This window comes from Ixodes scapularis, unplaced genomic scaffold (assembly GCF_016920785.2).
Source record: "Ixodes scapularis isolate PalLabHiFi unplaced genomic scaffold, ASM1692078v2 PGA_scaffold13__105_contigs__length_92229423, whole genome shotgun sequence".
Lineage (NCBI taxonomy): Eukaryota > Metazoa > Arthropoda > Arachnida > Ixodida > Ixodidae > Ixodes > Ixodes scapularis.
In genome coordinates, this window is record NW_024609839.1 from 8,358,421 (window position 1) to 8,430,509 (window position 72,089).

The window sequence follows — 72,089 nt, forward strand, 5'->3', positions numbered from 1 at the left end:
GGTCAAACTAAACTGCAAAATCGGCGTTTGCAATACTCCATCAAAGACTAGCTGTGATGCAGTCGTGATTGTGTGCGATTAACAGTGTATTGGTTTCTATGTTTTGCTCTGTTTATAGACGTATCTTGCTTCCAACCACGTAAGCATTCTTTCAATTAATAATAATATAATATTAGGGCATCTACGTCACATCACAAAATGACACTGTGAAATAACCACGCCTATCATCAATCTCAGTTGAAGTTATTGCTGTCTGGTTTGATTGCGATTATTTCTAGTTTTTCTTATATGAACACATAGTCTAATAGATATTGCCTTTTTCGAAATGTTATTATATATGCGGTAGCTCTAGATACCTGCCTGGACAATATATTCTTTAGTAGTCTAGATTAAACACGTTAAAGGAGAACACAAGAGGTAACAGCGAAATTGGAAGGAAAAAAAAAAGAATACACGACCGCAACATAACAGGAATTGTCTTTTAGAACTTAATCACGACGAGTATAATCCTAAGCCAGTATCTGTAACCAAGACAAAACAATGCAAGATACCGAGTAGTCTGTATGACCACAGTCTATCAAGTATCCAAAGAAAAACCGCAACCCAAAGAGCGAATCCAAAACTGTTTAATAAATTGTGACGACAAATATTACGGATGACCCCCCAAAAATAAAATGAGATAATGAACAGAGAGATGAGTCTGTTACCTAGCAGAGCGAAACAGACGTCTCGGAACGATACGTTCCTTCTATGAACATGGCGCCGCAAATATTGTGCCGCCATGTTCAGCGGCGTAGCCAGGGGTGGAGCTTATGATGGCTTAACACCCCCCCCCCCCCCCCCCATTCCCGAAATCCAGCCGACGCCATAATATATACACGCATTTTGAGCCGCCCTTCCACCCGTCCGGACCCCAAGGCATAGACATCCCGGCCATCTCATCTCCCCTGTGGTTAATAAAGACGAATGTACCCGGCTGCGACCAACCGAGAGATTTGCTTTTCGAATCTGGTATGTACGGTGTGCTCGCATGACTTCTTAAGGGCGTTTTTAGACAGTTTTGCAATGCCTGTCACTGCTTCCTATCTTCACAACCACTCCCACAAGCTCAAGAAAACAGCTTATCCATCTAATATTCTGGCAAACTGCACTGTAATGGGGAGGAGCAATAACAAGCTTACCCGAAACATTATAGAAACCACGAACATTGTCACGTACCCCTTCTACAGTGCCGCTTCGATAGCTTTATAAAAAAAGAGTTGGACTATTTAGGAAAAGTTACCTAGTTACATCAGCCGTAGCGTGAGTGAGTTATTTATATATAAGAGTAAAAGTCAGCGCAGTGTGTGTTTTTTGGTCGTTGTGTGAATGAGCTTTTGAGGTGTATCTGTTCTTGTGCCCTGTGAAGTGTATGCATGAAGCACCAACTCGCCCAAGTTGAAGTAATGACCACTTTAGTAAACTCTCAAGCTGGAGCTTGCACCCATCCTCAACGGAACCGCCGAGGGTTAGGCAAGCTAGTGCTACCCGGATGGCAGCGATAGAGGCGATGCGCGCGGACACACGCCTTTTACGAAACTTCGCAAGGTGTGTCAATTAAACGGTCACCGAAACCTTTCGATGAAACCAACTGTCGATGAAACGGGGCAGTATACGAAATAATCTGTCGATGAGACGTCATTCGATGAACTGATGGCCACCGCTCAGCAGGCCAGTTCAAAGCGCGGACCTCGCTCGTATAGCTTCTGCTCTGCTCAAATGCCCACAATCTCCCCGCGAAACGTAGAAATAACATTATCGTGGAGTTTTTTTTAATGAATTTGAGTATGCTTGCCCCACCTTCTCTTCTCACAGGGGCAGCAGTTAACTATACAAGCGCGAGCGACTACTCCTAGCAGATGCTTGTGCTACACGTCAGAAACGACGATATCATGGTGGCAGACGTGGTAACCAAATCAAGGAGTAGAAGGGCCGGTTGTTACTTGCCATAAACCAATCACAAAATCAACAATAACGTGTTGTTCATTCTGTTTTCGAAACATGCGGTCCAACCGATCGCAAGTCAGTCAGTCTTCCAGCAATTCAACTCGAGGCATGTAGCTCAAAAAAAAAGAAAGTTGGTTAATATGGGACTAAATTGCGAGTAATAAGGTTGGAATACGTGTGCGAAAAAAGAAAAAAAAAACGATTATCGCGGAAAGTTACAAAATGCGAAAGTTGTGTGTGCATTTGTATATGAGGGCATGTAATTTACGTAAACGACTATTATGATTTTTTTAAAAGACAGTTTGTGATTTATATACAATATACGAGTGCACCCACACTTTTCAAAGCATCGTTTGGAACTCATTTCGCATGTTCCCTATTACCTGTGATTTTCGTTTGGTTTGTGCAGCGCGTGTTCTTTTTTCGCGAAAAAAGTGGCGATTCCCGTACCGAGCTTGATACCATGGAGCTCTCTGCTTTCAATAGGGAGCATAAAACCACTCACCCAACTGTTTGCCCCCCGTGACTCGCTGGGGATGTTCAGCGATTAAAGGGGTCATGAAACTATTTTTCTACTTTCACTATATACCACTGAAGATCATTCCCTAACGTTAATAACCGAATAAACACGCCTTACTTTTTTTTGTAAGCAATGGCAGTCGGCAAATCAATTCGAGAAATATGGGCATCGTTCCTCACCTCAACTCGGAGTCGGAACAATCTCCCACGTGGCCTGGTGCCTATCCTAGGCCGCCAACATTACTCATGGTCCTGGTGACGGGACATTGAACACGCCACTCAGATTATTCTCCGTTGCCCTGCAGATTGCCCAGTCGTCAGTGCTCGCCAATCGCAGTGGCAGTGCAGCTTCCATGCTTTCGCTGACGCCGCAGAATATTGGTGTCCCGTCAGAAACTTTTCGTCATCTGTTGATCGCTGCTACCATGTGCCTTCGTTGGATCATCGAAATGGATGTTTCGGGACGACACTGATGACACCTAGTTCCGGTAGAGAGGCTTCAAGACTGCCGCTGCTGCCGTTCATCTTCAGTGGGCTTGGTGACAGCACAATGAACACGCCAAAGAGTTTCTCTTCTTCACCCAGCAAGTAGGGTATATTTACGATCTTTATTATTTTAAGTCAAATGACCTGTTTTTCATTGCTGCGTCTGTGCCCACTGAGCCTTTTCCTTGTGTAAACGAAGAAAGTGGACGTCATTTTCTTTGATTTATCAATGGCGCTTTATAAAATAAAGCACCCCAACTTAGTCTGAAGTTAAAAGCCATCCTTAAGAATACCATTTTACTAAACTGGATTTCTGATTACCTGAATTGTTGGTCGCAGTTTGCTTTCTTTGGGTAAGCCATCTGTTTAGAGATTTCGGTTAGTTCAGGTGTGCCGCAATGATGGTGTTAGTTCCACTTTTAGTTAGGTATTTTGTCTACCAATGATGTCGTAGAAAACATACCGGCTAAAATTTGTCTTTATGTCTTTATGCCGATGACTGCGTTTTGTAAAATGACATCACGTCCAAAGATGATCAGCTGTTACTTAACGAATATTTGCTGCCCTTTCTTAATATGAGTAAGCATGGCAAATGGACTTAATCTTTGATATGACCATATTTATGAGATTTACAAATGCAAAAGAGCCCCTTGGTCTTATTTATGGTATTTATAATGTACTTTTAAACGAAGTTAGAGAGTTTCAATATGTAAATGTTTCCTTTACGCCTAATTTTAGATGGGATATATATGTCGACTTTGTCCGCTCTCGAGCCCTTAAAGAGTAACTGCAAATAAAAAAAGCATGTTTTATTAAACAGCCTATTCAGGAAAACATGTCAAAAACAATTCTTCCGCGAAAGAAAAAAATTTACAGCAATACTTATCGCGCGATGCTGATTTTAGTTAGCGGTGCTATTCCGTCCGTTTAAAATCACGCGCCACAAAGTTGGTGCTATACCTCACGGAGAGGCTATTATACGTCACGGACTGGCTGCTATACGTCACGGAGTGACGTGCGATAGCAACTCTTCTCATTGGCTAAAGATTGATGGACAGCTTAGATCTTCGTTGTTAAATCTTTGTGATATATTGTAATTTTCTTTTAAGGGGCATATTTTTACGTTTAAAAAATAACAAATGTAATTAGAGACATTATTTTTTTACAAAAGGTTTACAAGACGGGCCCTTCGGTTTAGATTCATACCATAACAAACAAAAGATTTGTCATTCCTTCTATGGCCGGCGGAGTCTCTGCTCCCGCCTGTCTCGCCTGCCTAGACTATCGTTTCTCCTAAGGGGTCAGAGTTTCGTGTTTACACGGGTGCTTGAGTGAGACTTCCTGAAGTGAAGTAGTTCCTGTTTAGCAGCTGTCGCAGGTGTTAATGATAGAAAGCGACGCGGGGTTTTGGCTTTCACAGCGCTCTCTGCTTCTTTCGTTTTCCTCTTTGCTTTCCTAACGCGTTTTCTTTTTTTTGCTTGCGCGTGCAAGTGCCGACTTTTTGGAGATGTCAGCTTCTGTAAAGCGGCGTCGTTAATCTATAAAGTGATGCCAGATGAGTGATCGCGAGAGCCAGCCTTCAAGCAGCCATGTCGGCCCGAAAGATGACAAGGTGACTTCTAATTCGCTGGAGGTAATCGGGTGTTCGCGTAGCGACAAACGTGTCCAGGTATGTTATGGTCATTTCGCTCCTGAGGCCTTCGACGGATATTGAATAAGAGCTGTCCGCAGAAGCCTTCGGACATCCGAATTTCGTGTTCACCACAACCCGACTCTCCGACGAGGCAGTTATTGTTATGAGCCGAAGTCGAGTGCTCACGCAGTTTTCGTGTCATATTCATGAGCCGTGCTCGACTGTCGTCAGCCGGGGGTTGTAAATTCCGCAATTAAGTCATCATGCTTTGCGAAGGCAAGACTGAACGAAGTAGCCACCTTTCATCCTCGCAGTTTCACCTCGACTAAGAAGCTTCTGTATCAGTGGCAATCTGTGGGACTATACTTGGGGCAGACGAGGCCCAGTACGCCTCTGTTAAGTCATGAACATTCTAATCCGATATTCGTTTCGTTCATGACACCTTTTAGTTAGGAGAGCGGAAAAAGACAAACAAAGATATTGAGACATTTTTCAGCGCATTTATATTTAAATAACTTAAAAACTGTTTCGCCATAGAGCCAACAAACAAACTTAAGCGACCAAACGGGAAAGCCAGCGAAACTCTGTTTCACAGCCACAGTTGTTTCTTACCACCACTGAAAATGACGTGGTTGTTGATGTTGTAGTTGGCGCAGTAGGGCATAGGGCGTCTGTCATCGAAGTTGCCAAATCATTGAAAAGGATCGCCAGTCGCCCGCGGCAAACGAACCTGGGTTCTGTTCATGCGAAGCGGAGGCGTTACCACACAGCTACCCAACATTTTTTTTTTTTTTGTCTTGATTGCATGGAACTTACGAACCGTAAACAAATTGAGTAACAATTAGGCGAACATGAAACATTCTGGAAACATTTCAACATTTTGAATTTCGTAATACAACACACACGAACACAAAAGGGACAGTTCAAATTCAGGCAGCATAAGACACCGTTCCAGCAATGCCAACCAGTCACACTCTAAAAAAAACAGGGTGTAGACGTTACACCCCTTGTCACATATACGGCGCCCTAAAATTTCAGTTGGATGCACAGCGCGCTTATGTCGAACTGACTGCCCCAACTTTAGCGAGAGGGTTGATGACGGTGCGATATAACATATTAAAAAGCTAAAGTACGCATCAAAGTCTACAGGAAAAAACACACAGGTTTTGCAGTTCTAAAAAACCCGAAAACTTCTTTTTCAGTCAGTCACACTTACATTAACTATTTTAATGACGTGTACAACTCGACTGTGAAGTTGCTCATGAAATTTGGTAGCGTCGGTACAACGTCTGTACGCTATACATCCAACTGAAGGTTTGGGGTGTCGTATATGTGACAAGGGGTGTAACGTCTACACCCCTTTTTTAGAGTGCAGGATTAGCGCTCATACACTCATAAACGCTTCGAGCTCTCTGAACCTTCTCAACAAATAGATATTTAGTAGTTCGGGGGTATTCAGCATTGCGGTCGATCACCCTGCAACGCCCAAGATTCTGTGGGCCCTACAAAAAGGAAAGGTCAATCGACAGAGCGCCTTCGGGAGCAACTGGCAGAAAGCGAATTCCATTCGGGCTGAGGAAGAGGTCGTTCTTAATTGTAAGTTGAAGGACGTCACAAAAAAGCTACGCATCGGTGGAGCAAAAAAAAAAAAAAAATAAAATAAGAAAGAAAACAGTGTTCTATAGTTTGAGGCTGGTTACTAACCCTACTGTTTACGGTCCAGTGCACCAATATCCCCTTGTCTTTTAGCCACATTTTAACAGGCAATTTTATAAGAAAAGGTTTTGGCGGTTGGCGATATTCGCGTTCTTTTAACACGTCTGAGTACGCCTGTCCCTGGTTGAGTGGTTGACAATGTACTGTAGACTTGTAGTGGTAACATACATTCGATCAGGTCATTGTATAAACGTTTCCGTCCGGTTTCGGAGAGGTATTCGAAAGAAAAACGTTGGCTAAGGAAATTAGCTGCATCCACTACTTCCTCTAAAAATCCCCATACACAAAAATATTCCGGAAGATTTGAAATATCGCAATGTGGCAAACGCGTAGAAACATACACCCGTATTCACCAGGCGCGGCTAACTAGCGGCGTTTTAAGGTTAGTAGCACGACTAAGTAGTTGCGAGCTAAACGAGAAATCCGCGACTAACGAGCGATTATGTTCTGCGGTATTCACGAGCGCGGAGCGAGCGGGTGACTATCTAGTCAGAACTAAGAAGCGGAAGTGACACAAAAAGATAGGTCACGGGCACGCGAATTTCAACGCCGCTGCGTAAATGGGTATTTTATCCTATAAAAACTAATATTTAAATGTTTATCAGGAAAAAAAAGTTACAATGAGAGACATATTGTCTTAGACAGAGTTTTACAACGAAAAATTTCAAAACAACGCCAGGGAGAAACACGAAAGCCGCATTGCCAGCGACATAAACGAATATGGAAGCGCCCGTAAATGCGTTTCTTCGCGCCGTCCACCGCCCTGCCGAGATCGCTTTAGCAATGTCTCTGGCCGTTGAACATGGCTATTTAGTCAATATTTGCTCCTCCGATTCTTTCTAGATATGTCCCCCAGCGTTCCGAGACAGTAAGTGCTTTGTTATAGCGCTGGCGGTCAGCGGTGATTCGAGTCGGCCATGGCGCTAAGCCGCTAGTCGCCCGCTAAACACCGGCCAAACTAGCCCTACCCCATGACTAAGATTTGTTAGTCGACTCCTTAGTCGCACGGGGCGACTAGGCCCTAAACACGACCGGTGAATACCAAGCGCTCACTTAGCGGCGACTATCGCTTGCCACGTGATCATTTTAGTCGATGACGTCGCTAGTCAGTGGTTAAACAGGCACTACTCGCGCCTGGTGAATACGGGTGATAAACTTTAAAAAATTTTCTCAAGAAAGGATGGTGCGTATCACCGAAGAAGGAAAACCTTGATACTAAGTGTCATTTAAAAAGGTGGGTGAGACCGAGGCCTCCCAATTCGGCAGAAATACTGTGAAACACATGGGTGCCGTAATGCGCAATGTAGCACTAGGAGGAAAACGTTGCTGGCTGCAGCCCTTTCAAATATGAAAATATCACGCCTGTTGATGAGCTTAGTTCGACTTTTCTTCTTTTTTTTTTTTTTTTAAACATCGCTCCAACAATTATTGCCGTTTTGAATGTGCACCAAAGCAGTTCCAAGATACGCGGGAGTGTTGTCTGACCACGAGATGGCGGCGAACTGAACGGGCATCGTAGCCCCGAACCCAAACCACATGCCGCTGCACTCATTTTGTTGATGGCCGCCCCAGCTGTAGCACAAACATTTTCCGTTACCTTCAAAACTGGTTCGATGCTTCGTTTGTCAGTGCAAATGTGGGCGACGTTGTCGGCATATGCTAACACCTTCACTTCACAGTGAATGAGACAATATCTGCGAATTTCTATGCTGTTTAAAACACTCATTAGCGAAGGTTTTAAGTATATTGTGAATAAAAGGGGTGATAAAGGACACCCTTGTTTTACTGAAGCCTCAAGGCTCATTGCTGATGGAAGAGCGTCGTTTACGATCACACTTGTTCGACTTTCTTGATGGCATATTCGAAAGCCATTGAAAAGTGTCGACCTAAAGTTTACGGTCTCAAGACGTAAAAAAGAAATGGCTCACATGGTCCAAGGTTTTTTGGCGAGGACAATTTTAACTATTGCTACCTGACTATTTTTGTCCGAACAATCCTAGAGCAAAAAACCGGTAACATGAATACCCTTAATTCCTCACGTCTGAAAATCCCCAACCAAACGGTAAGGGGCTACTGTAATCGTCTGGTCCGAATTTTCTCAAACCTTTTATAGTCCACTGTTCAAACAGCGATTGGACGGTACCCTGTGATGGTCTTCAATATGTATGTGTTTTTTTGGACTTTGGAATAAGAACTGTGTGGCTTTGCAAGAGAGATGGAAGCAAAACTTTTGCTTCAGCAGCTTCGTAAAATACGGCATTCAGTACGGAGGATAACAATTCACTGTGAGATTTATAAGAGTCCGCAGGAAAACCATCTGGACCTAGGTTTTTAGCCCATTTTAGATTGTTCAGGGCGCACTAAACTTCGTCTAGCGTGATTACTCCTTCAAGCAAGGCATAGTCCTCATCATTTAGTCTTGGCATCAAAAATACAAAATCCTGCACACATTTATGGCAATTCTCCGAGTGTTCCAAAAGGTTTCTTATAATGTCGCTCAAAATGCGTCATAATTTCGGTGGGCTCGCTAGTAAGTGCACCTCTAGATTATATTTCGGATATCTTTGAAAGAGGGTAAAGTTGCGCTCCTCGGTCAATGCCTGTCGCTATGGTTGCTCGCTCACAAGGAAGCGCTTACAATGTGATCGCACTATAGCGCCACGATAGCGTCTCGTTTCAAAACGCGGAAACCGATATTTATGGTGGGATATTCCGTCTGAGCATGTAAACGGTTCCGTGCTCACGTAGGAAGTACAATTCTAACAAAAGGTCTAGTTCCTTGAAAGTTTAAGAAACGAGGAAATAGAGCTGTAATGGAATGCTGCATTTTTTACCTCCTGCTTCAGCAGGTCCCATCACACAAAAATACGCAAGTCTGGGTACTTATAAAAAAATATGCACATTCGTGAACCTTATCGCCAAAGGCTTCATCACTCAAGACAAATGTGTCTTGCTTCCGTAATCTCCAGTCGCGTTGGCGATGGAGTCACTTACGTGTTCCAAAACGTACAGTAGCCAGGCAGTGATCGTAGAAAGAAATGCAGGAAACGCTGTAGCCTGTGATTTGGTTCTTAATAAAATAAGAGAGAGATTCTGTGAAGTCGGGCATGAGAATAGCCTTCAAAATGTGCATACCGTACTGTACAGTAGCGGTGGACTACAACGTCTATGAGGTTAGAATTCTTCACAGGAGAAGTTAGAGCTTCAACGCTCTATCCTGGGGAGAGGAAAGTGAGGCCCGATTGTTTACACGACATACAAAATTGAAATCCCCAAAACAGAACGACACACATATCATTCTCAAGGAAAGTGGCTAAGGCGTCGAAAAAAGACAAACGCCTTTTGGAGCTATTAAACGCATAAACACAGACCACCCGCCAATAAACTCCCTTTAAAAAATATATAAACAAATATATCTGCCCAGGTCATTAACGGTGTATGAAAGGGAAGCACAATCTAGGGACCTCTTCAGAAACATATAAGAGCCCGCCAAGACGCCCACTGCAAGGGTTATACAAACTTCGTAAGCATCAAGAAAGGGGTCCAGAGCGCGAGGAGTGTCCTCATCGGTGGAAAGTTTTGTTTTCTGGACGGCCACAAAATCAAGTTGCTCCCGCAACAAAAGCCGTTTCAGCTGTAATTGTTTCGACCTCAACTGTTGTTGAGTCCAGAAACTCAAAGAGAGCACTGTTATTGTTGATCCTACCAGAGCTCATTGTCGTTCGGACTGTCGTTAGGCGCCTTTAGCTGCCCATGGTGCTTGGCGTAAAGCGTCACTCGTACTCCGGAAAAGTTCCTTTTATCATCGTCAACATTTTCCACACGGTTCTTTGCTCCAAATGCAGTGGCGGACACGCACGACAAGTGGGAACTTGGTGACGCCAGGCGCTTGGTGGGGGTTAAGCTAAATTAAAAAAATGTAAATGGGTCCTGGTTCGGCGGGTACTACGGTGGGTGTAAGCACATCAGTCGTCTTCAAGAGGTGCGAGGAGACTATCTCCGGCCATCACCACTGCTGCGGTGTAGTTTGTATCTCCTCAATCTTGAGCGTTGAAGGGGTTACTTCCTCTGGGCCTACTCCGGCCACTGCGTCGTCGGCTTTTCCGGGTGGTTTCAAAGCGGTATCCAAAAATTGATCCTGAGGGGGATTAGCAGAGCACAGTTTGCTTTTAGCGTCGACTATCCCTCTGACGGCCATAAGAAGAGCCGTGGCACCTTCGTTGCAGTTTCTTGTTTTCTGACGCCACTTGTCAGTGCAGGTGAAAATGAACTCCCCCACTGAGTGTCCGAAACGATGACAGTCAGCACACCCAGGCGTGCGGCACTGCCGGCAAGCGTGGCCTACTCTGTTGCAGCGCAGGCGGAGTAAAGGGCCTCCCGGTATTAGAACCAGACTCTGGCTTCCGAACACATTTAGCGGGTTGGGCGCTCGACTAACCTGGATGTGGTTGCGAAGTGTCAAGACAGCCCTTCGATTGAGTGTGACGATGTGTTCCAGACCCGGGCACCTTCATTTCTGGCGGGCTACAAACTTTACAGTTCCGTTAGGCTCGAGAGCCTCCGCCTTCATTTTAATGTCTTTCGTCTCGGGATTGATGACGACACACTTGCGCTGTTTGACCATTAGTTCGTCTTTGGACAAGAGATATTCCTTACTAAGGGTGGTGGCAAAAGTGGCCATTCAAACATTACTCATTTTGAATTGGCCTAAACTTGTAAGGTCCTTCAGATCAACGACTCCTTGCAGGGCGTCTCGGAAGTCAGGGGCACGGCAAAGACGGGTGCCGAGGTCGGCGTGCAAAGAGATAGAGTTGAAAACGATGTTACCTGAGGCCAGACGAGCTATGATAATAAGGTACTCGTTGGTAGAGCCGGTAGACGTTGAAAGATGTCATCGGCCAGTGGCCGATGCGATGTTTCCAGCAGAGAGCATGTTTGACGTGGCCGTTTCGAACGGCGTCTACGTTCGAGAGAGCTACGCAACATCATTAACAACCCGCTTCAAACTTAGTGGCGTTTCCCTAGTGCCCGACGATTATTGCACGCATTCTCTGGAAAGTACAAAGAAATAGCCGATAACAAAATGCCGTCTTAGCACTGCCAATACCAAGAGGAGCATGTGACGAGAGACTAACGAGGTAGAGGGGCTTAGAGCGATAAACCGGCGTTCCGGTCTGCACTCGAAAGTGACCCCCATAAGGCCGCTGCCAATGTACGCAAATTTGACGACTCGGCACGTGACCAAACCAAATACGTGACGTCACAGGAAAGATGGCCACGCCCAGGCAGCGGCTGGCCCCAGCTGGACCGGAGCTTGTCGGATGCTTTGTTCATTGTCGTTCGTGTCGGCGAGTTGATTTCGGACGCGGAAGCCGTCATTTGAGGCCGGTCGAAAACAACTTCAGAGTTCAGCGTGGCCTCTTGACCTCCGAAGTTTGGGATTGTTTAGGTGGCGAAAAACAAAATAAATAATAATTCTTCATCCACGCGCTCGCGTTTGAGCAAAAAAATAATGTGACGACAGTATTCAGTTCGTTGCAGAGCGTTCTTAGAACAGCATTAAACCTCGCTTGCAGAATATTTTTTTTTTCGGCCGAGCAGCAGTTTTTTTTTTTATATTTCTCTTTTCTCGGTGTTCACAAATATAAAATTACGATTTGGCAACGGTGTTGACAGTCGCGGGAAAAACTCCGCTGAGGAGCTTTGTTGCAGGCAATGATTTCAATGTTACGATTCTGCTAATAACCCTTATTAATCCTTCACACAAAAAATTCAATTACAGAATTTTTCTGGAATATAAGCAATACTATAAAAAACGCTTGACATTTTCTTATCGAATCTCTGAAATCGAAAGATGCAAACGCAACTGTTGTTATAGCGAGGTGGAACTTGGTTTAGACTGGAAATTGAGTTGGGGAAATAACGAGAGGTTCGAAAATTCGAATATACACTTTCTCAAAACTACGTTGTTATTTTCAAAACAGCAATTTACAAAATTCTTGCAAAACTTGAAATTGAGCTATATTTTAATGGACAATGACAGATGTACAAACTCATACTGTAGCTTTGTCTGGTGCCCCAGAAAAAAGACATCACTGCGCATTGAAAACTGTGCGGCAATAAGGATGCTGTCTAATTTTCAGTATGCCTCACGACACTTTCTTGTTTTCTTCGAAACTTCGAACTAAATTTAGATAGGGTTGTAAAGGAGCATGAATTCTGGTAAAAAATCAGTTCAGTAGGCAGGCTTTATAAAAACTGGCAAAAAAAAAAATGTAAAGCGTTCTGCGAAATTGAACACGTGTTCTTTTTTACCATAGATTGATTTCATGAATGGAATAAAAGAACGGCGGAAACCTATAAAATATAAAATAAAATGGCAGTAAAATACCTTGTGTCTTTACGAAAAGTTTTAATTTGTTCTTAAAAAGCGCGATGTACAACTTGAACAACCCGCCTAGCAACACAAACGCCTGTCATGCACGTATTAAGTTCAGTTCAAACGTAAACTTTAACCTTTCGGAAAGTAATCGTAGTATTCAAGCTTCTTTTATACTTTGATGTATACCGTTTCCACTTTTATTCAATAACAAAACCAAATAATCTAATAATTGCAAGGTCGATCCCCGACAAGCCGCTTCTCGGAGCACCAAGACAATCCCCAATCAACTTTTAGCTCCCAAATAAGCCCCCCTTCACATCGCTTTAGTAGCCCCCTCTGTTCCCTACACCATTCCCGTATCTGGCAAGCGTTCTCTCATACTGTATCTAAAGAAACGGATAAAAAATTGAAGCATTATCTCCACAAGAGTCAAATTTCTTTTTTTTTGCTCAATAGGCTACATAAAACTTCCTAACAGCGTCAAAAGAACCGAAACACTTGCGATGCAGAATTGAGGTTAAACGGAAGGAAACCTAGATAAACTAATTAGATCATTAGGAGAAACAGCCCGATCACTAAGGCTGGCGGATTGGAGACCCGCGCCCATATTTCATGGGTTCACCCAGAAGGAAGACGCTAAATCTCAAAGGAAACGGCCTCATTCTCTTGTCTTGACTTTTATATTTCGTTTTGGAATTTCTAGAGCACATTCTGTCTCGGCGGTAACCCCAGAGTTCCGCCACTTCACAAGCTCCAATATTTACAGACAGACGTTCAGCGCTGACAACGCAAGCGCTGCCTTTTTTTCTTGTGCCGTCCTACAGGAGTTCCTACGGTTTTTCATCGCTTAATAAGAAAGGGTGTTCAGTCAAAACATGCACGTAAACTAGTGCAAATAAATATATGTGGCCACACGCGCACGCATTACAGCAGAGATGCGAGCGTAGGCACACAGATGGTAAAAAAAAAGTTACAGGTGTACACTTAACACTGCTTACGTGTTAGAATGCAAAAGCATTTTTTCACGCAGCGCATTCCTACAAGCAGCGCGGCCAACAGTCCACAGCGTGCAGGACAGCGGGCAGCTCGCCCACTCCTCCGCTGGAAAGGACAGCGGGAAGCGCGGGCAGCAGCCTCCGCGGCGCGACATGGCTGAAAGCAGAGCATAGAACACGTGAGAAGCGGGAATTTCCCGCTCCCTCTCCCCCCCCCCCCCCCCCCCCTTCCTCCGGGCCACCTGCCACGCCTGACACGTGACCCGAGAAGGGGGCGAGAGGGCGGCCGATCGCGCGCCACCCTCTCTCTCCCTTGTACCGGCGGGTGGGCCGCAGCGCCATGGAGGGGGCTCCTCTGTGGGGTGGCGTTCCTTGGAACTACGACACGTCCGCCCCAATGAGAAATTCTTTCTCAATTCGCTGCTACTGACTACAGGCTTTGGTCTATGGGAAAGTAATATAGGTGCCGTTTAACGCGGATTCAAAAGCTGAAAAATACGGTTCGCTCCAGGGGACACTTAATGTTTTCGCGCTAATAACAAACAAGGTAATCTTCCAAATGACGCTAAGCGCGTTTGTCTTTTTAAGTGGCACCTCCATTTATTGATAGAAGTGCCTGACGCCAACATATAAGATTAGGCTAAAATAATAAACAAGAAACAGAGAGTGTGGGCAAACTAAAGAGAGTCGTAGAAGTGGGCCAGGAAGAAGTGGACAGAGCAACTTTAATTTTTGCAATCTTTATTTTATTTCCCACATCGTTTTCATTTTTGCGATGCAGGGAAAAATTAAGTATGTGTGTGTGTGTGGGGGGGGGGGGGAGGCTTCTAATATTAAACGCTGTTCTGTGTTTTACTTTTGTTAGTTCCAGTGTTTCTGACACTTTCACTATTTAAAATTCCTTCTTCAAAGAAGTTGAGTCATCAATATATTTTTTGTGTGTGACAGGCTCTTTCGTGAAGATACCTGAGTTCAATTTAAATGACCGGAGCGAGTGTTTTTAATTTATTTTTAAGAAAAAAACACTATCACTTGAACTGTTCATTCAATTAAATTCTACACCTTCAGATAATTCTTAAAAATGGCAATTTTGTTTTACATGTAATAATTTCTCCGATGCTCCCTTACACCCGCTGAACTTTGCTTCTGGACAGTGCACGCAGACTTGGTGTATTTGTGAATGTTTTATGTTAGTTATTTTAAGTATACTCAGTGTTAAATCAAAATTAACAATTGCATAAAAAAATCAAATATTTTTGGAGGAGCAGCTCCTCCAAAAATAATTAATTTTTTTATGCATTTGTTAATTTTGATTTACCGCTGTGTATATTTAAAATATATTGCATATTGCCATCATTTCGTTTAAGACAAAATATAGTAAGTGTCCAGGCGACGTAGTGAATATTAACCATGTTGAATTAACCTGAGACCGGGGTAGAGAGCAAACATCAAAGCGTAGAAGAGACAGAAAATACAGGAAGACGTCTCATATTCAGCACTCGTTTATTTAGTCCCCCTCCTTATAGAGACATTTGCAGAAAGAGCTCTCTGGCCGGCGCCATTTTTCGACTCGAACGACTCCTTTCAGCTAAAATTTCTGCCACCCGCTTAGCTGAGGAAACCCGGCCAGCGCGACTCCCCACACTCATAGAAAAAAGGGTCAGTATAGAACAGTATAGAACATGAACATATGTGTCAAGAGCGTTCCTCCCTAAAGGGAGGAACGCTCTTGACACATATGTTCCTTCAGATAGGGAGAAACTTTCGTCCCTTAAGCAGGGGAGAAAAAGTTCCTACGTCGACTGCATCTCATTATGGCGGCCACGAATCGAGCAAATCGAGCTCGATAAGACTTAACGGGAACACTAAGTCTACTGTACGAAGCGAGAGGAGCAGCAAATAAAAACGTAACACGAGCTTTCCGCGAACTGTATTTACTTCCGAAGTTTCTTTACCCCTGCAGGTAAAGAAACTTACCTTTCGAAAGCATGCAGTCACTCACTCTTCTCATCGTCAGCACTGCGATGTTCAACGGAGACAACCGGCACCCAGTTCGAGCACTTTATGTCTTACCTTTGCTACTCCTCGAGCCACAACTCCTTCGTCAACCGTTGCGTCAACCGCACATCACGGAGGAGTGAAAATTATTCGCACGCAAAACCAAAAGCCGCTCTCAAGAAAAAGCAAATCCGAAGCAACCTCCTGGCTTATCTCAGCACGGTAACACGAAATTATGGCGTAGCTGCGTAGCGTAAAAGGATGTTAAATCGCTTGCCACGAGATGGCAGGGTCAAGCAGGGTAATCGCAAGTAGCTAGGCTAGGTGGCGCTAGGTACCGCCCAATTCATGTTTTACAAAAAAAAATATTTTTATTTTCTTACGACACAATTACGTTCCCTTTCCTTCGGGAATCTCTAACACATGTAGACACGTTACGCACACTACAAGCATCAGGTGAACATATATTGAGCGCATACAGAGGCATCGAACACACAAACATCAATACGACAGATCACTACTCCCGAGCCCTGCGTTTCCGTCTTATACTGGTCGTTTTGAACGCACGGAATTTTTCGGTGACTCCCTAAGCAATAAAAAATATTCCGAACATGTTCTTTTTTTTTTCCAGCAATGTCATACATCTGAGACTATTTTTAATGGCTCAGGGGATGAATCTCTTACTAAAAAGGAAACGCTTGATCATGCCGTAATTATTTGAAAGCCAGTAGATCGAGTCGCCCCAATGTGGTTCCAAGCCATGAGTTTGCTTTCCCGCACGGCCCTTCGTAGCCAGTATTTATATTGTAGTGTTTGTTTTTCTATTTGTGCTGTTCGCGCATGGCTGCAATTGCCGTCTTGAATTAATCTTTGTAGAGCGGATATTCACTCAGCTGGAAGTGATGCTTCACGGGCAGATAAATCGCTTTTCGATCAACTTGAATGCAGTCAAAGCTGCGACTTGCGGCAACTGTTAAGTGTACGGAGCTACGCCGTTGCGAGCTCGAAAACTTCTAGCGCTCATCCCAGCGCGCCACTTGGAGGGCAGTTTCTACAGGAACCGTAATATATTTAAACAGTAAAATAAAGGATAGCGTTTTTTTTTATCTGTTTTTTTTTTAATGATAAACTTCCATTGTAAATTTACGTACTTTCCTTCATACTTTCGTACTGTTCAGTCTTTTCCCCAGAGCGCAATCGCTCTCGGGAGCGACAGTCCCATTGACCACTGTACAATAGGAGCTTACCGTTCAGACCAGCGTTCCAACATGACTATCCACACGTCGATCGACTGCACCTAATCCCTCAAGTGGTTTAAACTCTTTAATGTAAAGCGGAATGTCATCCAGCGACACCCCGCCCCCTCCCATCACGGCCCGACCAGCGGCATCAATGCCCGAAAGTTTACGTCATCTCATCGTGTTGTTAGACCACTGATACGCGAACACACGGTCACATCGGCGATAATTACAGTCTTCTGTTCACAACTTACAACACTGGCATCACGATGTCGCTGACACGCAGAAATACAGAACCACGTTGACGATGTTGCTGACACGCAGAATTACAGAATCACGTTGAACGCCGGTTGGCACTCGGCACGGGACAACAGAACCGAACTCAGCACGGAAGGCACCCAGGCAGCCGGCAGGAAAACCTGCCTGCCTTGGACACAGTTCACGCGATTTCCATAACGTCGAAAACGTCGACAAAAATCCTCGTGGTTTCGCTGCTGTAGTTCCGCGTGTCCCGCAAATCGGAGACGGCCGTCTTACCCAGTGTATGTAGCGCTGCTGGCGCTGCTCCGGAACTTCGCTGTTTCTAGCGGCTTCGTTAGCTCGTTTGATAAGATTAGTGGTAAAAACGTCAATGCAACCGAAATGTTCTGCACGTTTGGAATAGAAGACGGAATTATAAGCGGCCTTGCTGCTGCTGAAGCTCAATCAACTCAACATTAATTTATTAAACAACGTGCGCGACGTGCTCGAAAAACGAAACCGAAAGAAGATGAGTCGGGAGGGCGAAAGCTTTTTCCGGTCTGCCTGGAGAAGGAGGAAAACGTCTCGGTGAATAATAAGGACTTTAATTTTCCTTTCATCGGTCTGGGTTTGTTTATGTGTGTTTTAGTAAATAAAAATAAAAAAAAAACTTTACGAAAAAAAAAAAGTTCGCTCATTTGGGGATCGAACCTTCGACCACTTGGTCAGTACCGCGAAGTTTTACCCCTGCGCCAACTAATAAGTTTTTTATTTCTTTATTGCAGCTGCGCCAACTAATAAGGTGGAACTTGCTCTCCTTCTTTCATCTGAGCTGCCGTTCCTCCCTTCCCTGGGCAACTTGTCCGCAACAAGGAGGAACAGTCGCTGTTGCTACTTTTCTCCTCTTTTTTTTTTCTTAGAGTGCACCTGCATTGTGCATTCGGAATTCGCCGGCTTTCCTTGAAAGTTTTTACTTTATTGGCCTGTTCAGGACACTGGCGTGTTTTGTGTTATCTTCCACTGTCAGAACTAGGGAATATCAGGGCTCGTAACAGGTTCGGCCTTCGCAGGAAACGAACGAAGAGAGCGACCGTCAAGCAGCCCGCGACGTGGCCGTTCCACATTCTTCGAGGATTATATCCGTTGAAATTATCTCCGAAAAGCCTTCCCGGCTATGTTCCCAGTCTTGGCGAGAAGTAGCTGAGGGCCTCCGGGCTCTAGGGACTGAATAGACATGTTCGTTCCTTTTTTTTTTTATTGTTGTTTAAAAAAGCATCACTCTCCATAACATACCCCAAGTCAAGCCGGATTCCAACCGTGTATAATAGATATGCTGTGTTATTTGAGACCTTTCTCAAATCCTGTTCAAATAACGTGGCACAGTGGGGTACGTACAATATATGTTGCTCGATTGATGAGACTGGTTGAATTTCATGTCGTGAGCGGGGAATATCCATGCAGTTCGGATATCCAGTATGGTCAAATATGTTTGACGGTTAAGACCTTTGTAAATTGACACCGCTGAGTGTATGGTGCGGTTAAAAAGAGCAACATAAAATGAAACAAATATTTTAGCTGCATTTGTTCTGTCGTGCACACACACGCCAACAACAGCTTTCATTTGTTGGTTCTTGTTTCCAAAAATATTGCAATGCTTTCTTAGAAACTCTGAAAAATTCTTTTTTGCCATAGAACATAAAACAAAAAATAAAACGCGGCAATTTAGCCACCACACTCGTTCAGAATTGCGCCTACGCACGCTGCCACAACCTACTGACGAGAAAACCCAGAAGCTAGCGATGTCAGGCAACACTGACGTACACTCTCAAAACCAGGGACGCGCGCTGTAAATCGCTTCGTTCGAGACTGCCGCTGGAAAGGTCTATAGTCTGATCGCAAGGTCATCTCCACCAACAAAGAAGGACGAAGTCTATAGAGTTCAAGTTTTGTGGGGGTCAAATCTCCTGGCAACTGTATAAGTCAGGCTGCGCTACAGTTGGGAAGCAATTAAAAAAGCTTTCTAACAATACAATGTCAATTAGTTTTTTTTTTTGCTGATGTTTACGGTTTTTTGAAGTGCGACCTTGAAGGCCCTGTCACACTAAAGCAACACACACTAAACTTTTTTACACCCCTTAGGGGTGTAAAGCACTTGTCCCAGGACAAGCACCTTTTGAGGGTGCAAACGAGCACCCCTGTGCCAAAGCACCCTATAGGGGTGTGAAGTAGTATAGGGTGCTAGGTGCAATGCACCCCGATCCAAGGGTGCTCATGCTGATTTTTTTATTTATTTATTTATTTATTGTACCCTCAGGGCCCGAGGGCATTACAGAGGGGAGTGGGTTACAAAGTAAAATCACTAAAAAACAAAATGACAACCTAAGAATAGAAACACGAACATAAGAAATTTTAACTTAGAAAAGTGGTTAAACAACGCTTAAACATGATAGCATCTGTTACAGACACAACTGACGATGGAAGGTGATTCCACGTGATTGTTGTTTTGGGGATGAATGAATTATAAAAAGTAGTGGTTTTGCAAACAGGTAGACCGATTTTGTGTTGGTGATCGACGCGTGGCGAGACATATGAGGGAGGGGTTAGTAATTTTTGATGCAAGGAAGAATTGTGATGATAAATTTTATGAAACAGACAAAGACGGGATAACTCACGACGTGAAGAAAGGTTAGGTAGGTTTAAAAACGTTTTCATGGATGTTACGCTTGCACTACGGTGATAGTTAGTAAGAATGAAGCGAACAGATCTATTTTGAATATGGGTGCTCGATGATGGGTGCTCGAGGATGATTCATTCTAATCGAAATAGACTTTTGTAAAACAAAACTTATTTACACAGATGATCTCGTTACAGATGAGCACTTGGCCAAGCCGACACTTTGTACAGGCAGGCTGGCACTAAAAGTGGACTATTATCTAAAATTAGTTTATTAACTTTTTCAATTACTGGTTCGACAGCTGTTGCGAAATTGAAGACAATCACCTCCTTAAACCAGTCATTTTTTTTATAAATCCTGAAATGAGCACACAGGCCAAAAAAAGAAAGAGAAAATATCATTTCACCAAAGGCAGCGGTAATGTAGCGGCCCAGAAAGTATTGTATCCCACAACCTGTTTTGTGTGCAAGAATCTTTCTCAATCGTTTTTCTAAGGTCAGTGCTCATTTCACGAAAAATTAGCTGGTCTAAGGTGACTGCCCCATTTTCACAATATGTGCTGGTGTAATCAAACCAGTAACTAAAAATCTAATCTGTGGATTTTATGCAATAAGTCCACTTTTAGCTGTCATCTTGCTTGTATAAAGTGTCTGCCAGGACAACTATAACTCAACTGTAAAAGGATAACTTGCATAAAACTGAAGTTTTATTTTACAAGAATCTGTACCGATGAGACTGAATCACCCTGCATCTCAGCACCTGTCAAACTGGGTTCAGTATACCAGGTATGGCAACCAGAAAATCACGAAGTATGCAGACCAGATAAGTAATGAAATAAGGAGATGCAAAAGTACAGTGCCCAGCATAAGACCTCGTTACAGAAACTGGATTCATTATTTGATATGTATGCAATGCATCGGCACACATGCTACTTGAAGCAGCTGTGCGTAGACGCATTGGCCGATAATGAAGGCAAGATGTGCATGGCAGAAAAGGTAATATTACAATCTGAAACTTAACTTATGTGCAAACGGAAGTTACAGGAAAATCTTGCGTGATTTTAGTTTTACTTCCCACAAAATTTGGAAGGAAAAAAAAATATCACAGAATTTGTTCCATGGCTAAAGCTTCTGAATTTATTAATTGCTCAATGGTGTTAATACTCGTATACTAGAAAAGATCAGTGGGAGATATTCTCAAACATCATTTTAAAGAAGGAGTCTGCCACCAGTCTCAATGTGTCATTAAAAGTGTCCAATTGTCAAACTGCCAACACTGAAGTGTGATATGCATCACATGCATAATCAGATCTTGCTCATGCAAACTATGCAATGTGAGAACGTGTATGGTACAAACATCAACAACAAGGCGCTTAGCTTGTTCAATCCCGATACTTGGTCCTTGCATCCTGCTCTGGCTCGTCGGTCATTTGCCTTGCACATGAGGTGGTTACGAGCTGTCATACTTGGTACGCCGTAGTACCTTTACACATTCGCCCAAGGCATGGCGAGTGCCATCAGCTGCATACAAACATCATGTGATTAAGCTGCAAGTAAATAAAAGTTGTTATAAAATGAGAAACAAAAAACTGAAAGAAAAACTATATTAATAACCATTTATTGAGCTATTATGCGACCACAAAAATATAATGAGGTATGTCCTCCACACACATATCAAAATACAATACTTGAGGCATTCTATCAAATTTCACAGCATATATAGGCCTAGATGCTAGTAAAAATCGAGAAACAATTGGGGGGGGGGGGGTTTGAGTCGATAAAAGCCAAATTAAATGAGTAATCATTTATTGAACTATTATGTGAGCACAAAAAAATAACCAGCTATGTCCTCGATACAAATAACCAAATATATTTTCTTTAAATAACACAGCATTGGCTTTAGATGCTAGTAAAAGTAAGAAAAAAAACAAAAAAACAATACAGATTACCTCAGTACATCAAAATGGCTCTTGATAAAATGACTAGAACAGAAGAACAATCTAGATGCCTTCCGTTTCGAGTGTATACTTTTTGTTCCATTGCACATTCGACTTTCATTTAGGACCCTAAAGTTGCATAAAAATCAAGCTATACTTCTTTTAGTTTAGGGTTTAAAACATTAAAACAAGCTACCATATTTTTCAGACTATAGTACACAATCCGGTGTATAATGCGCAAGGGTAAATTTCCGCTAAAAAGAAAAAGTATTTTCTTAGATAGTTCGCACTCGGTGTATAGTCCTCGGGGAAAACTTCAGGCTGGAGAACTCCACAAAAGAGATATCTGCGGATGAATGTCAGGGGACTTTCTGCGATTCGCTCGTCAGCCAATCGCAGAGCTCCTCAAGATTAAGCTTGACCTAAGTTGGTTGCTTGCAGGCTCCCAAGCAAACAACATTTCAGATGAGAGTTATCGAAAGCCTGAGAAACAGACTGACGGTAAGAGGTTGTCTTGATTACTTTATGTCAGCGTAAAATATCCAAAACACGGCAATCTGGCAGTAAAGATGTTCTTTCTTCGAGATTGCGCCGGGACCCGACGACGGAGGCAGCTGATGGTCGCTGACGGAAGAATAAAGCAGACAGGACTCCGCGGGTATGGGGAAGAAAAAAAAAACACGTCTATTTACAAGTGAAGCTAATTTTCGAATGTCTCAAAAGGCTACAGCACGTGCTGTCTTTGTCTTCTTCTCTTCTCAAAGTCCCCTGCCCAGCTCGCACGCGCGTCGCCAGTTCACCCACACACCGGGGCACACGTGCAAACGCAAACACGCAAAGAAAAAGAGCCTGTTTCCGCGTCCCTTCACGGTGATGGCGGGCCGATTCTCACACCTCCCGACTAAGTATATTTTTTAGACCCGAAATGTCAAAAATAATATATAACAACTAAACTCAAACGCGTACGCGTATCAGTCACACTTTGCACAGAGTCTGTGACTCAACCCGTCAGAATCTAAACTATCAAAAAAATTTACACCAAAATGCAAATCACACGCCAGTAAAGTGATTCTTACTGCGCCCGCCAAGGCTCCAAAGCAGTGGCAAATCTCGCGCCGAGACTAGCGCAGCATCTAGCCCCCTAGCCTCGGCCTCTTTGCCGACAGGTTATTCAAGCCACCCAGATTTCGGCGGGGCTTGAATCGGACGGTGTATAGCTGGTTCCGGAATTTTTCCGCGCAAGAGCGAGGACAGTTTATACTCTGTCTTAATTTACGAATCAGGAAAGGGCCTCGCAGGTGGTCGCCGTTGTCGACGTCTTCTACACTCCCAGCTCTCATACGTGGCCGGCTGGCAGGTGGTCGAGTCTTCATCGGCGTCCTTAGCTATAATCTGGGACATCTTCATCTTGAAGACGGTGTCCTCGTCGCTGTCCCCGCTTTCCCTGACACCTCCACCGGGCGGCTGTGACGTCAGCCACCCTAACAAGATGTCCGACTTCTTGTCGACACCCACTTCCTTGCCGTGGTCGTCATCAGCTTGCCAGAACGTCTGCCAACAAAGCAAAATATCCGGTTCTTTTTCGTCGTCCACGTTCACGTTCTCGTCATGGTCATCCTGCCGCCCTGGCGATAAGTTCGGTCCTTCGTCGTCCACGTTCTCGCCGTCGTCGTCCTCGGCTTGCCGGAACGCCTGCCGCCCAGACGATAAGTTCGGTCCTTCGTCGTCGTCCACGTTTTCGCCTTCGTCATCTTCGACTTGCCGGCATTTCCGCCTCCCAGAAGATACCCTCGGTTCTTCTTTGTAACCGGCGCCCACGTTCTCAACGTCGTCGTTATTGGCTTGTAGGAACTTCTGCAACCCAGGTAAGATGTCGGGACCGGCCAAGACGTTGTCGAAGTTCACACATGGGTCGTTCTCAGATCGCCGGGACGCCTGCCGCCCAGGCCAAGTGCACGGCCTTTCGTTGTCGACGTTCACCTGCTCGTCGTGGTCATCCTCGGCTCGCTGGGACGTCCTCCCGGCACGCGAGACGTTCAGCTCATTTCTGTCGTCAACGTCCGCCTGCACAGACACGCAGCAGCGATTATTCTTCGACGACCGCTTCATGTCGTCGGCCTGTAGCATAATCTGAGGCGCCTCGCGGACCGATGGGTCCCACCTCAAGTGACCTTGGTGGTCCAAGTTGTTACCGTCGGTCTTGCCCACCTCGGTCGTCCCCTTGTCGGGCTCACGGCTGGAATCTTCCTCCACGGTGACATTCTTGGAGTCAACTCGTTTCTTGTGAAACAGAAGTTCTTCGTCTGGTGTCTTCGTCCGGGGACATTCGCGGGAATAGTGCTCCAATTCCTTGCATTTAAAACACTTCACCCGATAATTTTCAGGTACGATGCCCTGCCTTGGGCTCTCGCGTTTTTCTTTGAGAGAAGTGGTGGTTTCAATAAAGGGCCTCCAGACCTCAGCTCGCGACAGTCCGAGCTCTAACAAGACTCGTTCTTTGACCGCACCATAACCCCTTCTCTCACCCGTGTTCAGCCTATTCACTAGTGCACGCATGCTCTCCGTGAAATAAGGTCGCACAAGATATCCTCTGAGGCGCTCAGGGACTTCATAGGTCTCGAAGACGTTTTCTACGCCATCAAACCAGCTCGGCACTAATATGTCGGACGACGGCATGGGAGTCAGCACTCCCTTCATCAATCTCGAAAGGCGAAAAACTTCATCTCGGAGGTTGAACTCATGCCGCCTCCACTGGCTCGCCTTCGGTTTTCTGAGCGCAGATGTTCTAGTTCTAGCTCGAGGCGTAACAGCCGTTCTTTCTCCCTTATTAGTTCAATCTCCTTTTCGATTGAGCTGTATGATCGGACTCCTCCGTTCCCATCCCCTTGCGTCTGCGAGTTTGCCACTAATCCACTCAAAGGTGACAATTCACCTGGCCCGTCAACATTCCTATTCCGAACCCTATCCTGCTCATGCGTTAGAACCGGCATCCGCCGCTCTGCGCTGTCTGTATCCATGGCGGGCACACATCAAAGAATCACCTTACCGTAAGGTCAACGACTGCCGCTGGATCACACACGCAGCCCGCTGCTCAGAATAGTCAGGCACGAAAATGATGTCCGAGCTGTAGACTCAGGCGTTCCTCGCTGGAGTGGGACGGCATCCGGTCAGAGGTAGCTCTGCCACCACGAAGTAGCTCAGTGGTCCAATCTTCAAGGAGCCCGGTGGTCCAGTCTTCTCTTTAGAAGGCTCCACCAATGCCGCGTCAAGTCGCTGTCCGCCGATTCCGTTGTGAAGATCACGCCGCCGGGGTCCGCTGACGCAATCCTGTCGACTGCGCCAGTAAAGATGTTCTTTCTTCGAGATTGCGCCGGGACCCGACGACGGAGGCAGCTGATGGTCGCTGACGGAAGAATAAAGCAGACAGGACTCCGCGGGTATGGGGAAGAAAAAAAACACGTCTATTTACAAGTGAAGCTAATTTTCGAATGTCTCAAAAGGCTACAGCACGTGCTGTCTTTGTCTTCTTCTCTTCTCAAAGTCCCCTGCCCAGCTCGCACGCGCGTCGCCAGTTCACCCACACACCGGGGCACACGTGCAAACGCAAACACGCAAAGAAAAAGAGCCTGTTCCCGCGTCCCTTCACGGTGATGGCGGGCCGATTCTCAATCTGGCCTAATCAGTTTGGTAATAATGAACAATCTTGAAACAAAAATTGTAGAGTCCACTCCTGTAGATAGACTGTACGGTGTAAAATATCAACTTTTAGACATGTACAGTTTGTGCACTATAGTTTGGAAAGTATGGTACATTTATTTTAGTTTAGAGTTAGAAAGTTAAAAGTTAAATGGGTGCTGGTACTGAAATTTGACTTCACAAAACAAGGCACCAAAAGCACACAGTGGGATGCTACAGACCCCAAAACATCACTCATGCAGCAGTATCTCAGCTGGATGGGCATATTTTCGAAAAAGGGAAGAGGAGAATACAGATGTCGCAAGCTTTGTTTAATGATGCTCATATTTTCCAAAAAGTACTGCCATCCATACAAGATACTGTCATATGAGTTATGTTCTAAGGTTTGCAGCATCCCACCTAGTGCTCCTGCCTGGTTTCGTTCCATCCAAATCTCGGCTGAGCATCCCTTTGGTACTAAAACGGTTGTTTGTCGGCCTCATTGATTTTACGCTCTTGCGACCTTGTTCAGGAATTTCATCACAACTGGCCTCGGAGTAGTGCTGCTGAGGCCGACAAACAACCGTTCTAGAACAGCAACTGTGTTTGATGCCTTTTTCGAGTACTTATATTAAACAGCCAGTAAGCCACCATGATGGCAGCGATGTCGTCCTCTGCATTCTTCACGGACAAAAACCGCTGCCTATCGACAGCGAGGTACAAAAAGTCAGCCCCCTCGGCGTCATTGCCAAAGTACACGACGCACAGCATTGCCGGGATGTCTTGCTCCTGTGTTAGCAAACAAAATCAATGCAATGTAAGGCAGGAACCATGCGTGATAGTCTTCTCTAAATCATCACAGTTAATATATCACTATCTACCAGCGAGCTGGTCCAGTGTTATTTGCTACAGTCACTTGATCTATGTTAAATATGTAATACCCCCACCCCCTGCAGGCCTGATTACACTTGTACAGAATGCAACTTAGACAAGTGGCAGTAAATCATGCTTTCCCAGCACTGAAAAATATGCAAGACCATTAGTGCAACAGGGACACCTTCATTATCTCTGCGATTAGTAAAAATTCGGCAATGCTAGCCAGAAGTCTGGTTTCACATAGACGTAAACGTTGCTTTGGATTGCTCATTGCAAAAAAGCCAGAATCAGTCAACAGGAGCCCACATTCTCCTTGTGTGATCTCCTGATCTGCAATTACTTCACCTCCCATGTACATTTGGGCCAAAATATTTTGCTTTAGATGGTTAGAAATCTTGTGGAAACTACTTTTGGCCATGATATTTCCAACCATCAGTGTGTCAGGAAAGACAGTCACTGGATCTTTTGTACCTTTCTAGAAGAGTGTGCCGTGCAGTGATTAGAAAGCTGGTTTGTCGGAGTTGTAGTCAAACATGTGAAGCAGTGCCATCAGCATCGTATTGGCTCCCCTGAGACCATGCGACTCCTAAACATCCCCTCCAACTGCATAACATTGCTAAACTATGATCTAGATGAAAGCTAAACTAGGTACAAGCATGGAACATGGCTCTATCTGTTGTGCAAGAAAGGTGCTAGTTTGTAATGTACTGCATGCTTAGCTGCCATTAAAAAAAATGGAAAACTTTAATAAGATGGATACATTCACAATTGCATATGTGCCCCAATGTTGCCTAAACATTTGCTTAGAAAAATTGTGCGCAAGGGAGTTCATGAAAGCGCTAGGTTACATTTTGCAACCCATGCTAGAAAAGATAGTTGAGAGCTTACCTCCTCTCCAACAAACAGATGTGACAATGCCATGGTTTCCTTGACATTGTAAACCACGATCATCGTAGCCGCTACTGCCAAGATGTCTGAAAAATAGTAGCACCGTTCCAGTATAAGGTTAGTAGAAAGTCTCTACAGTTTTCATGCTCTTGGCGCCGTGGAGGGCTCGCCTTCCACGGCGCTTGCCTACATGATTTGCAAGGTCCATCGAAGTTGGAGCTTCGGGCACTAAAAGGGGTGTGGAGCTGGATGCAGTGCTGTACAAGCATACTTCTTGTAAGCGTCTAAAGCGCACCGGCGAAGACTCTTGGCTCCAGCCGATATCAGGGGCAGCAGAAGACGACCAAGACCACGCTAATGTTCCGAGCATGCCTACTTACAGCGCCTGGCGAGTTGAAGGCACAGATTGGCGAGCATTTGTTGCATTAGTCCCATAACCACCTGTTGCACAAAATTAAGGAGCTTGGTTCTAAGCAAAGTTCCCTGTGATCACACAGGTGTAATTGCAGCCACTGCACAGCTGTGACAACTGCTCAAGTGTGCCTTTACTGCTGAGAGCTACTGTGGTGCGCCCCTGTTCCACCGCTTCATGGCGGGTGTGTTGATGATTTGATGTTTTCGTTGCTTAATGATTCCATACCTTATAATTATAACTTCAGATGTTCCTTGTTTATCTGCAATATTAAATAAAAAGTACCTTAATAAATAAGTGGTGCAGCTCCCTGATTATAATATTCATTTTGCTTTAAAAAAGACATAGCAGGTCTGACCCATCGTAGTTGCTTCATGAGGCATCGCCAATGCGTCGCAAGTCACGTGCATTCGGCATTATGTGACGCCACTGCAGCACAAGCTGGTTCTGCCTTGTTCAATTAAAACATAATGCACTAGTAACACAATTCTCTCTTTATTCCCTAGGTTGCCCAAACCCCCAATACAGGGATTCTAAGGATTCCTTTTATCTCAAGAAGCTGACCTGGAAGGTCATAAATAGCAACAAAAAAAAATTCTCCTTCATCGTCTTTTGACCAGTACAAACTTTAATGTCTAGCTAATTGCTTCAGGGAGCCCAACGACGTCACCACGCACAAAATGAAAGCAATTGCATGGCAACTCCATCGGTAGTGGATTATTCTGTCCGTCTTGTTTTTCTGTGTTATTGTTCTGTCGTGTGTGCATTCAATTTTGTTATCCTCTGCCTGCATTCCTCCAGGGCCGTTTCTCAGCCGCTAATACATATTATAGCCTTTTGGATCTAATTAATTTGAAGGATATGAACCTCAGCTTTCCCAGTGGCACAGAGGCATTACCAGCGCCTGTACCACTCAAAAAATAATGAAAGCCCATCCCCCTCTCCGCTTCCCCCCTCCCCTCCCCAAAGTCTTCCATTTTGCTGGGGCCTCTTCTTCCCCATCCCCCTCATACAGCATTTTGTCATGGGTGCCGCCGAATCAAGATTTTGGTTACGTGCCTGGCTTGCTCCCATTTTTTTGTTTGTTCATTACTGCAGGATTTAACTGTAAGCACAGTGTTAATGCAGAGTAAAAAATAGCAGCATACTCTTGTTGGCTAGTGCTGATGATTGGACCAGTTGGTAGACAATTATTAAAAATAAATTGTGAAGAATATGGGAACAGAGCATATGGACATGACACAGCACTCTGTTCATCTCCTCCTCCTTGTCTGTGCGACTCCCATTCTTTGTTTCTAATAATAATTCATTTTTAATGATTTTCTGTTCGGTATCATCTGTATGGGGGTTCACTCTAACGACCCACCTGCCATTGCATTTACTTTGGGGGCACCTCCCTCTTCCATATGGTGCCATCGTAAAGGAAGTGCACAGTTCTCCAGGTTCCCATAGGTTGCAGGCTGCCAGCCAAACTGAGTCAGGCTTGCGGGAAACGTCAATTCCACTGTTTTAGACGTAGACACCCACGTTTTGAGTGTACCTGACAAAAGCTTTAACAGAGAGGAAACGCAATAATTGGCCCTTTTTGAATGCATCTTTTTCTTTTGCTGGGAACATACATAAAAGTCACAAGCTATTGTACATTCAGTGGTGCGGCTTAATTTATGATCTGCATTTTTTTATATAACTTGAAGCATTTACAGAAAAGATACAATATAATGGGTCGGACATAAATTGTTCCTGTGAACTACCTATACATTTACACATTACCTGATATCATGAAAGCAACAGAGCAGGGAAGGCTGTACTGCATGAATTACTCATGATTTATAACCAATTAAAAGTTGGTATTTATTTTATTTATTACTATTGGCTATTATTTTTTTGACAGAAAGAATAACTGGGCGAGTCGGTACGTTGGTAGTCTTTCAACACCATCGAATATTCAGGATCTTTTCGGATTTTTTCATACTTTTGTTTTTTCTAGCTGCTCTGCTTTTTGTAGCGGTTTTCGCTGCCCCGTAAAAACGCGACATCCAAACTCACTTTATTTACATCGCACATTCGTAAACTTCGAAAGCGTGCCGCTTCGGCATACGCGAAGAGACCGCGCGTCTCTGCGGCACAGGCATAAGCATAGGCAAGAAATCATGCTGCTCGCTCTTGTAACGTCTATTTTCGCTCTTGCTTTACGAAACGAATCGGTGGCAAGCGGCTGTTGAGACCACACGGCAGAACTAGCATGACCTGTGATTGCTTGAACTGCCGTCAGACTACACTTGAACGCTCCGCAAAAGCGTCGTGGGACGAACGTCGTAGAACGGCGCCCAGAACAGCCTCTCGGCTCCGCCGCACACGAATCTCTCTCACCCTGCGGAGCAAGCCATAGGTTTTGAACAACGTACGATCTTTTCAAATAACGAAATAACACCGGCCAGAAGCATCGTAAGAATCAAGCATAGCTTAGCAAGCCCACGGTACACGACAAAGTTTGAAACAGCGACGCAGTTCGCAGAAACAAAATTGCTCACCGGTGTTTGCAGCAGTGTTGATGGACTGTCCGCAACTTGCGTTGGTAACGCAGCGTCTCCCAGCTCTCAGTCATCGCTTGCTATGCTTGAACACGTTATTCGTAAGGAAGATATCTAAAATATCTGCGAAAACGGCTAAAACGTAAAAAGGAAGCGATCCTCGAAGCCTGCGTAGCCCCAAACGGTCACTGCCAACGGCAGCTGAGTGCAATAGCGATGGCCCTTGCGCAGTCTTCAAAAGGCTCTTCTTTTTTTTTTTGAAAACGAAATTAAGCAAATAAGTATTATATTACTATTAATAGTGGCACTATAATGTTGTAGAAAGTTAACAAAAATTTAGTCTATCTTAGGTTTTATCTAAACTTTAGGTTTTCTTTTTCAACACGAAACCGAAACTATAGCTCAAGCACGTTTCGTTCGTCGTATTCATTTCCGTGCGTGCGTGTTTGCGTGCATGCGCCCGTGTTCGTGTGCGCGTGTGGGTACGTCCGCGTGATTGTTTGTGCGTGCGTCTGCGTCTGCGTGCGTTTGTGCGTGTACATGCTTGCGTAAGCGCGTGCGCGCGTGTTTGTGTGTGTATGCGCGCGCAAGCATATCTGTTTATGCATTCTATTGAACTGCGCTAGCAAGAAGACCAATAGACCGATCTCATCAAGCGTTCCACGCATGCGTGACGCCGCCATAGCTGTAGTTCGTAGGAAGCAGACGCCAATTCACGAGACAACTCATGCCGCTTCGTGCTCTGCTCGCGCAGACCTCTAGCAGGGTTGTCGCGTGTGCAGAAAGACTACAGCTCCCACGATGCATGTCGGCAGCGGTGGCGTACTCAAACTAGCTGTGGCATCGGTCTATTGGATGTCCCTGGGCACTGCAAAAAACAATAAACTATTTTATTTTTATTGTTATTATTGAACTATGCCAGCGTGATGTCCAGTGGTTCTTCCTTAACTCTGCAGTAAATACTAGTTGATTGATTGATTGATTGATTGAGCTTTATTTTTGCTGGTCGTAATTTGAAACAGATGCCAATCGGATTTTCGGAGTAACAGATTTTGGTTGATTAGTCATAAATAAAAATGAAATGAATAAAAAATATACTGTGGTTCATCAATTCATCTAATGTACGCTCAGCCGAGTTATATAAACTGAAGACGACATACAGATATCTATCGCTTCCTTTTTTTTCTAAATTATGCTGTTAAGAATAAAGAACACCCTTGACCGAATAACTGAGCACCCTTCCAAAACCCTTCCAACACCCTAGCAACTCTCAGCACCCTTCACAATGAATCGGAAGGGTGCTCGCGCTCATGCACCCTCGCGCTCGTCGTGAGGGGCGCTAACCCTGCAAGAAAAAGGGTGCTGGACGGCTAAGTGAAGGGTGCAAACCCCCTGCAACACCCCTAAAGGGTGCTGTAGCACCCTTGAAGGGTGTAAAAAAGTTAAGTGTGCAGTTGGACAACTCTATCCGGCAACACTTGAAAATCGTGTTGGCGGAGTCCCTGTCACATCGCGGCAACAACAACAGTCGGGCAACATGTTGCTTCCACCCGGCAACCGAGTTGGCGGATTTGTTGTCCGACCACCCTGTCACACCGCGCTGATGGCGAGGACAACACGGGGACACTCCGCCATCTTGATTGTTTACCTTCGTTCGTGTGTGGCGCGGCGTCGCTGGAAATGTGACTCTACAAAGTGCTAGTGTGTTCGAAGTGCAGGAAATTACCACGGGACGACATTAACCAATGACGGTTATTAGAAAACTTAACACGGGCAATATTTTCAACCCTTTATTTTATCAAAATGTTCTTAATTCGCTGGCAAAGCTGATAGCCATAACCGATGAAAGTAAGATCGTTTATATATGCTCGGGATTTACGCCACAGTATGAAAATGGTTAAAATTGCGTACAAATAGAAAGGAACAGTGAGGAAGGAAACGAGAAGAGACAAGATAAAACTCACAACTGGATATATTGAAGGAAGAAAAAAGAGCAGCCCGCGGTATCAGCTCGAGCCGAGGCCACACTCGCACGGGGGCACCCGAGCATGCTGAGGACACACACCATCAGCCACACTCAAGCGATTGTAGGAAGGCGATTTCCTTGTCGGTTAATGCCACAGATGGATGGCTGACACAAGGCTCGCCTAGGCGGAGTATACTAAACGCTTCAGAAATTTTCGTAGTGTGTTTTTCGTTGAATCTGCCAATTATCGAGGTTTTTTTGTAAAGACGGTGTACACTTACACGTTTGACAATGCAGAGGTAGGTGACCCCCCACTGTAAAATTTAGAGAAAGATTGTGCTCCTTTAACCGGTCATTAATACGCCGTCCTGTCAGTTCTAAGTAGGATCTACCACAGGAAAGGGGAATGCTATAAACCGCTCTGGTTCAACAGGGCACGTAAGGGCGAACATCCTTTGTGCAGCACCTGTGTTTTGTAATACTTTTTACGTTTTCTCGAACTTTATTATAAATTTGTCCCATTTTGGGGCGGGGGGGGGGGGGGGGGGGGCTGACATAAATAAGGGGAATCCCTACCTATTGGCTACCTGCTTGACATTGTGAGAAAATCTGTGTATATACCCCATTCTTTTTTGTCGACATTACGTGCAGCTTTTTCACATCCTTTTACTTTTTTTATGGACGCGTGGTAGGAACTCTGATAAAAAAAAAGTAAAATCATGTGCTTTTAAAGTATTGTGAATTGTTTGCAATGAGGTGTGCTAAAAGTGCCCGAAAAATTGGCCAATTTTGAAACCCAATGATACTTCTTAAAGTGAGAGATATGTAGGCTTTTAAAAGTTAAGTCAAGTATACCCTAAGAAAACAGTTTTTGCTAAGGGGTCCGGTAGTTAGAGCGGCGAGTTAGAGCCGAAAGTTGCAGTATTTTATATGCAAATGATTGCATACTACAAAGTATGCGCTCACTGTGATGGAGGAATCCATACCTTTCCTTTGGTCCACATGTAAGTTCTTTAAATGCAAAACGTTTTTTTTTTTTTTTGAGCGGCGGCGCTGTGTGTTGAATATCGCTTGTTTGTTTTTATTGAACCTAAAAGATCGATGAGCACACTTTTGTTAAGTACAATCTAGAATTTGCGATGCACGACAACCCTGCCACGGCCCTAAAAATATTTTCTTCAAGCCGAAACCCCGCCCGGGCCCGAGAAACTACGTGCAACCTGGCCCGAGCCCGGCCCGCGGGCCGGACCGGGCTTGGACTTTCGGGCTGGCCCTGGTTCATGCAGTGCTCTGCTCTAGAGCATTATAAAACGAAGGAAGATCTCTCTTGGAACTAAGTGTCTTGATTCATCTCGAATTATATTTTGAAAGACGATTTATCGGAGGCTGATAATCGGTTCGAGCAAGGGCAGTAATGACTTCTTGCATGTTCTCGAGAATGCACACACACACGCACTTACAAACGCACACACACGCACACGTATACACGCAAGCACGCGCACGCACGCACACATACATAGACACACACCTGTACATCAATCACGTACGTACAAAAGCGCAGGATCACACCCGCCTTAGCGTGCGCGATTAGCTTCGTCGCTGATAGCTAAAGTAATAAGATGATGGCAGACATGACGACGCACTTTTGGCGGTGCTTGATTGGCTACATTTGATCGTAATGTCGGCTGTGTTCGGGCCTTCCATGTGAAACGGAGTCTAGTAGGTATCAGCCGCTTGTGCTGCTCCAGTTGGCTTCGTGGACAGTCAATCTTAGAAACCTCAGGTGGTCGAGATGCCTGCAACGTAGACGTGCTATTCGCTGCTTTTAGCGTGAGCTAAAACCTGGTAACGCGAGTGTTAAAATTTGAAATACTCCCGCTTTTGAAATACATGGCGGGTTTCGCAGTGTCTACGAGACCAAATCTACGCACAATCTTCGGGAAATTGTCGCGTATAGCACTCTCAGGCTTAATTCGAATAGTCTCAAGTAAAAAGGGTGTAAAACGGTGTATCGTTACACCCTTTGTTCCATATATTGCACCCCAAAACTTCATTTCGACGTACAGAGCCCTATAGTCCAACAGACGGCCCCAAATGTGTCGGCGGACTGATAACTGTGCGATATAACTTTTTAAATACTACAGTACGTATCAAAGACCACTTAAAGAAAACACCGAGTTTTTACAGTAGGGCCAAGAAAACCCTGATTATTTTTTTTTAGTAAAAGCTACATTAGCTATTTTAAGAAATTGTACCACACGGCTCTCAAGCCCCTCGTAAAATATCGGGCCGGCTGTTCGACTGTAGGGCGATGTACGTCGAATTGAAGTTTTGGGGTGTATTTTATAGGACAAAGGGTGTAACGGATACACCATTTTACACCCTTTTTTCTTGAAAGTCAACTTACGGTGAAAGGATGATGCGTTTGACGCGAACCGGTTCTTTCCCTGGCTACCCGACAGATGGCACCGCTGAGTTTGTTTCCAAGCAAAAAAAAAGCGCATTACCCATCATGTTTTTTTTTTCTTCTATGAAAAACCGCCAGGATTAGGACAATGTGCGGTGGTCTTATAACCCAGTTAATCTAGCGCTCTCAACTGTTATTAAGCCAAGGATCGTTGGCATCTCCCAACTTTCATTGAGCTGAACTATGCAGGCCGGTGTTACACGGTACAGAGGCCTAACAAACTCACCTGAGATTCGCGTCACACGACACAGTTGGAAATGAAATTAAACTAAAACTGACGCCACGTTGCCTTTTTTGTTTTCAAAGTGATGGTACAAATAAAATATGTGCACACTTTTCGGTCATTATAAACGTTTCAAACAAAATAAAATGAACTTGTGTTTTTTTCGTTTTTAGAGTGAAAAAACAATAATCAGTATAAAAAAAAATAAAGAGAAATTAGGCGTTAATTGTTTATACAGCGCCCGATTCCGTCTCCTGCGAGACGGCGATCCTGTTGTCCGCTGTTGATCAGACATTTTGCGAGTGCAATGCGACTGCTAGTCTGGGGTGTTTAACGTGCATTAGGTAGTAGTGATGCACGCAGGTTTTATATTCCTCCAGACTAAAACGGGCAGGGTGGGGATTGAACCCAGGATCCCTTGACTTTGCAGAGCGAGGTTTCGCTCCATGTGCTCTGAACTGATGTGCGCTAGGCAATTCGGATATCGATCCCCCGATAATCAGGAAGTTTCACGCGACTTCACGCAAGAGAGACATAACCAAGATCCTATCCGCTGTTGCGTTCGGGAGGGTGACGACCTCAGGCGCGGAACCAAGAGTCGGGGCTGTGGCTCGCTGCTAGCATGGCCCCGAGGAAACAGGCCTGGAGTGGGAGTACTGAAGTATAACTTTTATATACAGTGAATATACAAGTAGCATGGTCGACTGGTTAATCGGCTATCGGCAGTCAGCAGTCGGCAGTCGGCGACTTCGGGCTCTCTGAGCCCATGTTAGATAACCTTCCAAAGGCGAGAAGGTCCGTGGAGCGAGAGAAGAGCCTTCCCGGCGTTCACGTGATGTTTGAAGTTCGGGAAGGCTGAGGCAATTTCCGGGTGTTCTTTCGCCAAGGGCAGATGATGCAATCCCTCCACGCTTTTGCCCCGCTTCGGTGGCTGTTGCAAGGAGTCGACACCCTTGCTGAAACCCAACACCGCCAGACCCACACACACACACAGGCACGCACACGCACGCCGGTGTTTCTCCTTGCGAACGCTGGCGGTCCCAGATGGTTTCGTGGCCTCCGGGGACGTTCTTTTTGTGTTTAAAGCCCTCCTCGAAGGCCACCACCGGCCCGACGACTCAAGGGCCTATCTCGGGAATCTGAACGTGACTGTCCAGCGCCGTTGGCAGCAGGTGAAGACGAACTCCAGGATGGAGCCAAGAAAGCCAGTCGTAACACCGCACCGACACCGCAATTGCCGCCATCGCCGAGCTTGGCTTCCGCGACGTTCCGTTGTCGTTCTAGCGGAAGCTCTGGCTTATAGCCCCGGGGCTACAAGCTTGGCACTCGGCGGAAAAGTCGGCGAGATTTCTGATGGCCGCGATTGGCCAGCGCCCAGGTCAAGCGCGGCGCATGCCTATCGCGGAGGTCAGAAATCTTGCCGACTTTTACGCCAAGTGTCCAACTTAGGGCCCCTGAAATCATACCTTTTCCGATAATATCTGCTACTAGGATACTTTCTACATATCTCACCAATCTTCCTCAAAAGCGAGTGCTTGGCTGGCTTGGTCCTGGGCAGCGTTGCAGCGGGAGCCGCCATCTGTAGCTCTATTGGGGCGAACCCCATCATTTAACTCAGGTAGGTCAGCTCAGTTGAGCTCAGTGATCGTTAGCGGCCGAATGACAAATGGCGCCTCCGTGTAACCCTGGCCAATCACGACTCAGTTAATTGTCGCTGGCTAAATGACTTTTAGCAGCGGTAGTTTAACTAGGGCATTCCTGATACGCAGATTAGGTGTTGAATTTTCGCGGACGCTCCAGTGTGCCCGGTGGAACATGGAACCAGGCACGCCAGTCGTTCACACCTTACATATAGATACTACTCTGTGCAGCTTGACAAGTTACTGCCACTAGTCACGGTCAGTTGCGAAGGGAGGCAGTATGTGTGCGCCGAAGCTGCAAACTCGCACCGGCCTTCCTCCTTGTCTTCCTCCCCCCTTCTTCTACCTCTAAGGGTAAGGCTGACATAAAGGTAGCGCCTCTCGAATCTCCCCAAGGTGGGAGGAGCCCCCACATGGTGGTGGAGGTTGTCTTCAAGGGGAGCCAAGGGATATCAAACTGATCACTGCGACGGGGTTGTGTGGTTCATGGTTGCCATTCACGGACCGTCGGACCCGCTGTGAGGCACGCTCGTGTCTTAGTAGCAGATTTGGATAGGGGAGTCGAGCACTGCAAAAACTTCTAGTACTGGTTGACTCTTTCCGGGCCGTTCCACTGGCTGTCCCGATTGCTGGTTTCCTTTATCCCCATTAACGTCCAATTCGTGTTTCCAGAAATTCCCACTTGATCCAAGGATCCAATTCATTTTACTTTAATTGGCTTTAAGTCCGCGATGCGAAATCAGGAGCGGACTGAGGCACATTTTTTTTTATTTCTTCTTCTATATCCTCAAATTCAATTATATCCCCTCCCCCCCCCTTATCAATGTTTGTCCTCCGTCGATGGAAAAGCCACCTCTTTAACGCTCATCGGCTGCTCTCTGAACAACAGATGGGGCGACGCGCCTCAACATGTAACAAGCGAGGCGCTCGAATCAACTAGCAACAGATATCGGGAGATCTGTAATGTTCCCTATGTCCAACTATTTTCGGGTAGTCCACCATAGAGAGTAGCTGCAGTTCGACGCAGCATGAGAGCACATCTTCATCGCACGACGTTGTCAGGCAAGGCGCCATCTGGCGTGCGAGCATTTGTTGACCAAGACAGATCGAAAATCGATTCGAATCCGATTTATTGTCGCTCTATTTACTTCGCTTCCTCCCGCGACAGGCATAGCTCTGCGAGTGTTTCTTTTTTCTTGCGCTCCTCCACCGCACAGCCCACAGAGTCTTTTCAGAGCGACGAGGTGATACAAAAAAGAAAAAAAAGAACCTGAGATCTTTGCAATGCGGTTTGATTTCTTGGTCTATGATTGAGGTCCGAGTCGGCTAGGCACGCTTTGTGGCCCTCCTTGGTTCTCAATCATTGCATGTTTGGGGAAGAGGGGAAGGGGCGAGGGGAGGGGGGAGAGAAGAAGAGCTAGGGTTCTTTATTTCGAGGAAGAGGGACGAAGCCGGCGAATGAAACGATATCTCACTTCCTTCGACACCAAACCGTAAGGTGGGAATGTGAGCATAAAATAAGGCTGCTAGCTTACATAGGTTGCGCTCACACTGCGCTTTAGTTTGACGTTCTAAAGGGCCCACTAATGTCCTGGGCTGATTTGAGACGGAGAAAGTGGGTCTCATTCAGGAGTATTAATGTTAGTACTTTTTTATTATGAGAATATATATTTTTTTTTTTATTTCCCACGAACATTGTGATAATGATAGAGGACACAACAGAGCAAAGGCAGCAAAAGTCTTCCAGTAGGTTGCATTTTTTTTAGTTTTCTCCTGAAGTCATTTATACATGTTTATTATTACGTGATTACGTAATGCGTAATAATTTTTAGTACGTTATAATAATACGTGAAGGGCTAATTATACAGTCTTTCACAAACACCTCTTTTAGAGCTGAGCTGGAGTCCCAAATGTTAAGAACTGATAACAGTTAGAATTAAGTTAGGTATGTGTTTCTCCGTAAATACGAAACAACAGAAGGGCGCGATAGTGAAGCGATAAGCGGAACATTAGGAAAGGTACACTTGGGGACAGTCCGGTTCCTTTCCACGTTATAAGTCTTTTTTTTTTTTCAAGAATCTGTGTTCAGCCACTTCCAAATTCCAACATCACCTATAACCAACTACGAACATGGCGCCCACAAACACACACACACAAAAAGAAGTTTAAGTCATTGTTTTTACACTTATAGTCGTTCAAGTTCACACCGCACCAACTAACCCAAGTGGAAAAAGTCTAAAGAAAACACGTGAGATGGAAACGTGAAATTCGTAGTGCGCCATTATGATAACTATGATTAGCCTAATTTGCGCTTTACTATCTACGCTCTTCACGTGTCCGAACACGAAAGCTTTAGTTTAAAAAAATCTTCATATCACTAAAGTGAAAATGAAAGTACATGCTCGAAGGTTATCCAACAGGTTATATAGTGTCATGTCGCTTCTTTCACCCTGAAACTATTCTTTTCGCTCGGAGGAGATAAAACAAAAATCTATCCTTACAGAAAGGGGTCACCCAGCCACCGGCCGTCAGTATCAATCGACCGCTTGAGACTGGTTCGGCGGCCGCAACAGCGGAAGCTGCGGCGGCCCCTTGTACAAGCAACCATAGAAAGAAAGCACCCACAAGCTTCCCCGCCTTATCAGCACTCGATTCTCCGCGTTGCTTTGTTTATTGCCTAACCCCTCCACATCCATCGGCAAGTGGTCCCGGTAAAACTAAGAAACGAAAACAGCACGCTCCCCCTCGAGAAGAATAACAGCCACTCTTTGCCAAACGCACGCGCTTGTCGGGTGAGATAGCAAAACAAAAGATAGCGTGCACAAACAAACATCTGTCGGAGAAAATAAAACAGCCACAAGAACTGAGTGAGAACCACAAGAAGAGCACAAGTAGGTTTTCGCTAACGAAAGAAAAAGGCGATGTAAATAGGGCAGTGATGTAGCGGGAAATAAACACTACTAAGCAGTGCTCCTTAGCCGGGGAGTGTCGTACTGGTGCTAAAACTCACTAATAACGGCAGAAAGCCTATAATTAACAGCGGCTGGCCCTTTCGTAGCTCTTTCTCTCTCTCAATCCTTCCCCGAGATGGTTGAAGCTGCAGCGAGCGAGTTCTCGAGGACCGCCGCGATAAAACACCCGCCGTGGTCCAGAGCTCCTAGCCACACGGGCCACTTCATCAAGGTTTAACCACGCGTTCTCTCCGGCACGCAGTTTCAGCTTTTGTGCCTTTGTGAACCCAGAATGGGGTGAGAGAGGAAGGAAGAAAAGGATTGCTTCGTCGCCTGGTATTGCTCTTGAGTGTGCGTATACTTACAGTTTTCTTTTTCTCTGATTGTTTCCATACCCAGCACGCTTTCTTGCGCTAGGCTTCACGAACCTAAGAGCGGCATGGAGGAAAGTGCAACCTTGGTTTTGTTCGCGTGATCTTTCTTTTCACCGAGAAAAGGGTAGAGCGAGCCGACAAGTTGGCGAAGGCGGCGGAGAGCTGTGTGCAATTCGCTGGATTCATTCTGATTTCGCGCGAAAGTTACGTGTATCAGCACCAGACAAAAACTAAAGCTGTACCGTTAGCGCGTGCTGAAATACTGGTCTAACTAGTGTTTTGACCGAGCGGGGTCCGTGGTGGTGGAGGGGCGACTCGAGCCAGGCACTGGGCTGGAGCTCAGCGGGAACAACGATGAGCCGCGATCTCTCTCGAAATGTACACTGTTTATTTACATGATGTACAGTTGGTTCAAGACCAGAGAAGATATTTGCTTGTCAAAGTTCGTTCATTTTAAACACTTGGTTCTCCCTAGGTCCCTAGGTAGGGACCCCTGCATCGGCGGATAGTCGGCCAATCACAGAAAGGTGTCTAGTTCAAACACCGCCCCACATTCCACTATTACGCACACTGAGCCGCCGTAAACACTTCACCGTCGGTCTAGACGGCGCCGAGAGTCTCACCAAAACACCGGCTCGTTGGAATTCACGCAGCTGGTCAAAACACCGTCCGGGGCAGAGACGTGACGTGCCGACATTCGACTCTTCGTGTCTACGCGTCGAATGAAGGCGTCCTGATGATTTCATCGCCCCGGATCGTGCCCTGGTGTGAAACCTGAGATGTTGTTTTTCCTCTTCGGATGCTATATCCAGACGTGTGTACACGGCAAAGTCTGGCTATATCACGGCGCCCGTCTGGTGCGTCCGCGGGGCAGGCGTGCTTCCGAAGCGATGCTTGCACCAGGCTCACTGAGTCAGATGACCTTGAACCCGCGGGAGGCGCTCGACGAAAACAAACGGCCAGATGTAGACATTGTGAAAATGGTCCGGGGGCCGTTCATAACAGCTCTCCGCCGACGGGGAGACGGTCTAGAGGTTGAGCGGTCTGCAGCTGCTCTGCCGAAAGCCGTAGAACTGGTGCCGTCTCTTGAGATCCCAGCTCTTGCGCTGCAACTTGGGTCACTTTTCCACCACGCGGTTAGCTTGCGACTCCCAGAATCACAAAACACGAAACACGGGAAGCAAGCGAGCGTCCACCCCGCCCGGAAATTCGCCAAGTGAAAAAAAGAACATTGTCACTAATATATTTCTCTAACGTGAGTGTGTCACGATCAAGGTAGGACAATACTGAACTATAACTTCATTACGAGAAACCAGCCTCCATAAAATATCAGGTTAAGGTACAATAAAACGTAGTAAAACCGGACTCCCGTGAAAATAAAGCCACCAACTATTACTGAAGTAACACCGCGTCTCCTATAATGAACAAATAAAGAAAAGAAACAGCAACCGTGTTACAAAAACAAAACTTGGCTTGCATACAAAACGCTCTGAAGCTGTACAAAACGGTATTACCAAGAAAAGGGAAAGAAAAGCCCCAAACGCATCTTACATATCTTAACTGATATAAGCTTAACTCCACTTTTCTATCTGACGAGTGCGGATGGCATTCGAAGCAAGACCAAAAATTCAAAATCTATACAATCACTGGAAAACTCTACAAGCTTTTTCAAGAACGCTTTTAGTACATGCGACTTAGGGTGTCGGCGTTAGAATTCAGCTTTCCTCGCTTGTAAGTTACGCGGAAGTTAAATTCCTGCAACGCTAAACTCCACCGCAGGAGCCGTCCGTTTTTGGGTAACATCTGCTGCAGCCATGTCAGAGGACAGTGGTCCGTTTCGAAGGTGAACATGGCACCTGCCAGGTAACAGGACAACTTTTGCGCGGCCCAGACCAAACAAGCACACTCCTTTTCAGAGGCGCTATACGCCTCCTCCCTTGTGGTTAGCTTGCGGCTCGCGTAGAGGATGGGGTGCTCCTCGTCCTTGATTTTCTGGCACAAAACCACACCCAGTCCCCGGTCGCTCGCGTCGCACTGGACGAAAAATGGCTGAGCATAGTCAGGTGCTCTTAGCACCGGTCGCCGCGTGAGCGCGGTCTTCAGGTTCCGGAAAGCCTGCTCCATTTTCTCGTCCCAGATGACCTTGTTGGGCTCATGCTTTCTGAGAGCATCCGTGAGTGGGCTAGCTGTCTGAGAATAATTTGCGATATATCGCTGGTAGTATCCCGTCAGGCCTAAAAACGAGCGGATCTGCGTTTTTGTTTCGGGTCTCGGGAAACCGTCTACGGCCGCTACCTTGATTTCCGAGGGTCGTCGACGCCCTTGTCCAATGACGTGACCTAAGTAGGTCACCTCAGCACGCCCCAGCTGACATTTTTCGGCTTTTACCGTAAGGCCCGCCCCACGTAGCCTACCAAACACTTGACGTAAGTGCGAAACGTGTTCTTGCCATGTTTCCGAAAAGATCGCGATGTCGTCGAGATATGGCAGTGCGAACCCCTCCATCCCGCGAAGGACGCTGTCCATGAGTTTTGAAAAACAAAATGGGGCGTTCTTAAGCCCGAAACTGAGCATCAGCGGACGGAACGTTCCGAGTGGTGAAATAAATGCCGCATAGCGGCTTGCCCGTTCCGTCAGGGGTACCTGCCAATACCCGCGAATCAGATCCAATGTGGAAATGTACCTGGCTGCACTTACACGCTCTACCCTCTCCTCTATGTTTGGGATGGGGTAAGTTTGGTCTCTGGTGATCGCATTTAGTCTCCGATAATCGATGCACGGGCGAGGATCTTTACCCGGCACTTCCACGAGTATGAGGGGAGAAGTGTAGTCACTTTCGGCGGCCTCTATAACTCCGAGCTCAAGCATGCGTCTGATCTCTTCGGCTAGTATGTCACGTTGTCTTGGAGAGACCCTGTATGCTTTCGATCGAACTGGGGTGCCGTCTGTGAGTTCGATGTCATGGCACACCAGATCAGTACGACCAGGTCGATCGGAAAACACTTTATCGAATTCCTCGATCACATCGCGCAGGTCGCTCACCTGATCTTCAGTAAGAACTTCGGTTTTTACTGCCTTGGCCACTACCGTATCTACATCGTACAGTCCCCGTTTCCCCTCCCATCTAGGAATATCCGTGGGAACTTCCTCCGGTGTGTTCCAAGCAAGGCTAACCTTCTCTTTCCTCCCCACGTAGGGTTTCATCAAGTTAGAGTGGTAAATCGTTACCTTCTTTCTCGTCCCTCCTGATTCTACAGCGTAGTTCGTGTCAGAGAGTTTTTGGAGCACTTTGGCTGGGCCTTCCCATTGCACCTCCAATTTGTTTTTCTTTGAAGCTCTCAGCAACAATACCTGATCTCCAACTTCAAACTTTCGGGACCTGGCCCCCTTGTCATAGTAGAGTTTCGCCTTGAGTTGCGCCCTCTGCATGTTTGCCTCTACTACTTCCTGCGTCTCATACAAGCGATCTAGCAGCTTTAGCACATACTCCACCACCGTCGGGTCTTCCCCGTGGCCCTCCCATGATTCGCGAAGCATGCGCAATGGTGAGCGCAGCGAACGCCCATACACGAGCTCGGCCGGGCTGAAACCCGTGGCCTCGTGTGGCACGGTGCGCAGGGCAAACATGGTGGCTGGCAGACAAGCCTCCCAATCTGTTTTCTGCTCGAAGATCAAAGCGCGAAGAACTCGCTTAAAGACGGAATGCCATTTCTCTACAGAGTTTGATTGGGGGTGGTACACTGAACTGTGGACCACGCGAATGCCACATTTCTCCAAGAAAGTGCCCGTGAGAGCGCTAGTGAACACGCTGCCCTGGTCCGATTGAATTTCAGCGGGAAATCCGATTCGCGCAAAGACAGACAGTAAGGCGTCCACTATCTCCGCCGAACTCAACTCTTTCAGAGGACATGCCTCCGGGAACTTTGTTGCGGGGCACAGTAGAGTGAGCACATACCTGTACCCCGATTTGCTCGTGGGTAGTGGACCCACTGTGTCTATGACCAGCCGGCGAAAAGGCTCAGTGATCAGCGGGACGAGCCTCATCGGTGCTTTTTTCTTATCGTGTGGCTTCCCTATCCGCTGGCACGTGTCACATGATCTTACGAAGTTTTCCGCGTCGCGAAAACATCCTGGCCAGTAATATTCCTGAAGCAGCCTGTCTTTGGTTTTCTTTATGCCAAGGTGGCCCGACCAAGAGCTCCCGTGACACAACTCCAAGAGATCCGAGCGGTACTTCTGAGGCACGACCAATTGGTCGAGGTTCCTTCCTTTACGATCTTTGTAAAGGCGATAGAGTACTCCGGCCCTCATCTGATACGAGATGTTCCGCTTACTGATTCCCTCTTTCGCGGTGTCATACAGTACAGTAAGGCTCGGATCACTCTTTTGTTGCTCCATCAGAACCTCTCGGTCTACCTGAAGCAAGGTCTGAAAACTACGCGAGGAAGGGGAAAGCAGAAGCCCCCTGTCGTCCCCCGTTTCGCAGTCCGCGCCAGCGTCTCCGTCTACCCCCTCCGTGTTTTGGCTTTCCGGGGGTTCTTTGGCCGCGCCTCCGCGTTGCGTCGGCATCGTTTCAGTTTTGTTGGCAGAAGTAATCTCCTCTTTGTCGGAGGGAGACGGACCGTCCGAGGTCGATCTACACCTCGGTGACACTTCCTCCTCTCCCCGACTCACTACCTCTGCGGCTATTTGGCGCGCTTTTGCCCTCGTGAGTGCCTGCACTGCCCTTTCGCTAAAAACGAGGCCCCTCTTCCGCAGTATCTGATCTGATTTGTTCGAAAACAAATACGGGCAACTAAGCGACAAATTCCGAGAAACTGCTGCTTCGGTCTCTAGTTTCCCAAAGGGACCCTCTACACTGACGCGAGCAATGGGGAGGCAGACTTTCTGGTCTTCGACTGCCTGCTTAATCCAGGCACACTCCCCCGTGTAGTCCCCGGGCCTAACCAATGACGGGTGCATTACATCTATGGTTGCCGCGCTGTCGCGAAGAACGCGGCAAGGCCTTCCATTAACTCTCATGTCATGCACGTAGGGCTCCAGAAGCCTCATGTTCTCATCGTCATCGGCGTAATGAAAGACGACTTTTGGTTTCCGGCAACCCGCCGCGATATGGCCACTTTCTTGGCAGTTATAGCATACAAGCGGCTTGCGTTTTTCAAACGCCTTTTTTTCCTCGGGCTTTCCCTTCTCATTGAACCTGGGCTCTTTAGAGCCGTCCTCGTTTGGAGACTTTCCTCCGTGTCGCCTACTTTCCCCATAGCTGTCTTTGCCGGCCTTTGCCGCATGCCATTTGCCGGTTCCATAGGGCTTATTAGGGTCTCCTCTAGCTTCCCTCTTGAGCGGGCGCTCCTCTCCCGCTTTTCTGCGTGAAGCGTACTCCTCGGCCAGCTCCCCCGCCCTCTCGACGGTGTTCACGTCAGGCTTGTCCTGCAGCCAGAACCTCACAGCGTCTGGGAGGCAACGGTAGAACTGCTGGAGGGCCACGCATTCTAGAACCTTATCGTGCTGCCCGTAAACGTCCGCGCTTTTTAGCCACTCAATCAGATTTGCACGCAGGTCATATGCGAGCTCCGGATATCCCTGCTCTGGTTTCTTTCGCATGGTACGGAATCGCTGGCGAAAGGCCTCTGTTGTGAGGCGATACTTGCGGAGCAGGCTCGCCTTTACCTTTGCGTACTCTTCGGCGTCCTCCCTGCTCAATCGCGCGACCACGTCCGCGGCCTCACACGGGAGGAGCGTCAGCAGTCTTTGCGGCCAAGTTTCTCGCCCGAAACCCATTTTCTCGCAGGTACGCTCAAAGTTCACCAGAAAGAGACCAATGTCCTCTTCTACTTTGAAAGGCTGCATAAGCTTCGACATTTCGAAACCCTCGACTTTCCCTTGACTGGAGCGCTCTGAGCTAGCCTGCCCGCTGTCGAGTTTCTTTTGCTCCACCTCAAGTTTTTGACGCTCAATCTCGATCTCCTTTTCTTTCAAGTCCTGTTCCCGCTTATTGAAATCGAGTTGCTGCTGTTGAAAATCGAGCTCCCGTTGTCGATTGATTGCTCTTTTCTCGACCTCTTCCCAGCTCTCCAAGATCTCCTCATTTTCAAAACCTAATGCACGAATCTTATCAATGAGCTGCTGCTTTTTGGTAGTTTTTGTTACTTGAAGTCCCAATTCCTCTGAAAGCTGGAACAATTCCGGTTTCTTTAATTTTTCCCACTCCATGCCTGCCATGAATGCCACTCACGCTCGGGATATCTCTCTACTGAAAAGTATTATCAAACACTCTTCTCTAGTAGCCCCCTAAGTTCGCCAAGACGTCACTGACAAATTCCTAGCTAAGGAACGACACTTGGCGAACCCCCGAACGAAAATGAACACTCACCGACCTCCAATGTCCGATGCTCGTGAGACCATCTCCACCGCTGCCAACCAGTTGTTTTGACCGCGCGGGGTCCGTGGTGGTGGAGGGGCGACTCGAGCCAGGCACTGGGCTGGAGCTCAGCGGGAACAACGATGAGCCGCGATCTCTCTCGAAATGTACACTGTTTATTTACATGATGTACAGTTGGTTCAAGACCAGAGAAGATATTTGCTTGTCAAAGTTCGTTCATTTTAAACACTTGGTTCTCCCTAGGTCCCTAGGTAGGGACCCCTGCATCGGCGGATAGTCGGCCAATCACAGAAAGGTGTCTAGTTCAAACACCGCCCCACATTCCACTATTACGCACACTGAGCCGCCGTAAACACTTCACCGTCGGTCTAGACGGCGCCGAGAGTCTCACCAAAACACCGGCTCGTTGGAATTCACGCAGCTGGTCAAAACACCGTCCGGGGCAGAGACGTGACGTGCCGACATTCGACTCTTCGTGTCTACGCGTCGAATGAAGGCGTCCTGATGATTTCATCGCCCCGGATCGTGCCTGGTGTGAAACCTGAGATGTTGTTTTTCCTCTTCGGATGCTATATCCAGACGTGTGTACACGGCAAAGTCTGGCTATATCACGGCGCCCGTCTGGTGCGTCCGCGGGGCAGGCGTGCTTCCGAAGCGATGCTTGCACCAGGCTCACTGAGTCAGATGACCTTGAACCCGCGGGAGGCGCTCGACGAAAACAAACGGCCAGATGTAGACATTGTGAAAATGGTCCGGGGGCCGTTCATAACACTAGATGCACGAAAGGCAACAGACGGCGCCAAGATTGTACCCACCAAGGAGTCCGTTGAACACTCTCCACTTGTACACTATGTAAATAAAATATATTGATGGATAATACAAATAGTAACTCGGTGAAACGAGCAACAAGTCAGCTTCAATGTAATTGACAGCGTTCCTTGTAAAAGCCCATTAGCTAAAGTAAGTTACTAGCAGCCATTCATTTAAAACCAGTTTATAATTCGCAGCTGCATATGAATGCCTGCCAATGAGTTCGCGAACAGCAGTCTCCCAACAATTGTCTGCTAAATGGGGTTCACTAACCGTCACATATTATTAGTGTCTTCCAAGCGATGCATGAAACTATTATCAAAATAGCCGGAAAACGTACAATAAATGAATAAAACCAATACACCTTGTTTGATTAATACCTTTCTTCGCTAACGCACGTTCCTCAAACCTAGTGAGAGTTAACAGAAAAAAAAATAACTACTAAAGTCTATTGAAATACCGCTTTTCACCGGGACACTCAATTCGCTTAAAGGAATATGCCTAGGGGACATTCCACCTTTTGTTTTGTTTCGTACTTTCATTTGAAAAGCGTCTGTCAAGAATACTTGCCGTCCGCCACTCTCATCTTGTCTCCCACATTTATACCGCTTTGCCCATAAAAACGACAGTTCGAATCAATTTAAAACAATAGGGATCGTTAAACTCAAACGAAACGATAGAAAATAATAAAACCAGTAGCATGGCGCGGTCGTTTCCAGAAACGTCCATTTCCTAATGGTCGTTCTCCCCGGAGCTGTCATTCTAAACCCCAAACCGTCTAACCCCGTCCCAAACTTCAATCCAAATTTTTTCATGACACTTTTTTATTGACTTTCTAATTGGTACCAGTGTCGCCATTGTTTTAACTTCAATGATTCGTTACTCGCTTTTTTATTACATTACAACACATACAAAAGATAAAAAAGTAAAATAGGAAAAAATAAAACAAATTTTTGCCGTTCATTCAACTCTGTTACCAAATCTCTTATTTGCAAGATTGGGTCATGAATCTTAGACACTGTCAACATCTTTAGACGCCATCCTCTTTTAAGAAAAGTTTAAAAAAATTATTCTCCGTCCATCCAGTCACCCTTGTAGTTTGTTTTTCACACTTTTAGTGTTTTTTTATGTTGTGAATGTTTCTTGATCTCTTGCGTTGGGTTACTTGAGCAGCAGTAGAAGTACCAAACATCTCTAGATGCTAAAATAAATATAAAGCTGGATTTAGGGAGAAAAAATTCGTACTGAAATTGGGATGCACGTCAAAGTCGTTTTGAGCTAGATATATTTAAACTTTTTTTTTTCTTTTCCTAAATAGGCACGTTTATAATTTATGTCTTATTCAATATCGCCGAGTCCATTTATAGGTGACATCCCATTTTCTTTCCACGTGGACAGTTTGGCAGCGCTTACAGAAAAAGGTCAATGAGATCATGCCTTGTGTATAGGATGAAATCGTACTCACATTGAGGCATTCATATCACGTGAAAATGCTGGAAGTGCTGGTGTAACCCATGTTCTATCAAGGCCTTAGAATGCGTCTAGGTTTAGGTCTATTGTTTTAATTAACGGCTTTTTTCAAAATAACCACCATGCCTCTTCGGATTCTCTATTAGCCCCGAGAGCGAACACAAGCGTCGCTGCGGTCGCCGCGCCCTGATTGGGTGAGGTGTACCGTGACGTCAGGCCGAGTGCCCCGCTCCGCAATCTCGCATCGGGTCGCTTCCCAGCACCGGTTTCCTGGTTTGGCGTTGTGTGCCGCAAGCTCTTCGAGGAGCCGGACTTCGTTTACCCCGTGTACAAGACGTTGAGTTAGGCCGATATTAACGTGCTTCTGTACATTTTATAAGCCTGCTTGTCCCTTTTACCTTTAAAATTAGGTTACAAATCCCGAAAACTATTGGCGGAGGCAATTACGCCGATGAACCTCCCCGTCCGTCCACACGACGCAAGGCAATCTTGAGAGGGGTCGGTGAAGCGGTGACGCAAGTGTTTCAGACGCTGAAATTCTGTTCCTTGCATGTTCATGATTTAGGACGATATTACATCCCGCTCTCAAGGCATCTGAAGTGGCTTTTATATCATGGGCCTTTCGGTGGTCGGCAAATTAGCTCGCGACCCCGACTCTGCGCTGCCACTCTGCATGCGCTGGTTTGCAGATGTTTTAAAGGCCCTGCGTCTGATGATCTTTGAAGTGCTCATGAAACAGGGTCGTTTTACATAAATGTAGCTTCTTTCTGAATTAATTATATAGTTTATACGCGTAGCATATTTCTTAGAGGATTCACAATTACTGGAAATTAGTTTGTATTGTAGCAGCAAAAACGGCCGAATTTCCCCAGTTGCCTCTATGATATGCAGTAAACTGACCAAAATATGCACAGCAATAGTGCCGTAATTTGGAATGTTTATACTTTTTTCTGACATTCTTTATTCCAGCCTTTGGTATTCGGAAAATACACCGTTAAGTCTCAATTGTCATTTCCATTTAAGAGTCACTGCCGCAGGTCCCCAAAAGCTTCCTCAGCCTCCAAACTCCCTGCAACTGGACTCTCTGACAACAGAGGAAAACAGGAGTAAAAGCAAGCATTCGAACGTCTGTCCAGTGGTAGATGCAGCACTGGTAGCAGAAAATTTGGAACCTGTGAAGGGCGACAGTCTGCGTGAGAAAAGCTTCTGGTACTTTAGCTTCAGGACAATTCGATTTAAGTAAAATCTCAATTTTAGGGCTTAACGAACTAATAACGAGCTAGACACCTTAACTTACGTTTGTTATATATTACTTGAGGATTGATATAAACAAGTCCACAGATACCACCCGTGTAGTCCATTGAAATACTATCCGAATCCAGCAAAGGTCAAGTGCGAGCAATGTATATAATACATGTTCCTTGTTTGTTTCTTTTGCTTTGCCCCTGCACTTGGGCTGTCTTACTTGTGATTCTCTCCCCATGGCCGAGACTGTATTTAGCACGTTGCTCGAGTAGCATGCAGCTTTTCTGCTGCGGCGATCTTGTTTAAAGACAGAGATACAAAAAAATAGTATACATAACCTGCCAATTCATTCGGACCATCAGCAGCGTTTATTGTGCGAGATGTAAATCTGTAGTGATGCCCCTGCAATTGTGGCCATATTTCTTTATTTTCACATACCAGCTGCGGTTCATGCGTTGCCTGGCCTGTCAGCCATGCTTAAAATGTTCGTTGAAGTTTCGCCTGTAGCTACAGGCCATACCTCAATAAAGGTGTATATAAAAATTTACACTTTCTACGAAAAGCACGCCAAAAAAAATTAAATAGAAACGAGCGCGCCGACAGCTAGCGTCGTCACAGCGTCCACAGGGCGAGCGGGGCGAGTCGGGGAAAAATTCTCTCCTCGCCGTGACGTCACCCCGGTTCGCCGTAAGGGGGCGCCAGCGAACTTCTCGGGGCTTAGATTGTTTTTCGCTTCGTCCGAGAGCATCCATATTGCTTGCAATAGTGGAGACATCCTTTGAAAAAGATAGCGCCGCCTCTTCCTGACCGCGGCCGCCATTTTGCTCCTGCTTCCTGCCTGGAGCCGAAAAAAAAAACGCCTTGACGAAACACGACGAGAGTTAGCAAGTATTCTTTTCGAGGTGGTAATGCTCAATAATTGTGTAATCAGCTTAGAAACGGCTGCATACAGGAAAGGCAAAATGGCGGCTCTGCTAGCAGACGACAAGCTCGTCTCCACTTTATAAGGGCAGGCATACAGCAAGATCAGGGCAAACTACGCTTGACAGACTTGGTGGGCAGCGAACTTCCTTTGTATAAAAGTACTTAGATCGATACCCTCACTTTCGGGACACCGTGCTAACTGCTTGAGGGAAATCGCGGTCAAAGCCGTGCAAAGTAGTTGGGGTGGATAGACGAGGCTCTCGTGTGCGCCACTGCTTCACTTTTTGTAGTAAGCTGGAATTTATGCTGGGGCTGTTCATTGTTTCTGCGCCTTTGGCAGGCACCGTATCCACTCATGATCGGCATGGCGGCACTGATGATATCAGGCAATCCACGTGCGGTACACGGCGCGTTCTTTCAACCAATCAGGGAATTCATTAACTTTTTTACGAGGAAGAAAACAAAGAAAGCTACGTAATCTGAGTTATACTAAGATTTTCTGAATCTATGATGCGATATTGGTATTGTTTCTGCGTCAAGGCACTCAGGTTTCTTGTGAGGATTTTGTTAGACGTTCCAGCTTTTTTTTGTTTTGTTTTTATTACGCAGGAGAAAGAAACGACGGGGCATGGGGAGGGAGCCGAGACTTAAGTAAACGTTTGCCAGATGTTACACAGTTACGCTTGTAGATGGGCATACGTCCCACTGCAAACCGCAATCTTCGCGTATATTTTTTTCCCCGCGAGCAGGGTTGTTTTTACGTTCCGAGATATGATATTGCCACCAACCGCCGAAAAAAAAAAAAAAGAAAAAAATATATCTTTAATCTGGACAGTCATTGTGTCGCAGGAGTCGTAGGTGTTAGGTTATGGTACGTCGAGTCAATGCCACGTTCGCATATTTCACTCATCATGACCCATGGTATGTTGCTCGGCTATACGCGTTCCAGCTTTTCAATGGGCGCCCGCTTTGCTTCGTGTTTTTAAACTGTTACGAGCCTTCTTATCTCTATACAGGGAACACGAAAGGTGAGCCCGTCTGGTGCTTCCGAAAAACCGGGATGTCCAAATTGGCTAATACCGGCCTCGCATTCACCCCATAGTTTTACGTCAGATACCAAATCCCAATACTTAGTAAAAAAACTTACAATAACCCCCCCCCCCCCCCCCCCCCCTCCGTTCCCCCCTCGCCCCATAACCAAAAGCAGCCTAGCCTGCCGTTCGGTTTAGCTGGTAAATCAATAGTCCTCCATTTCTATTCAAGATATTTATTTCTATATTTGCACTCGTTTAATATGACGGAAATAATCCCCGGAAAAGAGGAATAAGAGGGACAAAGGACAAACACAAATCTCCAAACACAGCTAGGTGACTGGTGAGCGACCGCAAAAAATCCGCCTGGTCCGGGTATCGAACCCGGGACCTCTTCATTACAGGTGGAGCGATTCACCTGTAATGAAGAGGTCTCGGGTGCGATACCCGGACCAGGCGGATTTTTTCGGTCGCGCAACAGTCACCTAGCTCCGTTTGGAGATTTGTGTTTGTCCTTTGTCCCTCTTGTTCCTCTTTTCCGGGGATTATTTTCGTCATTCTTGTCCAGCTCGCTAGCACCTTTGTATTTAATTGCATTACAATCGTTTAATATGATGTTTGGTCGCGGCACCGGTCTAATACCAAGCCCAAAATATTGTAGCAAGTTTGTTTAGACCGACGTATAAAACCCGCGCCTAAAACAAGATAGTGTGTAAAAACCTCTTGATGCAAGCTTTTGGATCCAGTCTCACAAATTCAATTAGAAGATCAGTCTGCTTTCGGAGTCGAAGCACAGATGCCCCAGATATTGTAAACATACACGAGGAGGAGGGAGGGTGAGGTTGATGCGCACAAACGGGGGGGTAGGGGGGGGGGGGGGGCGGAGGATCAACCACCTTCCTCTCCTCACGTTACCCCGCTCTCGGCGCGTGAGTATGGGCAGGAGCTTGATCACACGGTAAAATATAAAAGTATGACTGGTGCAACAATCAGATAGCTTTCACCGAACTGTCAGCTTGGTGGTAAATAGAGCGTAAATACACGAACGACCGAGCAGCGACTCGAATTCTGATATCACGATTTTTTTCCTTTTTTCTCGTTCAATCAATTTTCTCTGAACTATATGCTTTTTGCCTTATTTCTACAGCAACGAAAACAAAAATAAAACACTGAGTAGGCTTAGCATGGCTGAAGTAAAAATTAGACACGCGCTCCGTGCTCCTCGTGTGAATTTGTCTTTTCTATTTTTGTGCGCTGTGATGTTCGCCACGTGCGTATGTTTTGTTGTTTTTATGAACGGAGGAGGGCGCATCAAAGACGCTCCATTCACGACGGAAATTCAACATGCTCATACCCTCGACGCCTAGAAATTTCGCTTAGAATGTTTTTCTGGAAATTCGCGTGTTTTTTTTTTTTTTTTCTAGACGGTTCGGAGCTTTAGCCACGCGAACAGATTTGCTGCCTCTCCAAAATGAAAAACAGAACAAAAAAACGAAAAAAAAAAAACACGTAATTTCCTTTTAGATGCAGGGACGACCAATACAGGACGCTAAAGCCTCGAAAATAAAGCATCGAGGAGCTCCTTCAAAGTGCAAACTTTAGTTTACACGCGGCAGGTGCTTTGGTATAAGCCGCAGAGAATGCTAACCTCGGCGCGCGTATACAAGAAAGAGCCTTCACGTCGCTGCCATATTTGAAGCCTGTCTGAGCGCCTCACGGCAATTTATAGCGTAGAAAGCAAGACAGCCGCGGTTGTTTGGCTGGACACAAAAAAGACAAAAAAAAAAAGGATTCTGTAGTTTATGATAAAACGTAAGATAGTGACGGTGTTAGACGTGGTAGTAGCATTTATACTCTGCTTTGTGCACGATGTCCAACGCTGTCAAGGCTAATGGATCGAGCGTGTAGCTTCATCTAGCGTCGCACTTGAATGAGAATGCGTTCAGACAAAAACACATAGTCCCTGAGAAAAGGAGAATGCAAATGTGTGTCTTTTGACCGCCTGGCACCCAGCACGCGCCCGAGGCCGTCGTTGTGCTGTGGCTGAGGGTGCGATCTCGAGCTGCCCCAGACGTCGAAGCATTGTCAAAAGTATGACGCCCGAGCTGAACTTGGGACAGCTGAAGCTTCTCACTGCCGTTATCAGCTTTTCAGTGACCAGAGTACACAATCCTGTCAACAGAATTTGCGGCGTTGTACCACTATATACAGACATATATATATATATACAGGGTGTCTGAAGACACGAGGCTTCATCTGAAATGGACCGTAAAAATGGACGCCTGCACGAGCACTCTAAACATTTTGTCAAAGGTATATTTCAGAAGTCCGTTTTTTCTTGAAAAATTACGGTGTGTAGCTTCCTTTCTGTAAAAAATGGGACCAACAAATGAAAGACGTTTACGAATCTCTATAACGCGAAATTAGACCGCAGCTCTTGAGGAGGAGGAGGGAAGGGTACGAAGGAGGGGACATTCCCCTCCTCTCTCCTTACCCTGTCTTCCTCCCCTCCACCTGTCCTCCTACTCCACTTCAGTTTCCCCGCTAAATTTAGAGGGGAAAATGATGTAACATGACTTGGTGCCACCTGGCCTATGAACAAATTCAGTTTGTTCCCTAGATTTAGCGGGGAATTGAATTGGTGTTGATGTCACGTGACGTCAATTTTTCCGCTAAATCTAGCGGCGAAACTGAACTTGTCCGCAAAATCTTTCGGAGAAACTGAATTGCCCCGCTAAATTTTGCGGGGAATTCGATTGGTGTTGTGGTCACGTAGTGGGGATTTGATTTGGTGTTAAGGTCACGTGATGTCAATTTTCCCGCTAAATCTAGTGGAGGAACTGAATTCACCTGCTAAATCTTGCGCAAAAACTGAATTGCACCGCTAAATTTAGCGGGGAATTGAATTGGTGTTGAGGTCACGTGTCGTCAATTTTCCCGCTATATTTAGCTGGCGGGTTACGCCGACGGCGACACCTACGCGGCGAAACCCGGAAACGGGCAGCTAAGAGCTGAGCTCTAAAATCTTGCAAGGGTCAACGGCGGGCGGCGACGCAGACGACTCAGTCGAGCGGCGTGGTGCCTTTGGCACACGTATTGATAGATGGCACTACCTTCTTATCGAGACTACTTGCGAGGACCGCGATTTCCTAAAATGAAGATAATATTTTTGTAGTGTACCTTCGTTTAAAACTAAATGCGGACTATAAAACTGAAAGTCTAAGTTAAAAAAAAAACACAAAATAACGCAGTTGCATATCGACGGCGTTCTTGCTTTCGACGTATTTTGCCTGCGTGTCGCCTGCTTTCTTTCCTGGTCGGCTAAACCTTCCGATGCTGCTCCCGGCGCCATCTATCAATACGTGTGCTCAAAGCAATCCACCACTCGACCCAGTCGTCTGCGTCGCCGGCCACCGTTGAACCTGGCAGGTTGTAGAGTGCTTCTTTCAGGTGCCCGTTTCAGGACCAAGCGGCGTCGCCGTCGGCGTTGGCGTCGACGTAACCGCGCTCGTTGCATTTTGGAACATTACAGTTTCCCCGCTAAATTTAGCGGGGAACCTGAGTTGGCGTTAAGGCCAGGCGACGTCAATTTTTCCGCTAAATTTAGCGGGGAAACTCAACACGCTCAATTTAGTGGGCAAACTTCACCCATTAAATTTAGCGGGGAGAGTTTCACTAGATTTCCCGCTAAATTTAGGAAAAACTTCCCGGTAAATGGGAGGCGAGGAGAGGAGGAGGGGAGAGTATGGAGGGGAAAGAGAAGCATGCTCTCCTCTCCGTACGCTCCCGTCCTCCTCCTGAAGAGCTACGCTTTAGTTTCGCATTATATAGAATGTTAAAAGTCTTCTATTTTTGGCCCAATTTTTTACAGAAAAGGAGCTACGTTTTGTGATTTTACCAGAAAAAAACGGACCTGTGAAATACACCTTTGACGAGGAGCTTAGACTGCTTTGTGTAGGCATCGACTTTTGCAGTTCATTTAAATCGAGTTTGGTGTGCTCGAACACGCTATATATCAAACTCAAAAATAGTTTTCAACTAAAAAAAAAGCAATAGCGAACTTTCAATTACACCTTTTTTTTTTTTGTTTTTGTATGCCACAAAGCCGCCCTAATTTGCAAAAATGGAAAAATTTGGCTGACACTATGTCTGTTTTTGAAGTAAACGAACTAAAATTAGAATCATTACATGATCGGTATGACTGAACACAACAAACACGAACAAAGTAAATCTTGTGCTTTGTGGAGAAAACCATATGCGTGTGCAATAGCGCGCTTCGTTCGCTTCTTCGAGCACCGAGATATAAGTCGAACGAAAACCCAGATTTTTCAATTTATCTACAGGCAGTTATACCCAACTTGGGTATGGCTAAACGTTCTAGACGCTTTACATCAGTGCGACAAATCAAGTGTCGGGAAAATTAACTGCCAAAAGTATGTATATAGCAAATTAGTAGGGACATGTGGAAAGAAAGATGTATATGACAATAAACTCCTGATCATGATTAGCTCACATGATGAGTAAAACAAAACGATGAGCTTAATAATTGCCTTGTCAAAGAAGAAAACAAATGCCTGGTCACAAAGAAAACAAATGCCCCATAGATGGAAAGAAGGAAAGAGTGAGAGAGAGAAAATAGGCGTTGTGTTGAAGAACGTTTGCTTGCAGGCACACAAAAATTTCTTAACTCGTCAAGCTGCTATTTACCGTCGGAAGCAACTGGTATCGCTGGCAATTATACGGGTCGCAAAGAAAGCTTGCAGTCATTACTGGGATCAAATATCGTTAGGTGAATCCGAGACTCCAAATCACTAGGGAAGCGACCACCTGTGAAAGGTGCTCCACCGCAGCGTTAGAGTAAGTGAGAGGAAGCCTTCCAGTACTTTACAGGCATCTGGTAATATTGCCGCCCGCGCAGCTGGCCCAGTAGGCAGCGTGCGCGTGGCCCTAGCGGTTATCGTGCCTGCCCCCCACGCGAAAAGCCAGAGTTCGATTCCTGGGCGCGACGCATCTTTTGCTATTCCTGCAATTTAGTTTTCTGGTTGATTCGAGAATCCTGTTGGCGTGTTCGAGGTCCGAATGTTCTACGCGTCGAACATTCTACGTCGATTATTCCAGAAGCTCACACATGTACAGGTCCCCTCAAAGTAGAACGGAGCGCCGGAGCGGTGTTCGAACTACATCGCCGCGCTATCTGGCAGCGTCGGCTGGAACTGATAGGCTACATCTGCGCATGTGAACGTGCCTTCCGCTGGGGCCTCCGTTTTCTTCTTCCCACCCACACGTTATCGGTGGTTCGAGCGGCGCAACGATCTTTCTAAAATCGACGCGTGATAGCACAAGGGGCGGTGCTCATCGACAACACTGGCCCTTTCCCACTTGTAGTCAACGTTATCTCCGAGTGTGAGCCGAACACCTAGCGGTGTTTATCGGAACAGCGTTTGGCAGCTCAAGACGCCAATAATGTAAGGATCAAACAAGAAAATGGAGGACATCGCGAACGGCACGCGCGCATGCGCAGACGGCACCTATCAGTTCCAGCCGGCGCTGCTAGATAACGCGACGATGCAGTTCGGTCGCCGCTCCGGCTCTCCGTTTTACTTTGAGGGGACCTGTACATAAGGGACTCCGCGAGGCGAACCGGAGTCAGTCGCACCCCAGCGTTCGACTCTGCTGTTACGCCGACTTCGACGCCCGCAACGCTCTGTTATTATCTTTTTTACCCTTTTCATTTTTGGGGCAAGTTCGCCAGATTAAACATTTATTTCCTCCTGTTTATTTATTGCTCTTTTGGTCACCACCCGTGAGAATATCAGTTTCTTTCGTGCTCTACGTAAACCATATTTCAACCAATCTGTTTCATTATTTATCAATGTTTTGTCCTTAGCTACCAGTCTCAAAAAATGTTGATTTCACAACGGTGGCCTTCGTGGTGTTTTAGGTGAGGATGATGATGTTTGCTGGGCTTACTGCGCAACAGCATTGCAGATTATTCCCTAGATGGTGTGTTTTCCAGACAGCAATACCTCAAACACGAAATAAAACATCCAGAGGTAAGAATGAATGTCATGAGATTGGACGCCCACTGCTCTCAAAATACTGTAGTAACCTTCGTTTTCCCGACGACTGCTGTTTCTCTCTTTTCCCACCAATGAAAACGACGTCCGTTGCTCATAGTTTAGTTTTAGTTGTCTACGTTGTTCATGTTCTATTTGCCGTGGTATGGTGTCCGTCATCCATGTTGTCAAATGCTCGAGAAGAAAAAAAACTTATAGCCTTTCCACTATGGTGAAGAAGGAAGGCTAGCGGAGCTGTACAATGGAAGCTAATGGCCGGTCGCAAGTCGGCAAGCCTGAGTGGAAAGGCTGCCACAATCTACACTCTTAACGGCGTACCCTCTATGGCTACCTATAGACGAATAAAACTTTTTTTTGGAAGTTACAGGCGTCGCTCTTAAAGGTTTCATGCATTTTCCGTTGCGTTAGAGGTTAAAACGGTACACGATTGACACGATTGTTTATTTTTCTTTCCTCTCAGAAAGGGAGCCTGGAAAGAGAGAGGGGGAGTGAGCTAGGGGACGACACGAGCGAGAGAGGAGGCATAATAAGAACCCAACCTTTCTAGTTCAACGAATTCCGAAACTATAGAGACGTAACCTCTAGTGACCAGGCTCCTTGGCGCCTTCACTGCCTTCACCGCCGACGCTTCGGTTTTGAAAAAATCGCCGTTGTGACCGTGCGCGGCTGGCGTGCATTATTTTGTTTCGGAACTCGTCGCTGCTGTTTCATCGGGATTACTCTAAGACGCCAAATCTTCAAAAGGTACGCTTGACGCTTGGCTGGTGAGAATGATGTTATACTGGACGCAGAATTGAATCTGCATAACAACTTCATGCTTCGCGTTTATTCAGGTCGCCATGGGCGGATTTGACGAAGAGAGACGTATTAGAGATCGTAAAGCGACGGTGCAAAGAAGAAGACTGCGAGTGCGCTGGCTACCTTGTAGAATCCGCCTCCCTCACTACCAGTCCCGGTAGTGAGGGAGGCGATGCGTGTATTGTCAGCACACATCTTCAACGCATGGGCACCTGGGGATTGTTGGTAAGTAGATGGTCTCCTTCCAAACGCGATTGGCAAGGCTATATTTGAAGAGTGTGTCGATCGCGATTCCCAACCGCAGGAACATACGCGCATGTGTCACAGATTTAGCCTTTTGTGTGACTAGAGCGCGAAACCTTCTGTTGGCGATTGGTTCTGTTTGCTAAGCTTCCTTTTATTGTGTAAGCTCTTATTTACCAGGGGTCCATATCATATGAGCGAATGACGTTTTAGCGTATTACACTTTAGCGAGTAGGAATCATTTGAGCGAATAGACGTTTTCGCGAATGACGGTTAGCGAATAGGTTTGTAGGTGGCAGCACGCAGTAGGGGACGTTTCGTCGCGCGTGTATCATTGGGACGCACGTTAACCCATGCGAAAAACCCGTTTACGCCGCTTCGCAACAACACACATAAGGCTTCTTAAAAAAAAAAAAAAGTGTTTTTGTTGCAACCGTTTACTCCTGTTCGTAGACGGCGGCACGTTGTAGAGACGTTTCGTCCCGCGTGTATCACTGGGCGCGTATTATCTATTGACCACTCGTCCGCGCCGCTCCATGGCGGCAGACAAGGCGGTACATAACGTAATCCGAGCTGTCGATGATTGTAAGTATACCCATTCGCTATTATGAACGCCATCATTCGCTAAAGCGTCATACGATGAAACGTCGTGGTTTTGTTTTCATTCGCCAAAACGTCGTTCGATCATTTGAATGCCTCCCTGGTTTTACAGAGCTAAACTTAAAGGCACGCTTTAAATGTTCCATCTTTAAAAGTAGTGAAGTTACGCTGTGTACTTTATGTTCACCTGTCGTAGTTCATGGGACTACAGTTTAATTTTTACACTTTCAAGAGAAGACGAATTAAACCAAAATAATATTGCATAAAAGGGCGAATATATTCCGTCGTATCTTAATCAACACTGAGACCAATGTGTACAGAACGCCTTAATTTGGCAAAATAGTGAGATCGAAACATTTATCACATAAAGTCAGACAATGTCCCCTTGTATTACCTTTAACGTGAGACAGAATACACATATGTTGTCAGACCAATATTGATAAACGTTTAGCACACCAACGATATGAGAAATTCCCCAAGCTTGGTAAGTTAATTTCTTTTTTGTCTGTTCAGACCGCAGGCAGAGGTGCCAGACAAACCCACTTTGCCTGTCCCTCACATATACGGAGCAGCTGAGAAGATTGGGATTTACGGCGGAAAACCAGGAAAACTTGTTCAACTGAGTGATCCGTGCACACTGGAGAAAGCCCTCGTGATGTGCCTTGCCATCTATTACATTAAGAACATTCACTACCCTCTCGCACTTGCGCAGCCGTTGATACTGCTCCAAAATCTGCTTCTGCCCAAGGGGATTGCACCCCGAAGGTGAATGGACGGAAAACTGACAGTAGTGCTGGTTAAGCTGGGACAATGAAGACCTGTGTGACCTATGTCGAACATTAACTTGCATAAAAAGTTTATTCCTTTTGGAACATCGTCCTGAACAGGGCGTTTCATTTTTTGTAATTACTTTACGGCTTTGACAATAAAGAGAGTAGTTCTCAACATTTGTTGCATTATTTAGGCTGCCCAAGCGCATACCTTTATGCCGGACGTCCATATTAGCGAATCAGCGAGCCTATGTAAGCGTAAAAATGACAAGGGTCAAAAATATTATGATTATATTTAACTTTAAATTAGGGCAGAGTTTCAGGCGAGGAACGTGCTTCGTGTTTAACTTTGTTGCGCAAAAGTTATATTCAAGGAGGGTCTCAAATTGGCGAAAATGTCTTGCTGGAAAGTTTACGTAAGTGTGTACTATATACAGAGCGCATTTGTTTTATTCTTTACGGTTTTTTTAAGAAAAGGAGGTATTGCTACGTGAATGCAATCTTTGCCGCATTTTTGTGGGACTCGGCGGACATTAGATGAGGTGATAAACGTCACATTTTGTTGACTAATTAATCAAAATGTTTATTAACTTTTGAATTAATAGCTCAATTGTCGCAAATGCAGTCTTAACGGGACCAATTATTAAAACCTGACCCAATTTAGACAACTCGAAAAAAAAAAACAGAAAAAAAAAACATTGAGATTATTTTGTTTAAAAGTTTGCCTCCCGCGCTTGATTGAAAACAGCACGCGGAGAGGCGCGCCTTATTATGGTGCATAGAAGCGTGACGCAGTTTTATCGGGCCTCCTCGTAACTATCTCGACGGCATGCCTTTGTTAGACGCACCGGCGTCAAACTTGAATGATAGTGACGGAGGGGCAGAAGTAACTACGTCACTTTCGAACGGATTATAATCAGCTTGCGGTCTTGAATCGAGCGGAGGCAAAATTTTGACCATGAATATCTCAAAAATCGTTGTCTTTTCACAAAGGGCCTCAATCGGGCTAGGTAGTAAACATCACTCCCGTTATGACCAAGTAAGCCATTCATCGAAAGGTTAATTATCAAATTTTGGTTAATTATCGAACGTAATGTGACGTTTATCCACTCGTATAATGTGCGCCGACCACGCGACCCTACGGTGAAGACGGCCTCCACGTAGCTATTACCGCCTTTTCTAAAAACAACTGTAAAAAAAAACCGGACGCAACAATCGCCTACATTTTCAAATTTAAAAAAAAAAAAAAAATCTGTGTACATCAGGCGCTACTGTATCCTTTATATAGGAGCTTCCACGTGACCACTGCGTAGAGGGTACAATGTTGGCGGTTACATTGTAACTCCTACAATCAAAGGTACAAATTTGCAAAAACGTACCCTCTACTAAAGGGTACCCGGCGAAGAGTGTATGACCGACGACGGCAACGAGATACGTGACTGGCCGCCGTCGCTCATAGATGGCGGTAGGGGTCCAGATTTTGGTGTCTTCATTTCTTTGCGGAAGACGCGATCCTGGGGAAACTAGCCCTTAACTGCTCCACTGTAAAAACTCCCGACGCCCGTGGGAACCGAACTTAGGTCCGGTGCTTGCGAAGCGGAGGCGTTACCACAGAGCTAGGCCCTCATTAAGAACCCTCTTCATATTTAGGGTTTTTGTAGTGCGCAATGTTCACTGCACGCGCTCTGTAGAAATGCAAAGAAATAGCCGATAACGAAATGTCGTCGTAGCAGTGTAAATGCTAAGAGTTTTTTTATTTGAAATTAGAAATCTTTATTTCCAGAAATTTACTCTGGCGGGCTTCCAGACAGATTAAAGATTAAAACAGCGCAAGGACACGGACAAGAACAAGAAGGTAGACAAACAAGGCGCTGACTTACAACTGAAGTTTATTCGTTCTAACAGCGAGTATAAATACTGTATTGTCACAACAAACAAACATGAATAAAAAGCTTGACCTGGATGCCACGTGCTCACTAGCCATCGCTATGCACTGTCACTGTTTGTCTAAATAGGAACGTTCCTTATCTGACAAAGATTTAGAAATGTTTGTTTTAGAAATGCCCTGTTTAAGTCCTGCCCCCACAGGGTGAAAGAAAGCTTCGACACACAAGCGGCAAGGCTTAGACATGCGGGATATCCGTCTTACCTGTTGACGACAGTTGCTGAGAGCCTACTTAAGAAAGGACGTGAGGAAACTACCCAGCAGGCTCGTAGGGTTAACAAAAAAGTAACTATTTTACCATACCTCCATAAGATATCTCACAATCTTAAGAAAGTTGGCCGTAGGGTTGGAGTTGATGTGGTTTTTTCGGCTCCAGAGAAGCTATCTGGGCTGTGCAGAAAAGTGAGCTCCTGTTCTAAAGAAAAGCAGGGTTGCACCAAAAAACACCACGACCAATTCGTAGACTGTGTGGAGGGAGTAGTGTACTCTATTCCCCTCTCGTGTGGCAGGAGATACGTCGGGCAAACGGGGCGATGCCTCAATGATCGGCTGCGGGAGCACAAGTATAACGTGTTTAGAGTTGTGTCAGGTCACCTTGGCCTGCACTGCCGAGACTGTTGCTGCGCTCCCGTCTTTGACAAATGTGAAGTGATTAGGAAAAATAAAGACAAACTCACTCGGGAAATCATTGAGGCGCGGGAAATTGGAAGATTGGGGCAAAACTGTGTCAGCATTCCGTCACTATCTTTGTCAGATAAGGAACGTTCCTATTTAGACAAACAGTGACAGTGCATAGCGATGGCTAGTGAGCACGTGGCATCCAGGTCAAGCTTTTTATTCATGTTTGTTTGTTGTGACAATACAGTATTTATACTCGCTGTTAGAACGAATAAACTTCAGTTGTAAGTCAGCGCCTTGTTTGTCTACCTTCTTGTTCTTGTCCGTGTCCTTGCGCTGTTTTAATCTTTAATCATGAAATACCAACTAGCCCAAACTTCTGCTTTAATCAACTTCCAGACAGCTCTGCTGGGATACGCCCATTCACGCGCTCCGGAACAAAAAAGGCGTTCGAAACAACATGGCTGGATGATATTGTTCAGAAAAGCTTTTGTTTAAACGTGACGCTGGTGCCCACCGTCCTCCCGATGGCGTGCCGCAGCTATCGCTGTGACTGCACTCTGGATTAACACGGGACTGCTAAATATTTTCTTCGTGTGTATTTGCATCTAATAATATAGGCATCTATTGCATCTTCCCTAAGCGTACTTCAACCAGTAGGGTGCTTTTCTTTTGTCTGCCAATATCCAAAGAAGCCAGATTATGAAATCCTCCAGCCATCTTTTACTGCCTTATCCTTCCTCAGTCTAGAATAGGTGGCGGCTAGACCCTAAAAAGAGCCACGCTATTGGCCAGCTTGGGTGTCCCAACGCACCGAGGTACAGCCACCCGTGAATTTCAGTCTTTTTGAAGAGGCTCGCGTGGTCTCCTTTTTGAAGTCCCACCACGGTCGCAGTTAGGTGGCAACGCGAACGTGACTTGAATCAGTAGATACTTGCAGACACACCCTCCTCCTTCAAATACTTTTTCTGCCCGCTCCTTGAATAAAAATATGGATAAAAATGAAGGGGTACAAAGTATCATGTGCAATGTACGTTAGTTATTACGCCTTACTTCGCCCAAGGGGGGGCTCTGTTCCGGTTCACTCTGGCGGTTTCTCGCCGGCTTTTTTCCTGCAACGTGCCGTCACGTGCCGATTGTAAGAAGGTCGGAACCAGCGTGCAGTTGTGTGCGTTATGAAGGTGAACGCCGGGCCGTCGACCGGAACGTGCTATCAGTGCCATGACGCGCCTGCCGTGGCTGCCACGTCATGGCGCTGATAGCACGGAGGGGTGGACGGTCCGGCGTTCACCTTCATATCGCGATAAGAAAGCGAGGCGTCACGGCAGCCGCGTCATCACGCTGACAGCACGGAGCCGTCGACGGTCCGGCGTTCACCTTCATAGCGCCGGCGGGTGTACAGTGGCAGAGCCACTGAAATCGTGGAAAGTGCGAGTAATTCCACAAAAGAGCGAAAGTCGGAGCACAGTAGACGCTACAAGCCGACGAGTGAATAAAACAACGTGGAAAGTGCAACGTCGCTGCGCTCGTCGCCTTCTTCTGTCGGTGTTTTTGCCTTCCAGCCCAACAAAACACGTAAACTGTGCCGTGAATTTTCGGCTTTGGTTCATCCTTGTACAGGGATTTCATAGCTGCAAGCAGGGGGCAGTTTTCAAAAGGGGTCTCTAGCATAGATGGCAAAATTACTTTAAAAATTTAATTAAATTACACTACTAATTACGTTCCTGAAAACTGCAAAATTGCAATTAAATTAAATAACAAATTACCGCATACTATTGGTATGCGGCAATTCATTCCATTCCATTAGAATTCCTTTCCAAAAATAATGAAATAACTTTGACATTTCTTTTGAATAACTTTAGACAGTAAATCGTGCTCATTTTATTTACCGTATACACCAATACAGTGTTTACAAAACAAGCCGTCGTTTGCCCACACAGCGCGTGTGCAGGAACCAGATTCGGTAGAAGGGAGGCGCCGCGCACGCTCGGTGCCGGCAGCAGCGCCACTGCAGTGGTGTCACGTCAAAGAGATGTGTTGGTCTATATGTACCAAAACTCAGATCTTCCTGTTCCCACTGCAACAACCTTATGTGCCTCAAAGTGAATCGTACTGAACAGTGGTTTTGCTGGCGTACACGTCATTGAGTGTTAAACATGAATAGCTTCTTTAGATGTGACTCAGAAAGACAGTCGACTCACCGGTTTTGCTGTTCACTCAACGGTGAAGGTTTTCACTGAAAGGGGATATGTTTCCGTCTCCCCGATTTAGAAGTTGTAGTCCATGTCAAGTTGTTAAGTCTGGCAATGCCAGCTCGTTCTTAAAAAGAAGCCGTCAGGTGAAACGCTTCCCTTCCGCCTCGGACGCAAGAGTACTATACTCGGCAATAAATTTTCTTGGCAATGCAGTAAAAAGGAAGAGAGCCCGCGCACAACTTTATTCAGCGCTCAAAATGGGAGAGGGAAGGCGTGCCTGTACGCCTGTACCCTCCACTGCATTGCCAAGAAAGGTTGTCACCCAGTATAGTTGACCTATTCTCGGTCATTCCTTTCAAGGAGCATTTTTCTGAAACACCCGAAGAGCCCAAGTTTTTGCGCATCGCCACAGAAAGGGCCTGGAATATTGCTAAGCAGATGCGTTGCCAGTTGAGGAATGGCGCCAGCTTTCTAAATTGTCTACTTTCCAAACAAACGCGGGAGGAGATCTGCATGTAGGCTTATTCCCGAACAAACTTCCCAAGGGAAGGCAGCGAGGCACACCACGAGCGGCACCTGCTTTGCACGAGGACGCACAAAACGTGCTGGGGATTTGACATGGCATTTGGAATTAACAATTTATTCCGGTCGTTTGTTGTTCACAATGGTCGAAGCTTATAGTTTGACCTTGCTTGACGAAAGTGCAAATCTTGAGAACTGTTTGTCCTGTCCTCTCAGGTTTAAAGTTGCGGTTTAACTCACTGCTGATTTGCCCGTCACCTTGTAGCCTATGAGCCGTTCATCCCTAAGCTGACGCGCTATCAGCTTAAGGATGAACGGTAGAAGCTACCTGTTTGTTTGGGCAGTCACACGTCTATCGTTCGCCACGTAACCACGCTCCCGTTCATATCCACGAGCAGAGAAAGGGACGGGACACGTGATTAAAAGAATGTGTTTGATTGGTTCTGGTTAGCTTGCAGCTCCCACAGCACTGTCAGCTTAGGAATTAACGAAGTATAGTATCGTCGTGATGACACAACGCCGTGGATCCGTCGTGCCTGGAGAACACAAGCCGTTGCCTTCCAGCGATGTCTACACGCAAGCTTTTCTCCTTCGCATTTCCAGCCCTCCTTTGTGCGTCTGTTGAGCTCTTCGTACAAGGCTTTGCGCTCAGGGGGCCGTCGATTATTTCCTCTGACGCTCTTTCACAACATTTCACCATGCGAAATAATTTTTCTCTTCTTTCGTAAAGCTTGCAAACGAATTTTCTAATTTAGGAGAAAAGTAATTTCAAAAGTAATGAGTAATTTTCTCGAAATTACTGCCTGAAAGTAATTCATTACATTACTAATTTAATAGCCTAGAAAAGTAATTCATTACATTACTGAGTACTCCAAAAAGTAATTTAATTAGTGCAATTCCATTACAGTAATGTCATTACTGCCATCTCTGGTCTTTAGCACGGCTAAATTGAGTTAGAGTTCGCACTTGCAGCACAGAAGTTTTGATTTTCAAAATGTGGTGGATACGGCGTTAACTCGACTAAGCAGTGCCATTATGTAGAGTGCATGAACCGTCGCTACCAAAAACGGAAGCGGAGACGTGGAGACCCCCGTCTTCAAAAAACAGCACGAGAGGTCACTGAGCGGATTTTAAACGGCCTCCCACCACCAGGAATATTCAGGGACCGTAAACAGCGTGCTAAACCTAACGTCATCAGCCTAAGAGCCAGCACGGCAATTGGGTCCGTCACCGACGCCAAACCGTACACTGATAAATAACAACTTTTGGAGGCACGGTGGTTTAGCTCCAGATTTTAGCAGCATGTGGCGTTTCGAACTTCATGCATTTTCAAAGCGTAGTTTCGCGCGTCGATCACAATCTCGTCCTTCGTTTCCAACCCCCCCCCCCCCCCCCCTCACCGTCCTCCTACGGTCTGCCAGTGACCTCTCCTTCTCGCGTCGTCCGTCTGCTTATGCGGCATCGTGCTGCGTCATGTGCAAGAAGCGTTGGCGCAATAAAAAAAAATAGTAAAGTCCGCTTATTACGCACAAAGGCGCTAACATCATGGAACAAAACGAGGGGGTAAAAAACGCAACATATATCAAAACCGCTGAAAAACCAGATTCATTCCAGAGGCCTATTTCACAGTTGTGTTTAACCATGTTAGAAAAATATTGAGAAAAAAAAAGAAGTTCAAAATTAATCGCTGAGGGTATTCACTCGTAGGGCTACGCTTTTCTGCGTTTCTTGTCCTGGAACTGTGGATTGCTCAAGCGTCAACCTTCCCTTCTCCCCCATCGCCCCTTCCCAAGCTGATTCCTATGCGTTTGTTTCATGTGCTTCAGAGAAAAAATCAATATTGAGTGGCAAAATTGACTGTGCCTACCCGATAACGCAGGCGTGTAAGCATAAAATAACAAATTATGAGACTTAGAACCGACGTAGCTTTACATTTCACGGTTTATGTATGGTTCCATTGCCCGGTTTTACTATTTTGTTCTAATCCTTCATGATTCTTGTTTGTCTGATCATTGCCCTATCATACCCAATTTGGTTGTTTTCCAAAGCCCTTTGAGTCGTCGCTTGAACCCTTCATCGGGCTTCAGTAAAAGCAGACCTTCATCCCGTGCGTCGGGTAATGCTATGCTTGCTCGGTTAATGAACTCAACACTTTACTTGTTTGTTGCTATGGTGGAATTTTGAGCTTGTTCTGTAAATTATATACCAGTTGGATATCAGCGGAATGTAATTCAGTGGGGCAGTCTTCTCAATATCAGAGACAAGTAAATTGTCGCTTTACTAGGCTGCCAACCGAACTCAAACCCGAGCCGAAAACCGAACCAAACCTGTTACTTCGACCGGACCAGAACAAAACCGTAATATAAAACGGACATTTAGTAATGAACCCGAGCCAAAAGCGAAAAACAATCTTATGCGGCTGTTTTCGGTTGATTTTGAAACGGTTTGGACGAAACGAAAAGCGACTCCGTTATTCGAGTGTTGACTTCTGCTCATCAAATGCTAATAGCGCTGGGCAACCATGCAGATCACGCGTACTACAGCGATAGCTGACATCAGAGCGGGCCGCATCATATAGACCGTTCCATTAGGGTCATAGCAGAGAGGGTAAAAGAAAAAAAAATGCACTCCCCCTCTCACCCCGCTTGACGTCCGCTCCGCCGAGTGAGCTGTAGCTAGAGTCTGGCTGGCGTGCAAACTCTGTTTAAAATCGCGTCATTTTGGAATTTTCAAGCGCAGATGCGCAGATTTTGGTATGCCAGTTGTCGTGTAATATTATGCTAGATAAAAAGAGTGACAGGGTCCAATTGCGCTGTTACCTGCGTGCAAATAAAAAAAAAATAGGGAAAACTGTGCTAGATTGGCCGGTCTCTTTGGCGAAAAGTAAATCCGGTTGCTGTACCTTTTTTACTATACAAAAGTTCGTACTGGTGTAGGCCTTTAGCGACCATGAGTGGAAGTCTGAAATGATAAAACGTGCTCTCCTGCCGCAATACAAGCAGTAGTTGAGGGTAGTACTGCCGGCTGACTCAACTGCTATTTAAGTAACGGGAAAAAGATATGCTAGTGGATCATTTACCAAAATAGATCAACAGAGAGCTATAGGCTGATATTGGAGTAGTCACAGCTATTCTAAGAACGCGAACCACTTCACAACGGCAGCCACGAGCGAGAGTTCGATGTTCGGTAGAGTCCGCCGATACAGCCCAAAGATGGAGAACGGCAACCTCCCGGTTTGTCGTCTGCTAGCGGAGTCGGGCGCGTGCCCTCTCTCTCTCGTTTTACCCCGCCGAAGCCGCTGAGCTTCCCAGATGTGTGGAGAGGGCGCTGCGGTCGCACAAAATGGTGCCGCCCAGAGAGCGCTAAATGGAATGGTCTATAGCTGAGCCTGCGGCAGTTGATTGCAGTTGGGGCTCCATAGGACAAAGGAGCGGGCTCCATATATAGATAGGGGACGGGGCCTGGAGGGTACACACTAAACTTTTTTACACCCCTTACGGGTGTAAAGCACTTGTCCCAGGACGAGCACCCTTTAAGGGTGCAAACGAGCACCCCTGTACCAAAGCACCCTATAGGGGTGTGAAGTGTATAGGGTGCTAGGTGCAATGCACCCCAATCCAAGGGTGCTGATGCTGATTTTAATGGGTGCTCGAGGATGGTTCATTCTAATCGAAATAGACTTTTGTAAAACAAAACTTATCTTATTTACACAGATGATCTCGTTACAGATGAGCACTTAGCCAAGCCGACACTTTGTCCAGGCAGGCTGGCACTAAAAGTGGACTATTATCTAAAATTAGTTGATTAACTTTTTCAATTACTGGTTCGACAGCTGTTGCGAACTTGACGACAATCACCTCCCTAAACCAGTCAATTTTTTATAAATCCTGAAATGAGCACACAGGCCAAAAAAAAAAGAGAAAATATAATTTCACCAAAGGCAGCGGTAATGTAGCGGTCCAGAAAGTACTGTATCTCACAACCCGTTTTGTGTGCAAGAATCTTTCTCAATCGTTTTTCTAAGGTTAGTGCTCATTTCACGAAAAATAAGCTGGTCTAAGGTGACTGCCCCATTTTCACAATATGTGCTGGTGTCATCAAACCAGTCACTAAAAAGCTAATCCATGGATTTTATGCAATAAGTCCACTTTTAGCTGTCATCTTGCCTCTATAAACTGTCTGCCAGGACCACTATAACTCAACTGTAAAAAGATAATTTGCATAAAACTGAAGTTTTATTGTACAAGAATCTGTTCCAATGAGAATGAATCACCCTGTATCTCAGCACCTGTCAAACTGGGTTCAGTATACCAGGTATGGCAACCAGGAAACCACGAAGTATGCAGACCAGATAAGTGATGAAATAAGGAGATGCAAAAGTACAGTGCCAGCATAGGACCTCGTTACAGAAACTGGATTCATTATTTGATATGTGTGCAATGCATCGGCACACATGCTACTTGAAGCAGCTGTGCCTAGATGCACTGTCCGATAATGAAGGCAAGATGTGCATGGCAGAAAAGGTAATATTTCAATGTGAAGCTTAACTTATGTGCAAACGGAAGTTACAGGAAAATCTTGCGTGATTTAAGTTTTAGTTCCTACAAAATTTGGAAGGAAAATAAAAAAAAATATCACAGAATTTGTTCCATGGCTAAAGCTTCTGAATTTATTAATTGCTTGATGGTCTTAATACTCGTATACTAGAAAAGATCAGTGGGAGATGTTCTCAAACATCATATTAAAGAAGGAGTCTGCCACCAATCTCAATGTGTCATTAAAAGTGTCCAATTGTCAAACTGCCAACACAGAAGTGTGATATGCATCACATGCATCATCAGCAGTTGCTCATGCGAACTATGCAATGTGAGAATGTGTATGGTACAAACATAAACAACAAGGAGCATAGCTTGTTCAATCCCTATACTTGGTCCTTGCATCCCGCTCTGGCTCGTCGGTCATTTGCCTTGCATATGAAGTGGTTACGAGTTGTCATACTTGGTATGCCGTAGTACCGTTACACATTCGCCCCAGGCATGGCGAGTGGCATCAGTTGTATACGAACAGCATGTGATTAAGCTGCAAGTAAATAAAAGTTGTTATAAAATGAGAAACAAAAAACTGAAAGGAAAACTATATTAATAACTATTTATTGAGCTATTATGCGACCACAAGAAATAATGAGGTATGTCCTCCACACACATATCAAAATACAATACTTGAGGCATTCTATCAAATATCACAGCATATATAGGCCTAGATGCTAGTAAAAATCGAGAAACAATTGGGGGGTTTGAGTCAATAAAAGCCAAATTAAATGAATACTCATTTATTGAACTATTATGTGAGCACAACAAAATAACCAGCTATGTCCTCCATACAAATAACCAAATATATTTTCTTTAAATATCACAGCATAGGCTTAAGATGCTAGTAAAAATAAGAACAAAAAAACAAAAATCAATACAGATTACCTCAGTACATCACAATGATTCTGGATAAAAATGACTATAACAGAAAAACAATCTAGATGCCTTCCGTTTCGAGTGTATACTTTTTGTTCCATTGCACATGCGACTTTCATTCAGGACCCTAAAGTTGCATAAAAATCAAGCTACACTTATTTTAGTTTAGGACTTAAAACATTAAAACAAGCTACCATATTTTTTAGACTATAGTACACAATCCGTTGTATAATGCGCAAGGGTAAATTTCGGCTAAAAAGAAAAAGTATTTTCTTAGATAGTCTGCACTCGGTGTATAGTCCTCGGGGAAAACTTCAGGCTGGAGAACTCCACAAAAGGGATATCTGCGGATGAATGTCAGGGGGCTTTCTGTGATCCGCTCGTCAGCCAATCGCAGAGCTCCTCAAGCTTAAGCTTGACCTGAGTTGGTTGCTTGCAGGCTCCCAAGCAAACATGTCAGATGCAAGGTATCGAAAGCCTGGGAAACAGACTGACGGTAAGAGGTTGTCTTGATTACTTTATCCCAGCGTAAAATATCCAAAACACGGCAATCTGGCCTAACCAGTTTTGTAATAATGAACAATCTTGAAACAAAAATTGTAGAGTCCACACCTGTAGATAGACTGTACGGTGTAAAATATCAACTTTTAGACATGTATAGTTTGTGCACTATAGTCTGGAAAGTATGGTACATTTATTTTAGTTTAGAGTTAGAAAGTTAAAAGTGAAATGGGTGCTGGTACTGAAATCTGACTTCACAAAACAAGGCACCAGAAGCACACAGTGGGATGCTACAGACCCCAAAACACCACTCATGCAGCAGTATCTCAACTGGATGGGCATATTTCTGAAAAAGAGAAGAGGAGAATACAGATGTCGCAAGCTTTGTTCAATCATGCTGTGGGGATTGTGATCCCTCAACATTCTGTCGCGTCAGCGTTTTGGCGCGCCGTGGCGGCCGAGCTGGCGTAGCGAGAGGTGGCGCTACTTACCACTGTGAGTGGCTTCCTCCTCTCCCCCTTGGGGCGATTTCCGTAACGAACCCCCGCACAAAGGAGATCGACGTGTCGCTCCTTGATTGGCCACTTCGCCCCAGCCGTTATCTTAAAACCAGCAGACAGCAGTCTCGCTGGTCGCTTCTTCCTGGGATTCGGCGGCGGCGACAACGGGGAACCTTCCGGCGCACCG